This window comes from Bubalus kerabau, chromosome 18 (assembly GCF_029407905.1).
Source record: "Bubalus kerabau isolate K-KA32 ecotype Philippines breed swamp buffalo chromosome 18, PCC_UOA_SB_1v2, whole genome shotgun sequence".
Taxonomy (NCBI): domain Eukaryota; kingdom Metazoa; phylum Chordata; class Mammalia; order Artiodactyla; family Bovidae; genus Bubalus; species Bubalus kerabau.
Genome location: NC_073641.1, coordinates 70122898 through 70194986, shown reverse-complemented (window position 1 = coordinate 70194986; position 72089 = coordinate 70122898). Strand labels below are relative to the sequence as shown.

Genomic DNA, 72089 nt, shown 5'->3' with positions numbered 1-72089 from the left:
GCTCCTCCGTCCATGGGATTTTCCAGGCAAGAGTACTGGAGTGGGGTGCCATTGCCCTCTCCGGTGGAGATATGAGGTTGGCCCAAACAATACAAACAAGAGCAAGAACAGTTGGATTTTGTATCTCCCTCTTGTCTTCACTGATGGAGGCATACATGGAACACGTTGCCAACCATTTCACCTGGTGATATTTATTTCTTCTTCTGAACCTGCACAGGCAGATGCATAAAATACACCTGGCAGACCTTTAAAAACAGTCCGAATGGCGGTGGCCTCAACCGCTCACCACGGATCCAGCTTCCCGGGTTTTCCTTCATCGCAGTGTTTCAGAGGGTGGACAGAGCAAGCATCTTCTACTGATGCTGAAGCTGAAGTTCCACCTGATGAGAAGAGTGGATTCACAGGAAAGGACCCTGACGCTGGGAGAGATTGAGGGCAGGAGGAGAAGGGGACGACAGAGGATGAGATGGCTGAATGGCACCATTGACTCAAGGGACGTGAATTTAAGCAAACTCTGGGAGACAGTGAAGGACAGGGAAACCCAGTGTGCTAGGTCATGGGGTCACAAAAGGTCAGACATGGCTGAGAGACTGAACAACAGCAACAGCTACAGCTCTTCCTTTTCTTTTCAGTGGCCATGTGATTACTTCCCTTTATTCATGATTACACATCTTGATAAAATACATGATATATATGATTGCTTTTTGTCTGTGAGACTCTCAGAAATATTCCTTGAAGGGGAATTGTTAGCAAAACCATGAGTGCATTTAAAGTTTGAGAGTTAACAGCAAATAATCCTCTCCCAAGACTGTGATCACTTCTACTAGGTGGCTCAGTCGGTAAAGAATCTGCCTGCAATGCAGGAGACCTGGGTTTAATCCTTGGGTCGGGGAGATCCCCTGGAGAAGGAAATGGCAGCTCACTCCAGTGTTCCTGCCCAGAGAACCCCACGGACAGAGGAGCCTGGCAGCCTTTACAGTTCATGGGGTTGCAGAGAGTGGGGCACAACTGTGAGACTTTCACTTTCACTTTCTTTCACTTAGTCTTATACAAAAGTTTCACCTTTCCTTGTATCTCTGGATATGTTTAGCATGCAGACTTGTAAAAGTTCAGGATGTGGGCAATGGCAGCTCTTTGTTACTCCTTCATCTTCCTGAATATCAAGGAAGGAGCATCTTTTTATTAGTGAACTGGCTCTGCTCCTTTCATTTCTTTGTGATTTGAAGTTTCAGGCTTTGGCTTACTTTTCTACTAGGCTTTGATCTTTCTATTTCTGGTTTGCAAGCTCTCTTTTTATTTTCGCAAATGATTTTGCTAAAATATCATAGCAAATGATTTTGTCTAGGCTACGGCTTGAAATTTTTAACCTTTATTTTAATTGTCTTCTTGATGGCCAAGAGAAGCCAACTTTGCTCTAAGATTATCAACTAAGAACAACATTTTCTAGTTTGTAGTTTTTTTTCTTGTATTTAGATCTTTAAACCATGTGGAATTTGTTTCTCCATATGGTATGAGGCAGGCATCTAAACCAGTGGTTCCCAGCCTTTTTGACCCCAGGGACTGGTTTCATGGAAGATAATTTTTCCACAGATGGGGATGAGGGAGGGATGACTCAGGAGGTAATGTGAGCCGAGCAGTGGGGTGGGAGAGGGAGAGGCAGATGGAGTTTCGCTTGCTCACTAGCCCGGCACTCACCTGCCGCTGCGTGGCCTGGCCCCTAACGCTGCAGTACCGGTCTGTGGCCCAGGGCTTGGGGACCCCTAATCTAAACGGACTTATTTATTCCAGATTGTTCTCCAGCTGGTTATTGAACAGTCTGTTCTTTTCACATTTACCTAGTTTGCATTTTGTTCACCTACAGATGCTGAGATATACGTGGACCTCTGAGGGATCCCTGTCTTATTGGTCCATTTGCCTGTTTCAGAAGAGAAGCCATGCTGTACATTGACCTTTTACACAAATTATTTAATAGAAATATAAGCTGCTTCTCCTCCTTCAGAAATCATGTTGAGACTGTCTAATCTATAAAATGAGCATAGTTTTATTTTTGCTGAAAAGTTGGACATGTCTTCCGTGTGCTGAGTGACTTCGTTTAAGGTTCTCTGCCTCTCTGCGCCTGTTCCATCTTCCGTGAAACAGAGACAGTGGTAGAACGTTCTCTAGGACGTTTTGTAAGGATTAAGTGAGTAAATACGTTTAAAAGTTTGGCAAAGCACATGCCATGTGGTAAATGCTTGTTAAGTACGAATAGATTTAATGAAGGCTTCCCAGGCGACCCTAGTGGTAAAGAACTGCCTGCCAGCGCAGGAGACATTAGAGATGCAGCTTCCATCCCTGGGTCGGGAAGAGCCCCTGGAGGAGGGCACGGCAACCCACTCCAGTATTCTTGCCTGGAGAATCCCCATGCACAGAGGAAGCTGCTGGGCTACAGTCCATGGGGTCACAGACTTGGATACACCTGAAGCAACTTAACACACAGGCAGGTTTAATGAACCTCAGGTTCTAATGTGCCGTATCATAAGCATAAAAAACTTTGTGGCTTACACAGTGCCTTTTATATCTGCAGGAGGCCGTGTTATTGTTCCCAGTCAACTGGGAAGGATGCTGAAAAATAATTTGGCTAATGGCACAAAGCAATTATGATGAAGAGGAAATAGAAGTTAAATACTGGTTTGTTTGTTTCTGCCAGTCCCATCGCTTGTGAAACTCTAGATGCAAAAAGCTGTGTTACCTGTGTACACTTTCATGGACCTGTTTGGGTGGCCTCTGGAGACATTAAATCAGCCTGTGTTTGTGTGTTTATCTGATGGGTTTTAATTTGTTCTTTTGTTACGATTTGCTTCTCCCCCAAGATCTGTCCATGTTATCACATTCCTCTGAGGTTTCTAGTTGGTGGTAATGGTCCGACTGGTAAGGTCCAGTTCCCCCAGTATATTCTGGTGACTGGTCTCAGAGGCTTCATTCCTTATATGCAGAGAGTGGGGGCACAGAGGTTGGGGTTTCTTCAGCTGGACAATTGGAATATCTGCTTCTGCCTGGTCAGAAGGAGATGGCATAAATTCTCCATCTTGTCCAAAATTCTCCATCTTATCACACCATATGCCTTTCTGGAGACAAATCTCCTGGAGGCCTATGGGGTCCCAAACATGGTTTCCTGGGCTCCTTCCCTGGATCAGAGGAGCCCTTGCTGCTCAGCTCCCATCTAGGTTGTCCTGGGAATGTTCCCAGGTCCTGATGGAGTGATGCGAGTTGCTCCCTTGCCCACCCCTCTCCCTTCAGCCCTCTCTCCCATCTTTTCTTTCCTAATTCCTCCCCAGAGTCCCTGAGTCTTCCCCCATTTCTTTATTCTGAGGATTGCTGGGGAAGACGGAGGGCAGGAGGAGAAGGGGCGACAGAGGATGAGATGGTTGCATGTCATCATCAGCTCAGTGGGTGTGAGTCTGAGTGAGCTCGGGAGACGGTGAAGTACACGGAAACCTGGCAGGCTGCAGTCCATGGGATTGCAAAGAGTCAGACATGACTGAGTGGCTGAACAAGAACAACAACAGAGATGGGGCTCCACCCTCTTCTAAGATGGGAATGTCTCAGGACCCCACCCTGGCACCCATTCTGCCAGGGGAAGAATTTTCTGGTCTCAGTGTCCTGACCCAGGCAGTGTCCAAGGCTCAGGAGCAAGGAGGGACTCTTTCCTTCTAGGACACAGTTCTCTACCTCATCAAGGATAATTTTCCGTGCACGACCTAAGAAGGTAACCCTCTTTCTACTCCCAAGGGTCCAGGCACTCGTTGAGGAGAGAGGGTCGCCTGCTCCCCCAGGACATGAGTCACCCAGGCGTCCTTTGACCACAAGACCCTGACTGGTCCTCAGCTCCAGGTGGCAGAAATCTCAGGGACCCCACCCTCAGCTGCAACTTGAGTCTTCCAACCTCCCGACCAATACTTCCACCCCAGGATTCCTTTATTTCTCACTAGCAACATGATTTATTTCTTTTGGCTCTGTATAATCTGATTTAAGATCCAATTTTTTTTCTCGAGGAACAATTTGATCCTCTCCATTTTACTGTTTATATTCTGACTTCTGAAAGGCCAAGAGCCAGAACAGTGCTTTTCCGATCACATTCCCGAGTCTCAATCTGCAGGCTCATCTACTTACCAGAAAGGAATAAATAACAAGGTGTGGCTCCAGAATGCATGCATAAATGATTTTCATCCACTTGATACAGAAATGACAAGTTGCGTTTGAGCATCACAAGCCTCAGTTGCATGCGATGGTCGGGAATGAGCCAGGGTGGTCAGCACCATAGACACCAAGTTCTGCTGTTGAAAACATAAGCGTTCGGTCACGAAGAATAATGTATTTGGCATGAAAGAGGTGCCGCTTTGTGAGACAGTTCCATTTGCAGGGAGTAAGTCAAAGACTCAATTTAGTCATTTATAAATGCTATGTAGGCTTATGATGAATTGCTGAGCTGCCTTTTTCTTCATAAGTCGAAGCCCTGTGCTGTTTGCTTCTCCTGGAATACATTGTGAATTCCTTATTAGCACAATGACTATGTGGATTTTATACCCTCTGTAGCTTCTCCTTAGTGGATGGTCTGGGAAGCCCCAGGCAGGTGGCCCAAATCAAGGATGGGAGGGAAAAATCCCCTAGGAGGAACGGATTCCCTTACTGACCAAGATGGATGCTCCCTTGACATAGAATCCTCAGGCCTAGAGAGCCCCCCCTCCGACCTAGGGAGTGACCCTGTTATCAAGATCTGGAAGGCTGCTTGGAATCCCACCTCCCTTGGCTCGGAACTGCAACATGCACAATCACACAGAAAGAGTGTAAGTCCAGAAATGACGGTGATGTCACCCTTAAGCTGTGTGAACAGAAAATAATGATACCATCACAGAGTCTATAACTCGATTACAAATTCTTGGTTCTTAGGAAAGAGTAAGTCTATGCGGTTGGCACTTGGTTCCCCTGTCAGGCAGGGTGGGGGCGGTGACTTTATTTATTTATTTTTTTTATTCATCATTTTTATATTCACTAGGTTTGCTTTGCAAGTGGGGTTTATCCAACTCAAACAACTTATGTCAAAGGAGACGCTGGCTCCAGAACCCCAGGGCTGCTTAGAAGGGCACAGATGGGATTGGCCTTTGTGGGTGGTGGCGGACTTGAAAGCTGTCCTGTGTTTTTCCGCCTTGGGATTTAGGTCTTACGAACGAGGCTGCCCTGGAGAGTGCACCAGCCTTCAGCCAGCTCGTCATGGAGTGAGCGGGCAGGTGTCCCTCTCCCCAATATTCAAACCTCCCCAGGGAGCACAGTCTTGCTGCTGCCTGTTTGGGAATCAAACCTGGATGAAAAAAATAGGCAGGGACAAAGGAGCGGAGGAAGGATGAGGCTTTACAACAGACCGAGGGGGGTCCACAGACCTACTCCTGGACCAGGTAACAGTGGCATGGGGACAGATCAGATCCTGTGGTTCTTCTTAGAGCAGGAATTCTGGACAAAAATAACCCCTGAAATGCACAAGCAAAGAGGCCTGGGGAGCATCTGTGGATGCTGTGGATTTTGAAGCTTTTTCTCATAGTCTCTTATCTGATAACCAAGATAGTGCTGGATTTTTATTTTCCTCTTCTTAGAAATAGGGAGCCAGAGACTTGATTAAAAACCAGTATCCTAGGATTACACATTTCAGAAAAGCTTAGCATATTAAAGAAGACATTAAGTGAAGCCATTATTGTATCTGAACAATGAGGGGAGGGAAGAGCCTACAGGAATAGGGGTTGTGAGAGTTTGGAGGTCACAAGCCTTGAGGCATGATCTATCTTTTAGAGGGTGACCGTCCTCTTGTGACTCAACACCACACCCTTGTTGAGGTCCCAGGAGTCCAAGGTGAGCCAAGGCATCCTCTCACAGCATGGTGTACGTTTGAAATAAGTAGCTGAATGTATTGGTTACCAGATAATAGATATGAGGCATCCTGATTCAGCTAATTTAGGAAATCCTAAGCATCAGTAGGAGAGAGGCACCACGTGTAAGGCCAGTGCCCCCCACATGGCAGGTGGTTGGAGGAATCGGTCACCTCAGCAAGAATCAAAATGTGGAGGACTCAAGCCAGGCAGCCCAAAAGGATGCATGTAAGTCACCTGCGTGCAGCGGCCAAGAGGTGACGTCCCAGAAGCAGCACCTTGCAGACGGGTCTGCTGTGCTTGGCAGGGACCACCATCGCCACTTCTTCCAGGTGGAGGCCTGTGGGCAGGCTCACTCCAGACCCAATCACAGCAGGTCTACAGCAAGGGTCACAGAACTGGGGATGTCCAAACTTAGAGTTGCTGCAAGTTGGACCATAAAGAAGGCTGAGCACAGAAGAACTGATGTTTTTGAACTGTGGTGCTGGAGAAGACTCTTGAGAGTCTCTTGGACATCAAGGGGATCCAACCAGTCCATCCTAAAGAATTTAATTGGAATAACCCTGAATATTCACTGGAAGGACTGATGCTGAAGCTGAAGCTCCAATACTTTGGCCACATGATGTGAACTGCTAACTCATTGGAAGAGACTGTGATCTGGGAAAGATTGAGGGCAGGAGGAGAAGGGGATGACAGAGGATGAAATGATTGGATGGCATCACTGACTCAATGCACGTGAGTTCGAGCTGACTCTGGGAGATGGTGAAGGACAGGGAAGCCTGGTGTGCCGCAGTCCATGGGGTCACAAAGAGTCAGACATGACTGAGCGACTGAACAACAACAACCTCAGAGCTCAACCCCTGAGCCACGTAAGGGGATGCTGTTCCAATGGCCCAACCTAGAAAGAGAGGCCTGAAGAGACATTCAAAGATGCTGAAGACATTGCCTAGATCAGCTCATCTGATGTTAGGTCACCCCTGCCTGTTAGATTTGGCTGCAAGCTCCGTGGAGGCAGACACTCTGCTGTATTTTCTTTGTATAAATTGGGGCCGGGTGCTGGTAGATGGGTGACCTTTGTGGTCTTACACTTTGGAGTAAACATCCGATGGGTCACTAGCAGTCCAGTACAGTGTGTGGCTGAAGAAGCCAGAGACTAGGTCCTTCATCGCACTGAGGGTTAAAGGTTCTAGGGCATCTTCTGCAAGACACAGCTCCAAACTCAAGTTGGATCAAGATACCACCACTCCTGGAGAGGAAAGGGCAACCCACTCCAGTATCCTAGGCTGGGAAATCCCATGGACAGAGGAGGCGGGCGGGCTATAGTCCATGGGATCGCAAGAGTCAGACACAACTTAGCAACTAAACCAACCACCACCATTCAGGTATCACTGAAAATGTCCGGTGGAGAGGGGTGCAGTAAGCTGCTTAGGATGCGTAATAAAGCCCCGCAGTCTGAGCGCCTTAAACACAGATGTTTATGTCCCTGCCGTTCTGGAGGCCAGAAGTCCAGGATCAAGGCGTCGGCAGGGTTGGTTTCTCCAAGGCTTCTGTCCTTGACTACCTGACGCTGTGTCCTCCCATGGCCTTTTCCCTTGGCAGGCACTCCCTGGTGTTACTTCCCCTTATGAACACCGGTCATATCAGGTTGAGCTCCTTGTGACCTCAAATAACTGTAATGACCTCATTAAAGGCCCCGTCTCTAAATACAGTCACACCGGTGGGTAAGGCTTTAAGATGTGAGTTTAGAGAGGACATGATTTGATCCATAACAAAGGGTGAGGTGTCCAGTAGCTGGTAATTTTTTCTGGAAATGTGAATATAGAAAAGCACTTCTGGGGGGCACTGACATTAGCATGATTTTTTGTTTTTTTACCCTGAGACTTCGCTCTAAGATCAGACACTGCTTAAATATAAGGTGGGCACCTGTCATTTGTAGCCAAAGCCTGAATCCCTGCTGTGATGAGATACTCAGTGAGAGCAAGTACCTCATGCTGATGCTGTGGACACCCTGCTCCTTGGGGCAATAAGGTCTCATTCCTCTCATTTAAAGTTTCAGTTTGAAGCCTTTAAGAATTATTTTGCTGATTTTACCACTTTAATAGCATTTCAACAGATTCTTTCACTGAATTTAGTATTTTATTCATCTATAATTTCTATCAATAAAAATGATCTTCACAAATGTTTTCTAAAATGAAATATTGGTGAAGTTTAATTTTAAGTGCTTGGCAGTTTTTTTCTAAAATAGCTGGCTAACTGACAATACAGTTTAGAAATGAGTATATCTTTTAATATTTGGAGAAGGAAGATGGCAATGCACTCCTGTGTTCTTTTCTGGAGAATCCCATGGACAGAGGAGCCTGGCGGGCCATGCGTGGTCCATGGGGTCGCAAAGTCGGACATGAGTGAAGCGACTAAGCATGCACGCATGCAGATAGGATTGAAGATTACAAATCCCAGTATGTGATAATCACATGAGGTTGAAATTCCTTAGTCAAATCTGAAAAAAGAAAAGTTCATTTAATAAACAGAAAATTTAGTCTTTGTATTTTATTAATGAAACTTTCCCTATTGAGCATTTTAGAAATATAGCCAGTTGTTTGTCCAGTAGGAAATAATAATTGTTCTACAAACGCAATTAATCTCCTTTAAAATTGTTAGCATTTGTAGATGGCAAATTTCCTTCACAGAGAGAAGGAAAGTGATGGGACAAGAATAGTTCAAAAGACAATAGATACTCTAACAGAATTTGATGGAATTTGTTGCTGTTCGGTCTCTCAGTCATGTCCAACTCTTTGAAACCCCATAGACTGCAGCACACCAGGCCTCCCTGTCCTCTACCATCTCCTGGAGTTTGCTCAAGTTATGTCCATTGAGTTGGTGATGGCATCCAACCATCTTATATTTGACAGCATATGAGTTATAAATCCAGAGGATATTTTTCTCTTTTAGCAATAATGAATATCATATCTCCTTTTACATTGCAATTTCATTAGAATTTTATCCTTGCTCCCACTTTAGAACTGGAACATCCAAAGTGCAGAGAGATCAAGCGAACTTCCTAGTGCACTTGCTGGGCGCCCCTGCCGCAGTCGGGGTGACAGTGATGTTCTCCTTCGTGGCCGCAGGCTTAGACTTTCCTCAGCGCTGAAGCCGCCTTCGAAGAAAGAACAAGAGGACACTGGTGTGTTTACAATGGGTAGAATCTCCCCAGGTTTAGAACCCACAACACATGAACAGCCGTTGCACCAGCCTCAGAAGCTGAGCATGGAAAAGTGAGATTCAGGGTGATGTGATGTTAGCTTCCTAGTTGGGAAGTAACATCTGTTACATAGCTCCTGATTACAGACCAGAAGTTTGTATCCACTTGTAGTGTAAGGAGCTTAAGCTTTTCGATTGCTGAGGAATCCTTTTCAAAGTTATTTATCTCGAATAGACATATTACCAGTCATATTATGAGGAAAAAATAGAAGCAGTGACACACTATTTTCTTGGGCTCAAAACCACTGCAGACGGTGACTGCAGCCATGAAATTAAAAGACGCTTGTCCTTCAGAAGAAAAGCTATGACAAACCTAGAGAGTGTATTAAAAAGCAGAGACATCACTTTGCCGACAAAGGTCTGTTTAGTCAAAGCTATGGTTTTCCCAGTAGTCAGAGATGGGCCATAAAAAAGGCTGAGTGCTGAAGAATTGATGCCTTCAAATTATGGTGCTGGAGAAGACTCTTTACAGTCCCTTGGACTGAGGAGATCAAATCACTCAATCCTTAAGGAAATCAACCCTTAATATTCATTGGAAGGACCCCTACTGAAGCTAAAGCAACAATACTTTGGCCACTTGATTTGAGGAGCTGACTCATTGGAAAAGACACTGATGCTAGGAAAGATTAAAGGCAAAAGAAGAAGAGGACAGCTGAGTATAAGGTGGTTGGAGGCATCACCAACTCAATGGATATGAGTTTGAGCCAACTCTAGAAGATGGTGAAGGACAGGAACCCTGGCATGCTGTGATCCATGGGGTCACAAAGAGTTAAACACAACTTAGCAACTGAACAACAACAGCAAAGCAAAACAGCCAGATAAGAAATTAGACCAGACACAAGAGACACGGGTTCAGTCCCTGGGTCAGGAAGATCCCCTGGAGTAGGAAGCAGCAACCCACTCCAGTATTCTTGCCTGGAAAATTCCATGGGCAGAGGAGCCTGGCAGACTACAGTCAGGGATCACAGAGTCAGACATCACTGAGCACGCACACACATGCACAGACACACACACACACACACACACACACCCATGAAGCTCCATCTACATAAAGCCCGGGGTCACATGATAACTGACCGTCTAAGTGACCCCTTCCTTTCCCATGGCCTCATTCTTGCTCTCAGATTTTAAATTTGCCCATTGAGCTGCTACTACTGGAGCTGCTAAGTCACTTCAGTCGTGTCTGACTCCGTGCGACCACGTACACCACAGCCCACCAGGCTCCCCTGTCCCTGGGATTCTCCAGGCAAGAACACTGGAGTGGGTTGCCATTTCCTTCTCCAACGCATGAAAGTGAAAAGTGAAAGTGAAGTCGCTCAGTCATGTCTGACTCTTCACAACCCCATGGGGCCCATTGAGAGGCACCCACAAAGCCCTAGGCCCCCCACCCTTGACCCCAGCAAAGGCAGTGTCCAAGATCTGCAATGTCTCCCTTTCTCCTTCCCCACGACCTCACTGTGTGGCTTTGAGTGTGCCCTCTACCCTCCAAGACATGAGTAATACTTGCCTCTCAAAGTTCCCTGATGGTTTTTGCTGAAATGTATCCTGTCATTATTATAAGAATCACAAGGGCTGGTCCAGTTGTGCACTTGGCTCCCACTGGGGAAATGTCTCTAGGGCTCCCGCAAGCAGTGCAGGCCTGGGCATCCAAGCCAAGAGCATCGTAATGGATGGGCTGAGACCAGCACAGCACCTCCAAAAGTCCATGTGTTGAGGCCCCACCTCCCCATGTGATGGCGTTTAGAGATAGGACCTTTGGGAGGTGACTGGGGTCAGCTGTGGTCATGAGGACCGAGTCCCATGACCTCTGTCTCCAGGCTCACTCTGAGCAAAGGTCATGAGAGGACTCAGGGAGGAGGCAGCCGTCTGCAAGCTGGGACCTTCTTCCTGAATTCCAGGCCGCAGAACTGTGAGAAGGAAATTCCTGTTGTCTGAGCCATCCAGTCTATGGTATTTCGTCACAGCAGACTGAGAAGACGGACACAACCACTTAGAATACTTCCTCTTCTAGGCCTCATTTTTGCTGAGTCTATAAAACAGAAAAGCACATTTTTTATAACTATAATTACTTGGTTATCATTCATTTAGGTCCTAAGAAATGTGACCACAACACCTCCCACAAATAAATGGTGACATTCTTGACAGACACGAGATCACCCCTGGCTTCCAGCTGATGCTTTGTGTGTGTTTGTACTTTTTGCCTCATGGTGTGATATGTGGAATCCTCATTCCCAGCCCAGTGATCAAACCCATGCCCCTGTATTAGGAGTGCAGCGTCTTAATAACTGAACCATGAGGGAAGTCCACGTTGACATGTTTTACAAATAGCACATGTAAAAGAAGTGGACTCTCTGAGCAAGAAAATTTAAGACTGAATTTTATTATTAAAAATCTGTCTAAATTGGGCTTGCTGGGTGGCTCAGAGGTAAAGAACCCATCTGCCAATTCAGGAGAAGTGGGTTCAATACCTGCGTAGGAAAGATCCCTTGGAGAAGGGAATGGCAACCCACTCCAGCCTCTGTGCCTGGAGAATTCCATGGACGGAGGACACTGGCAGGCTATAGTCCACGGGGTCGCAAAGAGTCAGACACAACATAGCAACTGAGCACACACTAAATTGTCTAGTGTTTAATGAAGTTGGTTTGTTTTTTTTTATAAGTCAGGAAAGTTCAAGAACTTCTAAGAAATCTTTGACAGATAAGATGAAATGATTCAGAATTCTCGTCGATCTCACAATTCTTGGGAATGATTTTCTACTTGTGGGACATAATAAACAGTTTTGGGAAACAAAGCTCTCCTCCCAGCGAGCTGGTTGTTCTCACCCAAACCAAAATCATTAAGTAATCACGAAAGATGTCTAAACAAATCAATGGCTGAAACGAATGGTTGTAAGGCATTTCTCAAAGTCTTTGAATCCCTGCTTTAATGAGGGTGTAGAGCTGAACTTTGATTCTGTGTTTAGGAACCATTAGTCCTTTTTGGACTTTAAAGCTCATTGTTAAGTTGACAAAGTGGCCCTTCACTGTGTGATCTTTTAATCACAACAATTCTGGCAAACAGACACAGTTAGACTATTTAAGCTCCACTAATTGTTTCATTAAATTTTTAAAATGTGGTGCAAAAGTGCATCATTTTCCAAAATGTTGTCAGTATAGCACAGGTTTCCTTGATGTCAGCAAGTCTGACATTTAAAAGAAGAAATAGTTTTGTATATATTTTCAGTCCAAGAACTTTGGGAAACACTAAGGGGCTTAAGTCTCTTCCTCCACTTTTTTCGTTTTTTTTTTTTTTTTTTCAAGTTCAAAGTTTCAGGCTGATGGTGAAGCTGAAGCTCCAATATGTTGGCAACCTGATGTGAAGAGCCAACTCGTTGGAAAAGACCCTGATGCTGGGAAAGACTGAAGGCAGGGGGAGAAGGGGACGACGGAGGATGAGATGGTTGGATGGCACCACTGATTCAATAGACATAAGTTTGAGCAAACTCAGAGAGATGGTGATGGACAGGGAAGCCTGGCATACTGCAGTCCAAGGGGTCACAAAAAGTTGGACATGACTGAGCGACTGAACAACAACAGAGTTTCTAAAACCCATTACTAATGTTCTGATACATCGGCCGGGAAACAAGGTATTGGGAGTTTCCCAAACTTCTTCTTGGACTTTGGTTGGGGCATCAACTATGGTCAGAGGCTGTAGGTGAAATATTCCTAGCTTTGAGTGTCAGTATCAATAAAGGTGCGAAGCGCTCACCCACACGTCATAATTCACCAAGAGAGACGGGTTTAGAATGCTGCCCCAATTGGTAGATAGAAATGAGTGAAAAAAGCCAAGGCTCCTTTGGTTTAGTGATAAAAACAAATGTATTGGGAGCAAAGATAAACATTGTGATTTAACAGAGACAAATGTAATAGTGAGCGCCATGCCTGACTAAGGGGGGAGGGCGCCCTGGTAATTCCAACAGTGGCCTCTGGGCCTAGTTAGGCTGCAACTGTGGTCAATGTGGAAACTGCATGATTCGGAAGGTACAGAGCCAATAAATAATGCTGGTAATGTTAATCAGAATAAATGTTCACACTTCAAGGGTCAGAAAACAAGAAAAGAAGATTTGCACTTAAATGCAGTGACCTTGGGGATTTCTGGAAAGCCCTTTTCTTTTGCTGCATTCTACTTGGTAATGAATATGCACAATTATTTTTATTATGTACCTTAAGGGGTTTTGTAATGCTTTTTAAATTTAAAAGTAGCGGTTCACTTTGATTGTTTTGTTCATGTATTTTATTTATTTGTTTGTTATTTATTTGTTTGTTATTTTATTGTTTTGTTCATTACCCCAGTGCAATTATAAAACAAATTCATCCCTAATACTCATGGTTTGCCATCTGATTACAACACAATAACTGAAAATGCATTCAAGCGTTTATTTTTTTTTTTCTGGTTACAGACCCTGTCTATAAGTTATAATATCAGAACCTACACAAACAAACATTCTTCCCAATTCGCAGTTGCTGAAGACAGAAACATAAGGACAAGAACTCTTCCGAGCCATTTTAGTCTCCATTGCTGCTGTGTGTGGAGTTTAAGCTTGTCTCGACAGATGCAGGGGCTTGCCAGGGGGCTCAGAGGTAAAGAATGAGCCTGTCAATGCAGGAGATGAGGTTTCAACCTCTGAGTTGAGGAGATCCCCTGGAAGAGGAAATGGCAACCCCCTCTTATATTCTTCCCTGGGAAATCCCATGGACAGAGGAGCCTGGCAGGCTAGAGTGCATGGGGTTGCAAAGAGTCAGACACGACTAGAACACACACACACACACACACACACACCACAGATGCAGATGTTGTTCAGGGCAGGATGAATCATTCTGTTTGTGTCGCAGATATGGTGGGTCTTGTGCCCTGGACACCTGCTTTGAGTGAAGGATCCATAAAGTTCACGCCGTACCAACGCTCCCTAACCGGAGATGAATCACCTTTCTCACTTTTCAGTTACGCATTTTGAACATCATACATTGTCTGCCTGTGTAAAAAGCAATGTGCTCAAATCTGTGACTGCAAAAATAGAGAACCATGTTGCCCTACTTTGAAAAGACACTCACAGAATATGCACAGCTACTACTAAATTCGAATGTCATTTTGAAAATCTCCTTGCTGTTACAATACCTGCCCCGATTGAGACCTACAAAAAAAAAAAAAACAGAACGTACAAAATGGGCCATAAAAGCGTGGCTGGGCCAAACCGTAAAAGACAACTCTCAGGTGAAAAACAAAATGAAGCAGGAAGCAGAACGGAAATATCTTAGAAACACATTCTTCTTTTAAAAATCTAAGGAACTTTAATCTTTCAGCTAAAAGAAAAAGAGAGAGCCCAGATGTCACTGAGTCATGCGGAAATGTGAAGGTGTGCATTATTTTGAGGGAGGAGATGATCCTAGGGAAACAAGCTGCCCACGCAGACGTAGGCATTTGCTTTCAGATTTCAAATGATTCCAAAATTCATCTTTAATAGTTCGCTACTTACAGAATAAATCACTGATAAACTCAGAGCCCTGATGGATCCCCTTTATTTGATGAATCAAGTTGCTTGATGCGCCTCCAACTGTTTGGAGTCACAAGGGAGATCAGACTGCCCGAAACATGATGTTTCACGCAGATTCCTCTAATTACCAAGCTTTAATGCAATTTCTGGTCAAAAATCGCAAATGTATTTGATTTAACAAATGCTTCTTTCACCACAAACAAAGCCCTTGAGGTATACTTTTAGAGGTGGGGATGGTTTTCTTCTTCGGCATTACCTAATCTGATAAAGTACAGCCAGATGATTCAAAGTGAAAATCCAGATGCAGAAAAACACTTTTAAAGTTTCAGAGCACTTTTTAAAATTCCTACCAGCTAGCCTATCCTGCTGTGTCATGGCAAGTTTGCCACGTGTGACCTAACCTAAACCAGCGATGGGATCAGAAGGGTTAGTGCGGCGAGCCCCCATGTCCAAGTGTGAACGTTACATTTGCTGAAAATACAGGGCATTTAAGGGCAGAAATTGCTTCAAAGCATATCCTGAAACACAGATCTAATCTTGCTGTGTGAAAAATGCATTATGGAGACAAGATCCTTTGGGAATCAGTTGGAAAGAGGTATCCAAGGAAAGCTCAGAATTAGCTTCTGGGGAAGAATACAAAAGATAGGACCCTGATAGATGGGGGGGGGGGGGGCGGTCAGAGATGTCCAGAAGCCAGCAGGGTCCCCCATCTTCTCCAGGGAATTGGGACTGATGGAGTTCAACACCAGAAATGACCTCAGAGCATGTGGGTTCCCAGAAGGATCACTTCTTTGCTTTTTTGGAAATAAATTAGGAATTTTTTTAACCTTGTCCAGGGTACAGAGAGCTATCTTTCCTAAGACAAAGGACTCTTCCATAGGAGCGAAAGACAAAGGAAATCTGTATGGACTATAGTGATCTAGATCTTGAACATATGTCGTAGAAGCAAGAGTGAGTGAATGCTGAGCCCTCTGAAGTCATCTTGAGAGAAAAGGAAAACCTCCAGTACTACTTTCTGAGTCTCACTAGGTGTCATAGGTCTCTCTGTGCAGCCTACCTACTTAATAGTTGATTATGTGTGGGCATCATTTTCTGTGAATCACTTTCCTAAAACTCTGTGGTTGCAGTATTGACCTGATACATCTGAGAAAGGAAAAGAATGTAACCCCATTAGCGTAGTCTGTCAGAACAGAAATCGTACTGAACAAGGTTAAACAGGCAAAGAAGACTTTATACAAGTCTTTTGCAACAGGGGAGAGAGACCAGAACTCAGACTGACCTCAACTCTGATAAAGCTAAGAGATGCAGGGGTTTAATCTGCTGGAGTGATGGAGTGGAAAGTCCTGGAGGATGTTAGGCAAGAGTTTGATCAGTGGGGTGTGTCCAGCACTTTGAGTTATTCCTACATCTGCAGATGGTTCTTTCTGTGATCAGGCCATCTGTGTTTGCTCACTGTCACCCACCAAGGCTGGGCTCTCCTATCTCATGGAGACTAGGAGATAAGGGTGCTATCTTCCTTGATGATCACATTTCAAAGGTATGGCTTCCAGGTTCTTGAGAAAAACATTGCTGGGTTGTAAAATGGGCAAGAGGCTTCCAGAAAGAGTTCCCTGTATATCGAAGGTGAAGAAAACAAATTTACAAGGATGAGTTTCCTAAAGAAGAAGCCCAAAGGAAAGAGCGGTCAGGGGCCAAGAATCAGGAAGAAGTCTGCCTAAAGTTTCGTCAAGCTTTGAGTAACATTAACAGAATTTGGGACAAGTCCATGAATCAGACGTTTGAGAGATTCTTCAGAACTGCAGGAAAGAAAGAGCTATATTAAAAGAGATTTTTAAAGCAGAAAATAAAAACATAATTGTAGTAGGCAAAGAACAGGATTCAGGGCATTACGGATGGACACCTCACAGAAGACTCCTCATGGAGTCTGACACAGCTGCCCACGTTCTCGTGTAGACTGTGGACAAGCTCCTGAAACCACGAAGCTGTATCAGGACTTTCTGCTTATCTGACTTCCAACCATCAAAATTAGGAAGTGAGGCTCTTCAGTTAATTTCAATAGCAAAGCTGGAAATATAAGGAAGGTTTGTCTGCTGCAACAAGTCAGGTGTTCAAGTAAGTTAGGTAGCCAGGTGGGCTACCTGGAGTAGGTGAGGTACCCACTTGGGGTTACATACAACAGGTACCTCTAAGACTTTGCACAGATAGTTAGAAAGAGTAAGATGTTCTAAAGTAAGGATGCTCAAAGTTGGCAGCTCCAGGGCCTCCACACATGATCTTGGGCAGAACAGACTCTGTAAAAAATGGATTCCATTAAAGTACTGTCCCCGGACTTGCTTAGGGCCTGGAGATCCACAGATACAGTCCTTCATCTCAAGTAGGAGACTTGAGATGAAGAGCAGTGACCCATTCACAAACAGTGTGTTTCAAACAGTGCCCAGACTGAAGACAGCCAGGCAGAGATGTCTAGTAGCCAGTTAGGCATGTTAATGTGCAGAGTGGAAGAATATCTGTAAACAGATGAATAAAAATCCGTGAAAGAGCTAAGGGAGATCAGACTAGGGTAGTTCAAGAAATGCAGGTCAGATTGTCCAGAGAAAGACTGAGACGTAAGGAGAGAGTCAAGGGCAGAGACTGAAAACCACCAAGGTGGGTGGATATGAGGACTCTTCAAAGAGGACAGAGCAGGAAACAATGGAAGCAGCAAGAACCTAGAAAGAAAAAAAACAAAAACAAAAACCACAGAAACAAACAGGACAGAGATGCAGTCTGCAGGGTGTTTGGGGGTCAATGGTGTCACGTTTATGTGGCTACCAGTAAAGATGGGATGGACCCTGTTGGCTGGCTTCCTGGTTTCTCACCGGGATCCCACTGAGAAGAGTTCAGTGGTGTGGGGGACAGGGCAGACTGCTGATCTTAGGGGGATATGAATTGAGGAAACAGGATGACAAGCATAGGCCTACATTTCTAGACAGAGAACCACACACACACAAAAAAGAGATGTTTCAGACAGTGTTTGAAAAAGGCCTAAGACTAAGACAAGGTTTGGGGTTCTTTCTGTAAGTTTTTATAATGTAGGTATGGGTGTGTTTCTATGGGGAAGAAAGCAGTGGAGAAGGACAGGCTGAAGAAAGAGCAAGTGCTGAACAGGAGGGGTTAGTGGAGGCTTGCAGACCAGGAAACCTTGGGAGCAACTGTTAGACAAACATGGGAGGGAACTGGTGACAGGTGTGCGTTGATGAAGCCAAGTATCAGTGCTGAGGGGATAACAGACTAGACACAGAAACGCAAGCTAGCCCAAAGAGCACGGTTGTGTGAGATTTCTCCAGCAGCACTCACTTCCCTGGTGCCCCCGTGTGGAGAAGCCAGAGGCCAAAACTGTTAACAGGAAGCTGTTTCCACCACAGGTGTGAGGGAAGGCCCATGGGCAAGGCAGCTGAGATTTACCACCAGGGGTGGTTTGAACGTGTGTATCATGAGGTCTTCGTTGGAGTATGAAGAACAGCCAGGACAGAGAGGGAAAACGCCATGTTGGCATCAACAGAGAGGCAGTTACCACCTGTCCTCACCTGCTCTTGGGAAGATACCTCAGGGCCCGGAGAACATTTCCAGTCCCCTCTGGCAGGCTCTCACACACACTCGCTCTTTCCCCGTCAGGGGAGAGTTAGGTGACTCTTGAGTCTTTGCTGTGATGAAGCTCAACTTGGACTTGCTTTGCCTGCTGGGTCTCTCTTAGACCTGCCAATGCTCAGGGAAGCCCATTTCCTCCTTGTTTCCTCATCCAGAAAGCCAGCGGAGCAGACTGGGGCTTCCAGCCACACCTAGCATCCTTCCATGAGAAGCCACCTCAGAGCCCTGGCTGGAGAAGCTGGATTCATGGTGGAAGACCAAGACCTCAGGACCAGACTCCCTTTTCCCACAAGTGCTCCTGTTGAAGAGCTGCTGTTTAAATCTTCCTTTCAAAGGTCATTGTTTTGCATGCTGCTTTCTTGCCCACAATTCCAAAGAGCAGAACTCCCTGGGGAACTTGGCTACCCACTCTATTCAGATAGCTTTACTCAAAGGTTCGTATAGTCAAGGCCATAGTTTTTCCAGCAGTCACATACAGACATGAGAGTTAGACCATAAAGAAGGCTGAGCACAAAAGAAATGATACTTTCAAACTGTGGTGCTGGAGGAGCCCCTTGGACAGCAAGGAGATCAAACCAGTCAATCCTAAAGGAAATCAACCCTAAATACCCATTGGAAGGACTGATGATGAAACTGAAGTTCCAGTACTTTAGCCACCTGATGCCAAGAGCCAACTCACTGGAAAGACCCTGGATCTGGGAAAGACTGAAGGCCAAAGGATAAGGGGGTGACAGAGGATGAGATGGTTGGATGGCATCACTGACACAATGGACATGAATTTGAGCAAACTCCGGGAGGTAGTGGAACCTGGCATGCTGCAATCCATGGGGTCACAAACAGTGCTCCATATAGAAATACTTGCAGATATTCATTGATATATAAATAGATATATTCAGTAGTTAAAATACAAACATATATTCCCTTGCCGTGTCAGCTGAGAAAGAAAGGAAGCAACCGCACCTGAGCAGGAACCAGCACATATGGCTTTCAGGTGATGATTTCTAAGTCCACTCCCTGATAAAGAAGCAGAACTACTTGGAGAAATGGCTGATTTTAGGACTGTAACTGGAGATGTAAAGAATGAGCTTGCAGCATCGTTTAGTGCCAGAAAGTAAGGAGTTTCTCAAAAACAAGCAAGCACACAAACAAAATGCACAAATTGATGGGGGTGTGTCTAAGGGATGCAGGAGCCAAATGAAAGGGTTCCCTGTGACCAAAACTAGAATGTTCAAAGTGGCAAAATAAACACAGTAGTCTTGGTTTATAATCCAAAGTTGGTTTATAATTTGTAAAATAAAATAAATATCCATGAGCCCACGCTGGTATAAATAAAGGATGACACAAATTAAAAAATGGGGAAAAACAGGCAAATATTAGATGCAGAAGAACTGCAAATAATGTGTATAAACACTTGCTTTGAGCTGAATGTTCATATATTAAAACCTCTGCAAAAATCATGTATTAAACCTAACTTTCAATGAGTTGATAATGAGACGTGGTTCTTTGCGAAGTGATTACTTCTGCCTTTTGAAGACATGGAGAAGATGGCCATCAATGGGCTAGGCAGGAGCCTTGTGAAGAAACTGGGTCTGCCAGTGCCTTGACCTCAGACTTGTCAGTCTCCAGATCAGTTTCCAGAACTGTAAATGTGTTGTTTGTTTTGTTTGTTTGTTGTCATTGTTGATATACTATCCAGGACAGACTAAGACAATATTCCATTTTTAAATGATAAGAGTCCACTCTGTGAATGTGGGCTTTAAATGGTGACTTCCTTTCAAAGAGTACAGTGTGCAGTGGGGAAAAAGAGGAGCCTGATAGTGGAGAAACTCGAGAGACATTCCCTCATCCAGGAAGTCAAGGTCAGCATCGACAGTGATGCATCAGGTTGGTAGTATATGAAACGATGCTACGAGAGGATGAAAACTGTACTTTATCTCCAGAGCCTTCTTCCCCAGACAGCATGCACGCGTGTGAGCTCAGTCACTTCAGTCGTGTCCAGCTCTTTGCAACCCCATGGACTATAGCCCGCCAGGCTCCTCTGTCCATGGGATTCTCCAGGAAAGAATACTGGCGTGGGTTGCCATGCCCTTTTCCAAGGGATCTTCCCAATCTAGGGATTAAACCCACATTTCCTGTGTCTCCTGCATTGCAGGCAGATTCTTTACTGCTGAGTCACCAGGGAAGCCCTCCCCGAATACCAGTACTTAGTCTAATCAAGAAAATTATCAGAGGAATCCCACTTAATGGACATTCTGACCAGAATGCAAAACTGTCAGGGATATAAAAAAAGGGCCTAAGAAATTGTCATGTCAAAGCAGAGACTAATGAGACATGTCTATTAAAAGCAACGTGCTGTCTAGGATGGAATTCTGGAATATAAAAAACACATCTTATTGTAAAGTTAAAAAATAAAATAAAATTAAATTAAATTTAAAAAAAAAGAAAGTAAAAAAAAAATTGACAACTGAAAAAAAAAAAAAAAAAAAAAGACATCTTAAAAACTAACGCAACCTGGATATGAAGTATTTTGTTCAGATGCTAAGTTGTGCCCGACTCTTTGTGACCCCATGGACTGCAGCATGCCAGTCTTTCCTGTCCTTCACTATCTCCCAGAGTTTGCTTAAATTCACATCCATTGAGTCAGTGATGCCATCAAGCTATCTCATTCCCTGTCATCCCCTTCTCCTGCCTTCAATCTTTCCCAACATCAGAGTGATTTCTAATGAGTTGGATCTTCTCATTAGGTAGACAAAGCATTAAAGCTTCAGCTTCATCATCAGTCCTTCCAATGAATATTCAGGGTTGATTTCCTTTAGGATTGACTGGTTTGATCTCCTTACAGTCCAAGGGACATAGATATATTATTATTAATTAAGGTTCCCGGATAGCTCAGAAGATAAAGAATCTGCCTGCAGTGCAGGAGTCCTGGGTTCTATTTATGGGTCAGGAAGATCCCCTGGAGAAGTAAGTGGCAACCCACTCGAGTATCCTTGCCTGGAGAAATTCATGGACAGAGGAGACTAGCAGGCTACAGTCCGTGGGGTAGAAAAGAGTCAGACGTGACTGAAGGACTAACATTTTCGCATTCACATGGTACTGAGATAAGATGTTAATAAGAGGGGAAACTGCTTGTCATATATATGGGAACTAGCTGTAGGACCTTAACAATTGTTCTGTAATTTTAAAACTAGTCTACAATAAAATATATGTTTTTAATGAAGAGAACAACTCTAAAAAAAAAAACAAAAACAAAAACTGGACACGGATGCCGAAGAGACTGAGGTAAAGAGCAAGAGTCTTTTAGGACAAACAAATAATGTCATTTTGACTACTCAATTCTCTGAATAGAGAGATACTTAGGGAAAATTTGAGGTTTTGATCATTTTAAAAAAAAAGTTTATCTGTGTATGACTGAATCATAGCATATAATTTTAACTAAATTTACTTTATAAAACAATTTTATTCCAAAATGAGGTGACAAGTGAAAAAAATATTTCTTGTTCAGTCTATCTTAACTCTTTAGACACATATAATCCATTTATTTATTAAAGTAAATAATATAAATATTTAAAAAAATAATAGACTTTACAATCATCTTTACTTCCTTGTGTTAGTTCTACCAGAATTTCACTCCAATTATTCCAATAAATCAGTCCAATTATTATTTTTGTTAAGGGTTTTCTACATAATCCAAGCAGCACCAGCATCAGTATCAGCATCTTCATCACCTTCTCTTTCATCATCGCCATAGCAAACACCTCCATGATGCTTCCGTGGGTCAGACGCTGTCCTCAGAGTTTATGTAACTAATTTAATTAATCCGTTCAAACACCCTGCAAGGTGTGTTGGGGAAACTAAGACATGGGTAAGCTGGTAGCTTCCCATGTTAGTGATGGAGCCAGGATTCGTCTTAAGCTTTCCGCCCTACAGGACACACGTATATCCACCATGCAGCGCTGCCTTCCATGAACAGACTGACTCCCAAAAGGGCAGGTCGTGGATCCTCTGGAAAGCAAAGGATCTGTCACAAGTTGGCTACAGCACGGATGAGTCTGGAGAAAGCACCTTTTGCTGCTGTGCTGTGGCAAGTAACAAGCGAGGATTTCTTAAACTGGATCCGTTACTAGAGCCTGGCAGGACTCTGGTCACAGCTGAGCTTTGTCGGAGTGTAACCTCATCCTCTCAGCACTGACCCGCTGGGCATGGGAACGTGAAGAAGCGTGCTGGGTCCACCCCTCCCAGTGACTCCATCACCCGAAAAACATGTGCTTGGCAGCTGGGGGAATGTGTTAGTTCAAAGGAAGTAATAACAAAAGGCAGAGGAGAAAGAAGGCACATGTACATTATCCAATTATTTACTTGTAACATATGTTAAAGAACTGTAATATGTTTGTTTTCATGTTTCGTTACTAGGAACTTCTACCTTATCTCTGAAGAATGGAAAGACAGCCAAGTCACAACAGTCCTGCCTCTTTCTAAGTAAGTCATTTATGAGCAGTGAGCGTCATGCTGGCTCTGACTGTATCAGCAGCATGTTCTGGCTACTTAAAAACTGGGAAATGCTTCCAGACACTTAATAACTAGCAGACTGGTTCCACTTGAGAAGACATTGTAAGCAATACCTGTTGGCCTTCTTGTCAGGGCTCTGCAGGACAAGGCCATCCTCCTAGACTGATGGCCAACCACTCTGGAGGAGGTTTGTCTCATCACTCAAATTCCAAAAAGCTCTTTGCCAGCTTTGAAAGAACCAACCTCTATGGCAACTCAAGGAGCCAGTCAAGAAATGACATGTGCTTCTGAGAGTCTGAACAGCATAAACGGAGAGAATGTAGGCTTTGGAGCAAGGACATGAAAGGTGACTCTAACACTTGCTAACTGAGTGACTGGGGATGAATCATCCCATCTCCATGAGTCTCAAGTGTTTCATCCAAAAATTTGGTGTGATAAACTGGCCTCTGTAGAGTGGTGTGAAATATTCAACCATGACCATAACTGACTCTTTACAACCTCATGGACTGTAGCCTGCCAGGCTCCTCTGTCCATGGAATTCTTCAGGCAAGAATACTGGAATTGGTTACCATTTCCTGCTCCAGGGGATCTTCCCAGCCCAGGGATGGAAACCAGATCTCCTGCATTGCAAAAGGGTTCTTTACCATCTGAGCCATTAGGGAAGCTCATCATAAACATGAATCCATTTTTATTTATGTTTGCCTCTGCACCCCACCGTCAGATAATTGAGATGGAATTAGGATTAACCTTATAATAGTACTTAGAACCAGCACTTGAGAGAGAGAGAGAGAGACTTATTGTCATGTGACAGAGAAACAAACCAAGTCATTGGTGACCTTGAGATCTTCTCTCTCACTCTAAAAACAACCAAAGGTCCCTTTCCCTGCATGAAATATGAAATACTTGATAGTGGGAACAGCAACCTGGAGTGGGTTTGTTAGAAGAGTCAGGAAAAAACTTGCAAGACAATCAAGAGCCAAGTCAGAGAGTGTCCTAAAAAATGTCATCCTGTATCATCTGGAGGGCAGCATCCTGCCATCCTGTATCATCTGGAGGGCAGCATCCTGCCATCCTGTATCATCTGGAGGGCAGCATCAGGGCGACTCTTGACACCCAATGAACCTGAGCAGTAGTTCATCCCTCACATGCCTTCTCACATGAAATCCCAGGACCACCCTCGGAGAGGCAGTCCCGGTTTCCACTTGACGGGTGAGCAACCTGAAGTGCCACAGGATAGAGCGCCTGTCCAAGCTTGTATCAGCATGTAGGACAGCCCAGTCCTGCCCGGAGCAACAGCCAAAGCCGCCAACCCAGGTGCTCCCCTGTGGCCAGCACCTCCCCAGCTCTGAGGTTTGTGAGGGCAGGGCAGTGGCTTATCTAGATGTGCTTTGCTGTAGCCCAGCCACCCCGTCTGCCAAGTCATAAATATTTGTGAGATGAATGCTGTCTAGGTTGTAACTATTTGACCCAGGCAATGTCATGATGAAACGAGTGTTTGGGGAGCATTAGTCTGATGGAGTGCAGGTCGGTTGGACCAGGAATGTGGGAGTGGAGATGAGAACCAGAGAGACGTCCTGGGGGACTATCCCCGTGGACTGGTGTGATGACATCGGAGGCAGCCAGAGAGCTTAACTCTTCTTTCTCCACTGCATGTAACATGGCTTGAGGAACCCACAGAGCCTACCATTTGGCATCACTTTGCATAATCATTGTCCATTCCCCGTACTTGACATTTTTCTCTGTGCAGTTGGAGATTCTCCTGCCTTACTAGTAAGTACCTCAGGGATGGGCATGCTTCCCAGCAACTCTCAAGAGCAGTCACTGGGAGATGCCATCACTGATTAAAGAAGACCACTTTTATGCTACAGAGCCTCCCCCCTCAGTGTATTTCTCCGTTAGTTACAAGGTAAGTTTTTACATTATTACGTGTCTTATAATGACTCTGCACATCCACATCGGATTACTTGCACTTGTGTCTTATTATGGCTCTGCACATAGGATTACTTGCATTTTCTTCCAGGATCTGCAAAAAGTCTTGGCCATTGCAGTTCTTTCCACTTAACACTCTTGACAAATGCATATCCGTTCATGTACACTACATATATTTACCATGTGCCTACTATCAGCAGGTCCTCTCCTTGATCCTAGGAGCAAAGCGATGTCTGTGCTCTTTTGAATCTACATTTAGAAGGATGAACAAACCAGGAAGGAGCAACCCATTCATGACCCTCTGTTTAAATCTTCTGTTCATTCGTCATTTGACTTAGGAAGGAATCTAAACTTGGCATGGTCTGGAAGTTCCATCAAAATCTCACTCCGGCTGCAACTTGAGCTCTCTATTTTAGCTCTTTCTCTTAAATCCGATTCTTACGTCATTCTGAATCATATATGTTCTACTCAGTGTTCAAAATAGTCAAAGCTATGGTTTTTTCCAGTAGTTATGTACAGATGTGAAAGTTGGACCATGAAGAAGGCTGAGCACCAAAGAGCTGATGCTTTCAAACTACCGTGCTGGAGAACACTCCTGAGAGTCCGTTGGATAGTAAGGAGATCAAACCAGTCAATCCTAAAATAAATCAACCCTAAATATTCATTGGAAGGACTGATGCCGAAGCTGAAGCTCCAATACTTTGGCCACCTGATGCGAAGAGTTGACTTGTTCGAAATGACGCTGTTGCTGGGAAAGATTGAGGGCAGGAGGAGAAGAGGGCGATGGAGAATAAGATGGTTGGATGGCATCACCAAATCAATGATTTGGCAAGCTCTGGGAGGTAGTGAAGCATGGGGAAGACAGGCATGCTGCAGTCCTGGGGTCACAAAATCAGACATGACTTAGGGACTGAACAACAGCAAAGTATTCTCTTCTGAAATTTTCTGTGCTTCTGCTCTTTCCAGGACCTGTGGTAAACTCCTCCTCCTTCACTGTTCACCACCTGTTCATCCTTTAAGTTTCAGCTGAGATGGTAAATTCTCTTCCAGAATGACTGCCTTAGAGGCCCGGTGCTCTTTCCAAGTGGAAAGACAATCCCTCTGTCTTCTGCCGTGACATTTATGACAGTGTTTTTTGATTACCTCCATTAAGGATAAGGAGTTCACTCTTTACCTATGCAGACTCAGATGGAAACACAAGATATGTGCTCAGTTTCTGTCTGCAAAAGGAAAGGAAGGAGGAAAGAGGTGAGCAGAAGATGGAGAAAGGGAAGAGTTGGGTCCTGTGAGCATACCTCCTTACTGTTCTGCACTGCGCTTAAGTGCTCTTTCTTGCGGGCCAGTTCTGCCTTATTTCAGTGAGCACCAAACATGAGGCGGTGCCTAAGCTCAGGTGGCAGCAGTACCGAGTGAGAAAGAGAGAGAATATGGAAGAAATTAGAACGGGACAATCAATAGTTGGTGACAAGTCCAGATAGGAAATAAAAGGAAAAGAGTTTTCCCTGTCTTGTGAATAGAACTGCTGCTGTTGCTTGCAGTCACGGGGATTGCAACACGACAGGTTCCTCTAACCTCCACTGTCTCCCGAAGTTTGCTCATGTCCACTGAGTCAGTTGTACGATCTGACCATCTCATTCTCTGCTGCCCCCTTCTCCTTTCGCTTTCAGTCTTTCCTGGAATCAGGATCTTTTCCACTGCGTCTGCTCTTCATATCAGATATCCAAAGTATTGGATTTTCAGCTTCAGCATACAATAGAGAGACTTAGGAAATGAAAGCAGTGTCTTTTCCACAGACGGTTCATATTCACTACTGCTTAAGAGTTAGATGCTTGAGTGCTCTCACTTAAAGTATTCATAAGAACATAAAATATGTATTAATATAGAGTCAAGCATGGAAGTCTCAACATAAATACAGAAGAAACCACTGCCCTAAGTTATTTTACAAACGTGTAGGCCATCCATAGTGTTCCCCACCAAGTTTCCACCCAGTGAACATGGACGATGAATCGTAATTTTCCCAACATGGTTGTCTCTGTACCTGCAATTCCTTCCTCTTCTCCCACCTTCAGATGCAGGAATGCTCCCCAGATTAAAGTGTGTATTTTCTTTTAAAGTACGTGTGAGGGCTGGAGAATTCATCCGATTGTGATGAGATTAAACGTGAAACCACAAATATTCATCGACTTACACACGAAGTACTCAGTTGCTGAATCACCTCTTTTATGAGATCGGCACAGGGTTGAGGAAGCCGCTGTGGTGCTTTTCTAAAGATGTGAGATGGGAGCCCTGGAGACATGAAGCCTTGGTGGCCAGGAGGATTGCAGAAGGTGTTCTTGAGGGACAGCTAGTCGTCAGTGAAGAAGCAGCCTTCAGAGGACTCTCCACACACATCTCTGTACACGGAACCATGGTGACCGTGGGCAGGAAACCGAGACATTTCACAGGGGCCAAAGCCATGTGCCTGGGAGACATGGAGATCAGCTGGGAGAACCATGGATTTTAGATTTGGATTTAGATTATTGCCAATATTGGGGGGTTCCTTATAGACAGAATAATTCCCATGAGGATCCTAATTCTGTTTGAAAACTCCTGCTGAAACTCCGGCCCTCACAACATTCCCAAAGTGTCTCTGAGAAGAGAAAGTCAAAGTCTGTCCAGAAATTCTCCTCTTTGTGAAGCAATGATTCTCACTACCTTCCACGACTTCCAGGTCCGTCAGTCCGCCACCCAGCTTTCACTTGGGCATGTTTTCCTAGGCTCACAGGGATTTGCAACTTGGTGCCTCAAAGCAAAACCCTTAGGAGGGAGACCTCAGAGCACCTTTCCACATACTGTTTTATCTGGACTAGTCACATTTGTTTCCACTATTTGTAATAACTCGTATTATTAGAGCTTTTTTGGGTTTACAATACTTTCAGATACATTATCTCATCTGGCCTAAGGATTTGGCACAGTTGTTAGGCCTAAGTTAACATCTGGGGAACTCGGATTTACAAATTTATCATAATCCCATCAACAAACAGCCTCTGAGCAGCTACCGTAGGCCGGTCGCTACACTGACTGTGATGTGACCTGGGAGAAGCTTGAGAAGAGCGACACGTGACAACATGAACGGAAAGAAATGTCAGGCCAGAGGATGAACAAGCATTCACAAATATTCATGTCTCAGGAGAAACGCTAGTATTGCCTGAGATCTTGTCCTTAACTATGTCTGCCATTTTGTCCACATGCTCTCTCAGGAAAGTTGATTCATCTTTTTTTAAGTTAATTTTCTTGGAGTGCTCACTAGTTTCTACTGTAGAGCAAAGTGAATCATCCATACATAGACACATATGCCCTTCCTTTTGGATTTCCTTCCCACTCAGGTCACCACGATGTAGTAAGTATAGTTCCCTGTGCTACATCAGTTAAGTTCAGTTCAGTCGTTCAGTCATGTCTGACTCTTTGCGACCCCATGGACCGCAGCATGCCAGCCCCTATCCATCACCAACTCCCAGAGTTTACCCAAACTCATGTCCATTGAGTCGGTGATACCATCCAACCATCTCATCCTCTGTCGTCCCCTTCTCCTCCCGCCTTCAGTCTTTCCCAGCATCAGGGTCTTTTTCAATGAGTCAGTTCTTCGCATCAGGTGGCCAAAGTATTGGAGTTTCAGCTTCAGCATCAGTCCTTCCAATGAACACTTAGGACTGATCTCCTTTAGGATGGACCGGTTGGATCTCTTTGCAGTCCAAGGGACTCTCAGGAGCCTTCTCCAACAACACAGTTCAAAAGCATCAATTCTTTGGCTCTCAGCTTTCTTTATAGGCCAACTCTCACATCCATACATAACTAAAATCATAGCCTTGACTAGATGGACTTTTGCTGGCAAAGTAATGTCTCTGCTTTTTAACATGCTGTCTAGGTTGGTCATAACTTTCCTTCCAAGGAGCAAGCGTCTTTCAATTTCCTGGCTGCAGTCGCCGTCCGCTGTGTAGCAGGTTCTAATCAGTTATCTATTTCACACATAGTGTCAGTAGTGTGTATGTGTCCATCCCAATCTCCCAGTTCATCCCACCCCTCTTTATCTCTTTTTGTTCTTATTTAATCATGGTTGCACCTTCAACTTTAGAATGATGGCATCAATGTTATACACTCAAAATCTCTCTGACTAGCATACTTTCAGAAAATCTTCTTCTTGAATGACCTCTTGGTACTTCAAACTCAGACTGTCAAATTGTCAATTAATTGTTTCTCCTCAAATCTACCATTTATTCTACCTTCCCCTCCTAGTTACTGGCTCAGTTTTTAGATAGTTGCTCCCAGTTAATGATCGGACACCACTGACTTTTCCATTACTTTTCTGATTTATCAACAAATCCTTTTGGCTTAACTTTTAAAAGGTGTTTTATAGCATTTTTGGTTACCAGTATGTTACACTTAATGGGGCATATTGAATAGAGTATAGTATTTATTACACTATTCATTTATTATTTGTTTACATATCCCTTGCTCATGCAATATAGTGAACTCATAAGCTCATAAGAATTCGGACTTATGGTCATTACTTGACCAGTACATGGGACAAAATAGTAAATATCTGCTAAATGAAAGAACAGATGATTGTGCAATATGGTTGCTTTTTCTTCTTATGGTAGATAAAATCCTGTGATGCCTCTAAGATAAAATTCTGTGATGCCCCTAATATTCTCACACTGGTCTCTGGTATTTGCACATCTTCCAGTTATTATGTAAAACACTAATCTAACTATTACTGTGAGGGAGTTCACTTAATATGTGATCAAGTTTCCAAGTTAGTTTACTTTAAGAGAATGAAAGTGTCTTTTTTGGGATAGAAAATCAGGTGAATCATTAAAGGGAACTAAGCATTTCCTGTCAGGAGAGGTCATTTCAAGGAACGAGAGGGATTTGATAAGAAAGAGGGCTTCCATCTGGGGCTTTAGAGATGGATAGGGCTGCATGGTAAGGGCTGTGGATAAGCTCTAGGAACTGAGACTGGAGCCCAGCTGACAGCAAGTGTTGCTTTGAGGATGTGGTGAGAGGCCATGCCATGTGTATGACCCCTAGCCCCCGGTAATTGCCCCCACCAATGTCACTTCTGACACGGTGCCCTGGTACTCATCCGCTGATGCATTTCAACCTCCAGGGAGTGGCCCTTGAACTTGGTGGACAATGGGTCATCAAAATGGAGTCTACAGTGGTTGTTCAGTGGTCACAAACCACCTGAGTTCTTGAAATACGTGCATGTAATTCAGCTTTATTTTACCAGCAACATTTAACCCTGTGGAACTGAGGAGTACCTCCTCACCCTTGTCAGGAGTAAGGCCCTGTCCCTTCTCCCAGCTCATGGCTCACCTCCAGTGCCCAGGAGAGAGAGAAGTGCATTTCCATTGGAAAAGGGGGCATGTACAGAGGCCTGAAGTGAAGAAAGGGCCTTCCACCATGGCAATGAGGAGACTCCACAGGGTGTCAGCCAGGGTGAGAGTCCCAGCCCTCTGGCCAAGGAGTGGAGGGGAGATTTCTGACTAGGGAGGACGTTGCAGTGGTCAGGAGCAAGTCCGCACACATGACTATTTGTGGGGAGTAGACACACTGCCTACACTCTTCCTGGGAGCTCGTACACCCACAGACACTTTTTGAAGCATCACAATGTTCCAAGCCTGGAGCTAGACTCTGAAGACACAAGGAGAAGTAGAAAGTAGTCCAGTCTCCACTTTGCTGTCCCTCCAGGGAAAAAAACAGAATATTCCTGTAACATCAGCCATAGGAGGAAGCCAGATAAAGCTTGTCATTCAAAACCCAAATGGCTTCTTCTTGAGTTTGGGCAGTAGAGTCAAAGAAAAATTCACAGGAGGAACATTTGAACTAGAACTTGAATTAAGGGAGACCGTCTCCAAGCAGCTGGAGTGGAAGGCACTGCAGAAGCAAAGCTGTGAGGAGCAAATCAGTCAAACTGAGGGATAATAGTGTTTTTTGTAAGTCATTCAGTCATGCCCTACTCTTTTCAACCCCATGGACTGTAGCCCACCCGGCTCCTCTGTCCTTGGGATTCTCCAAGCAAAAATACTGGAGTGGATAGCCATTCTCTTCTCTAGGGACTCTTCTGGACTCAGAGATAGAACCTGAGTCTCCTGCACTGCAGGCAAATTCTTTACCACGTGAGCCAACAGGAAAGCCCCTGGACACACACATACACACAGAAAGAGAAGAGGAAACCTAATTTAAACTACCAGTGCCACCAAGGAATCTGGGCTGTAGTTTGCTTCTTTAACCCCACACAGTAGAGACAAGCACCTGCAAAGAGACATCTTCTCTAATGCTAACCCGTTTCCATCCCACCTGGTTTTTACATTTAGTTTGGTTGGACAAAGGTCTATCTAGTCAAAGATATGGTTCTTCCATTAGTCATATACTGATGTGAAAGTTGGACTATAAAGAAAACTGAGCACCCAAGAATTGATGCTTTTGAACTGTGGTGTTGGAGAAGACTTTTGAAAGTCCCTTGGACTGCAAGGAGATCCAACTAGACCATCCTAAAGGAAATCAGTCCTGAATATTCATTGGAAGGACTGATGCTGAAGCTGAAGCTCCAATACTTTGGCCACCTGATGCCAAGAGCTGACTCATTGGAAAAGACCCTGATGCTGGGAAAGATTGAAAGTGAAAGGAGAAGGGGACAACAGAGGATGAGATGGTTGGATGGCATCACCAACTTGATGGAGGTGAGTTTAAGTAAGCTCTGGGAGTTGGTGATGGACAGGGAGGCCCGGCATGCTGCAGTCCTTGGGGTCACAGAGAGTTGGACATGACTGAGCGAATGAACTGAACTGAACTGAACTGATGGCCATTTCTAATGTCAGCCTTCCTATGTATGTATTGTTACGGCACTGCAAGTTTGTTCGGGGGGTTGTTTGTGTGCATGGCTTTTTTCTGAATTGGACTATAATTGCTTTGCAGTGTTGTGTGAGTTTCTGCTGTACCATGAAGTGGCTCTGCCATGCAGATTTAGAAAAATGGTACAGATGAACCTAGCTCCAGGGCAGGAATAGAGACACAGACATAGAGACTGGATGAATGGACACAGGATGCAGAGAGGGGAAGGATGGGATGAATTGGGGGATTAGCTATGGCATATATACACTATTATGGGTAAAAGAGATAGCTCCTGAGAACCTGCTGAACAGCACAGGAGCTCAGCTCCATCCCACTTTGATGGAGTTTACTGACACCAGGTAATACCAACAAGTACATTCTGCTGGACCTCAACTATTGAATTGCTTAAAGTTGCCCTTTCCAAACAAATTAAAGAAAGGTGCAGTCAAAGTTTCTAAAAAAAAAAGAACCTGCACGTGAAACCTGTGAGATTATTGAGGTTCAAGTGGATGTTTAATGATTTCTCCTGCTGGGCACCATAAGTAGACCTTCCTTCTTCTGAATCAGTCTAATATTGCATGGGCAGAAGCAATTCTTTTCTTTATAAGATCTCTCATTTCTGTGCTCAGATCGCCAGCGATTCCGGTTTTATCTCCACCCAGATCATTCATGTGAACAGGTCTAGTAAAGTGCGCTCCATTGTATTTCTTCCTGTTGGTTTACATGTTAGTTCAAATGAGGTTTGACTGAGGAGCACATTTCTATTACCAAGGACTGAAAGTTTCCAAATTCTCAAATTTCCCTGGCTTAGACCCGTGCACAACCACTATTGGTTCAGGACTTAGTTATGCCTCGCCAGGATCAGTAAACCCAAGTTAAAATACCCATCTAATTGGAACCTTCTTTAGCAGGGCCTTCCTGATGGTTTAAGAGTGTATGGTTTTCATACCAAGCAGTGAACATGCTGTCAAAGGGAACACAGCCTGTTCCCTGCCGGGGACAACAAGAGCCATTTCGCCTCTTCCCTCAGCTCTGTAAACACCGGCTAGAATGTTGACGGCAAGAACTGGAGGATACATATTTGGTGTGCCTCAGGCAAGACTCCTCACGCTCACTGTGGTCTCAATGGCTCATCCGTGCGCCCACATCCCTGTGGATGGGACTGTCCATCTGAAGAAGCTGTCTCACTGCTTGTAACCATCAAATGCTTCTCCTGTGAGATTAATGACCCCGCAGTCCCACGGATGAAGAGTGAAAGTGTCAGTTGCTCACTCCTGTCTGACTCTTTGTGACCCCGTGGACTGTAGCCCACCAGGCTCCACTGTCCATGGGATTTCCCAGGCAAGGTACTGGAGTGGGTTGCCATGTCCTCCTCCAAGGGATCTTCCCACCCCAGCGGTCGAGCCCGAGTCTCCTGCATCACAGGCAGACTCTTCACTGTCTGAGCCACCAGGGAAGCCCCATGTATACATATGACTGATTCCTGTTGTGTGGCAGAAACTAACAGAACATTATAAAGCAATTGTAATCCAATAAAAATAAAAATATCCCAGGTTCTAGGCTGTCATCTACATCATTGAAAGTCACTGAAACTAGATAAGCAAATAGGAAATGTACCACATAGTTCAGTTCAGTTCAGTTCAGTCGCTCAGTCGTGTCCGACTCTTTGGACCCCATGAATCGCAGTACGCCAGGCCTCCCTGTCCATCACCAACTCCCGGAGTTCACCCAAACTCATGCCCATCGAGTCGGTGATGCCATCCAGCCATCTCATCCTCTGTCGTCCCCTTCTCCTCCTGCCCCCAATCCCTCCCAGCATCAGAGTCTTTTCCAATGAGTCAACTCTTTGCATGAGGTGGCCAAAGTATTGGAGTTTCGGCTTTAGCATCAGTCCTTCCAAAGAACACCCAGGACATGTACCACATAGGAGTCACATAAAAACTGCTGCTGGCTCGATTAATGAATGGATGGATGGATGAATGAAGGAATGAATGATATAGCCAAGGTAATTGTCTGGGTTTGGATGAGGCCATGTCTTAGAAGTCTAAGAAAATGAGAGCACCACCATGAGTATACATCTTTTTCTGTTCTTTCTCATCATTTTCTGTTTTGAAAAAATTAAGCACAGACAGAATTCTGCTGTAGTCTGCAAGTTTATTCCTCAGAGGTAAAATGTGGGATGATTGCCGTTTTATTAGTGCCAATTACTAAATAATACTATATTTAATAAAATGGTGTTATCATTACTACTTCATACTTTTCAAAATGTTTCATAACTGTTATCTCACTTTATAAAGAAAGAGAGTTCCATGTCTTCTTCAATTAGTCTTCAAGTTTTCATCTATTACATTTTTCTGCTGCTAATTTTTTTTTATTTTATCAAGAGAAAAAATAAACCTGCTATTCCTTTCTTGGGGAAGCAATTTAAAAAATCACCAATTACAATATAAAGTTCCTTCATTAATTGTCCATAGATGTTTTCGTCAGGGTTTCAGAACCCGTGCTTTCCTAATTCAGAAGCTGGACCTGGGACAAGCATTACTTCAACATCCAAAGTGCTGCCACAGGCAACAAACGGGAACAAGAGAGAGTGAGCTGCAGTGAAACCAAAGTCTCATTAAAGCCTGGCGGCTTTCGACCAGGCGTCCCATTAGACCCAACGAGCTCTTAGTGCAGCAGCAGCAAATGTGAATGAAAAACACGCCAGACATGCACATTACCATGCGTGAAACAGAGAGCTAGTGGGAACCTGTTGCATAGTTCAGGGGCTCTGTGATGACCTAGAGGGTGGGATGGGGTCGTGGGGGGGGAAGCCTCCAGGAGGGGACAGATGTATACACATGACTGATTCGCTTTGCTGTGCAGAGGAAACTAACACAACCTTGTAAAGCAATTATACTCTATTTTTTTTTTTAAAGGATGCTGTGCTCCTCAATGGTCTTTGGAAAGAGTCATATTTTGAGTGAAGGGTCCACAGCAACAGGAGAGGAACTGGACTCAGATGGTTCTCATTTCCTCCACACCAGGCTCTCTTTTGAGCAGAATATTGTGTGAGTGTGTGTGTGTGTGTGTGTGTGCATGTGTGAGTGTGTGTCTGTGTCCGCCTGTGCACAGACTCCCTGAAGGGACCCTTGAGCACTTGGCCAGCCCATACCAGGGAGGCGACGATCTCAGAGCCAGAAGGGCCTGGAATTGACTGGTCCCTGGTGCAGAATCCACTCCACGTTGTGTCACCTATGACCCTGCAGCCTTGGGTTGAATTCCCCTCAGAACACGTGGCTCAGCCCTGGATGGAGGTGTCTGTATGTGCACGTGGCTTCGAGTAAAGCCAGGACCTGATTCCTACAGGAACGCACCACCACGTGCCCATTGTGCCCTGTAGGACAGTGGGTACCACCCCTATGGCTCCACTCATATTCAGGTTCCACCTGCTGGGGTGGGCACTCACCCAGGCTCACACCCTTCACAGCATGCCTTCTCTGTGGATGCTCGGAAAACAGAAGCCACATTGCTCTGGACATGAACGCCAGCCCTGCCTGGCGTGGACACTGTCCCCACTGCCCCTGGGACCAAAACCCCAGCACTTTCGTAAGTACACACCCAGGTCCTGTGAGCTTCGACCTGGATAAGGTATGGAACTGTGACTGCTGGGCATCTTGTGAGCCGCTGCCCATAAATTCCTAGAAACTCCTGACTGTATATTCCCCACTTAAGTTTTATCCCGTTTCCTTGGTTCTAGTTCCCTGTTTTGAGTACTTCTGAAGCTCGGTTCTGTCATCTGCTCTATCAGGGATCCCTCCCAGTTTTGCGTCATGTGCAAATCTCCTAGGCATGTGTTTTGTGCCTTGATCCAAACCACGGAACAGACATTAGCACATGATAAAGAACAGGACACAGTTTTATGTGTTTTAGGGTTTTGCTCTTTGATTGACATCAATTATTTAGTAGCAGTCTTTGTGTAGATTGTTAAGGGGGTTCTGACCTACTGAACTGTGATTTCATCAAGTGCACGGGGATATGAAAAGGACAGCTCCATGCCGGGCTGAAGTGGGAAACTTGGAGGCAGGGACGGGTCTGACACGCTGGTAGAATTTGCTCCTGAAGTTCAAGTACAGCTCTTCATTAATCCTTGTGTCGCCAGGACCCAGCAAAGCGAATTTACTAAACACAAAGAGAAAACACGCTGCTTCTTTTTGAAACTAATTGAGCCAGATCTCGTGGTCCTTGCTCCTTTTACCGTGCCCACCAGCCTGTTAATAACCACGTCTTCCTTGTTGTCAGTGATCAATGTTTAAGTGATTGGCCTGTGGTCTCAGGAATGCATCCGTTTTTCCAATTTTGAAATTGGAAAAATATTTGCCTCCTCCACTCCTCTGGCTCCTCTCCCACAATTCAGGATTTTCTCATGGAAAAATAACTCCTCTGTCACATTTCACAGACTCTGCACATACTCTCAGGCCCCGAGTGGTAACTTTGGTGGGGACTGAATTGTAACTTGCACTTTCCCAGAGTATCTGATCATTTTCTTTCTTGCTACCCGCCTCAAAGGACACAGAGTGTTTTGCTCACACCTCTGTGTTGTCCGGCCTGAATACTGTTCTCTAGTGGAAGATGATGGAAACCAGCCCATGGTCAAAAGGACCTGCCTTCACTCTTTCCTCTCTCTCTTTTTTAATGTCTTATTTTATATTGGAGCATATGTAATTAACAATTGTTAGTTTCAGGTATACAGCAAAGTGGTTCAGTTTTCTATATACATGTATCTATTCTTTTTAAAATTATTTCCCCATTTAGATTGTTACACGATATTGAGCAGAGTTCCCTGTGCCATACCAGTAGGTCCTTGTTATCTAGTTCAAATATAACAGGGTGTGCATGCCAATCCCAAACTCCCTAACTATCGCTTCCCCCCATCCTTTGCCCCTGTTGATCATAAGTTCATTCTCTAAGTCTTGGAGTCTGTTTCTGTTTTGTAAGTTCATTTGTATCATTTCTAAGACTCCACATATAAGCAATATAATATGATACTTGTCTTTTTCTATCTGACTTACTTCACTGAGTACTAAAATTTCCCCAAGAGTCAATCCACCCTTTTTTTTTTTCTCTATTTGTTCTGCAGAAATCAAGTAGTTCCATCTGATGGCTGACAATGAAGTGGAGGGTGTCTCAGAAAATTTAAAATGGAACAATATTTTTAGGGAGTTGTCCTCCTTGCTTTAATTTTCTGGAAAATAAAAGTAAAAAATATGTCCAAAAGTAGTGAATGGGGTAAACTTTCTGTATTTTGTGAAAATAGAATCTGGAACACAGCAATGATGAGTATATAAATTACCTCTGCAAGATCTGAATCTGTAAAGAGATCTATGAAAAAAAAAAACAACTAAATGTCAAATTTCGGAGTGTTAAATATTCTATTTGTCATCGTGGATCATATAATTCAGAACTTATAAAAATAACACAAATTTGAGCATTAATGATAGTAATCATCAGTAATGAAAATGTAGTTCCTCGAAAGTTTTACAGCAATGCTGTAAAAGAAGAGCATTAAAATGCATAAGAAAAATAATACATGCGTGTACCTTTCACTGTGTGGAAACACACCTCACTCAGAGGGACTTGAGCTGAAGCAGTTTCCTATGGCAGCTAGTTTTCCAAGATCCTGACTTGTTTGGAATATCTCTCGGCAATTGATTCCCATTCTGCTGGCAAGCCACCTGTTAAGCTAAGGCGGAAGCCTAGAAGAGGAGGGAAATGGGTGGAGTCGATTATGTTTTAACATGACTTCATAATACTGCAATGTGAGATTTTAACTCCTGAGTCCACACATATTTTCCTAGGGTGTGTGGTTGATTTATTAATGCCATTCAGGTCAAGCAATCTGAGTTTTTTTTTTTTTAATTTAAAATTTAAGAAAATATTCTTCTAGAGAAATCTGGAATTTGGGATACTCATTTGTGATGTGAGTGAAGCTAAAGTGGGCAATATCAGTGAGCCTTGTTTAAGGAGAGTGTCAGTGCTCACAAGTGAGTATTAATTTTGCTTCTATAATATCAGTGCAAATCTAGGTAAAAGTCAAGACATTCATTTTTGCTCTAAGATTTAAAATGTAACTGTAAGACAAGGAATTGGTTCTGTTTGTTTGTTTGTTTAAATGTTTTGGTGGTCCCCAACAGCGAGCCTACATTTCTTGTTGGGTTACTATGAAAGTCTGAGCAGAGGTAATCCATGCTGCCCGTGGTATCTCTGTTCACATGGAAGACAGTGGAGTGAGTGGTCGCCACCAAACCTCACTGGAAACGCCAGCCACAGCAAGTGAGAGATGGTCTAGATCAGCGTGTCTCAGAGTGTGGTCCCCAGACCAGTAGTATCAGCATCACCTATAAACTAGCTCATACTCAAGGTTGACTGAATCACAAAGCCCAGGGACATGGCTCCATGGTTTTGTCCTCAGGAGCCTCCAGGTGATTTTCCTCTGGGCTGAAACCTGAGGACCACTGATCTCGTCACACTCACCAGTGGACTGAACCATTGCACTGGGAGCAGCTATGTTAGAGACGAATGCAGAAAATACAAATGTGAAACACTGTCAGCAAAACAGAAATAGTGGAATATGCTTTTTATGTACACCAAGGATGAAAACTGACTCCTACACTTTCAATATTATTTCAAATCCAGAAAGTAATTTGTTACAGATTGCATTCTGGATTGTGCGTGTGCATTCAGTCATGTCCGACTCTCTGTAACCCCATAGACTATAGCCTGCCAGACTCCTCTGTACATGGGATTCTCCAGGCAAGAACACTGGAGTGAGTTGCCATTTCCTCCTCCAGGGGATCTTTCCAAACCAGGGACCGAACCCACATCTCCTGCACTGCAGGTGTATGCATTACCATCTGAGCCATCGTGATTCTGAAGAGAGACAATGTTTTTTAGAGCTTGTGGTCTTTTGGGTGACCTTCCACTGCAAAGAGCTTCATATGTTTCAAGGACATTGTTGAGGATCTCCTCGTCTTCTAACATAGCATTGATTAAGAATGAGCTTCAGACGGCATTGCCTTCCGAATATATGGAGCACATAGGATGTCCACAGACGGCATTGCCCTCCTAATGTTTGGAGCACATAGGATGCCCACGGAGGGCAGTACATTCAGTAGAGGATAAGTAGGCTGTGGTTCCGCCAGCATGGAGCAAAGAGGAGTCAGTGATGAGAGACTGCCTCTTCACAGCACCCTTACTTTCCCATGTCTGTATTCAGCTGCAGTCAGACCTGTTCTCTATGCTAACAAGGGCTTCCCTGGTGGCTCAGGTGGTGAAGAATCTGCCTGCAATGCAGGAGCCCTGGCTTTGATCCCTGGGTTGGGAAGATCCTCTGTTAAAGGGCATGGCAGCCCATCCCAGTATTCTTGCCTGGAGAACTCCATTGACTGAGAAGCCTGGCGGGCTACAGCCCATGGGGTCACAGAGTCAGACACGGACTGAGCGACGAACACTTTCACTTTCTATGCTAATAGAAATAGACACAGAAGTATTCCATTTACAGTGTTAGTCATTTTACCGCTTTGAGGCCACGCTCTCCAGGAGACCATCCGTGCTCTATGCGCTGGGGAGTTCATCTACGCAGGCTTTAGGGCATCCGCTCAGGAGTTTATGGAGACGATTTGTGACGTGAGCTTGAAGATTACTTGAGTGAATTCACCTGTTCCTTTTCAAATACTTGCGTGTTCAATAAACAGATTTTGAAAATGCAAACAGAAAGGGAATTCTGGAGAAGACCCTGGAAACCTCCCAGTCCATCCCTCATGCTTTGTCTAAAATACCCCAGGTGGCAACTCAGACCCCATGTCCTTGGATTTTCAGGTCAGGTCACTGTCCCATTTCTTTCCAGTCTCTTTCAGAAATTGAAAATGATGTTGATAAGGTAGAAGAAAATAATACAGAGTTCATATCATTTGTGTTGTTGCATCCTCAACAGTCACAAATTTCTCCTGTGTTCCTATAGTAACAAATTTCCCTTGTGTTCCTACAGCTCTGAGATCATTCATAAAATTTCCCAGCAGGTCCTGTCCTCATCCTTTACAGCACTGTATGATCATGGCAATTAAGTATTTGTGCTTTAATATGTCTTTTTTTTTTTTTTTTACCAGATTGCAAGGTCCGGGAAGACAGGAATCTCATATTTCATTCTCTATATTCTATCACCCCTACTCATCCATGCATATCACCCATACGCATCACTCCACATATTTCTGTAGAAGCAATTAATGAGTAAATAATAATTGATCCATACATCAATATTATAGCACACATCACACTGTACCTTTTCACACTGATTTTCATGCCCGAATCTTTTGCTCTGCTGGCTCATATTTGTCTCTCACCCCTACATCTAACAGAGTGTTCGATTCCTGGGGATACCAAACTGTTTTTATTATTAAATAAGTGGCTCTCAGGACCTAGAAACGAGTAAATATGGCCTTTATTCTCACTTTCATTGTTGACCGGGGACTTTTAAATGAAACAGTCTATGTTCCAGTTTTCTCATCCATTATGTACACATCATCATAGTTGCCTATGTCTCCCCGGGAGATTGTAAAGCTACGCGATAAAAATGGTGATACCACACTGCAAGGCTCGAAAACAAAGACCTTACGTAATTCTGTGATAACAGCAATAAAGTTATTACTTTTGTCCTCTTTTTCTTCTGAAATATCTGTCCTATCCTAGGAGCTCAGGAGGAACCTCCAGGAAGACATACTCTTCCCATCTTGTTGATTTTCTTCTCTAAGAAGCATCTTCCTTGTTAGCACATTACTGACACCTCAGCAATGGAAGTCAACAGTGAAGGCTGATCCTTCTCCAACTTCTTTTGCAGACACTTCCAAGCCTTTTAGAATCTCCCAAACTCAGAGAAATGATCCTAGGTCACCCGTGACTCCTTTCGCAGCCAAAATTATAATCGGTGCCCCCAGAAACCCACCAAAGAGGTGGCTGAGGCGCCATGTGTGATTCTGCACGTGGGGACCTGACATCCCTGAGGATTCTCACAGTGGCCCTGGGCACCCACCCCCACGCCCAGCTCCAGCAGTGAGGCTCCTCTCACAGCTAAAATCCAGCAAGTCCTTAACAGCTGATTGTGAAGCATGACCTGGTTGCTGGGCCACAGACCAGTAGCTGAAAACACTCACCCGTTGAAAGTCTTCCCAGCCGATGGGATGAAGACCAGGTTGGTAGGAAAACTGTCCACAGAGGCAGAAAAAGAGGACATTCTCACATTGAAGAGTGTGGGTGAGTCTAGAGGGCGCTGGGGTTAAAAAAACATAAAGCCGCATAAGCCATTTACCCCAGGTGGCACTAGTGGTAAAGAACCTGCCTGCAATCAGGAGCCTCAGGAGACCTGGGTTTGACCCCTGGGCTGGGAAGATCCCCTGGAGGAAGGCATGGCAACCCACTCCAGTATTCTTGCCTAGAGAAATCCCACAGATAGACAAGCCTGGCTGGCTACAGTCCATGGGGTCACAAAGAGTGGGACACGGCTGAAGTGACTTGGCACTCACGTGCCATAAGCCTTTTAAAAGAGCAATGCTGAATCTTTGCCCACTTAAGAGTATTCCTAACCTGCTGCTCCCAGTTTGGAAGCTCTGCTCTACTGTGACCTGCTCCCTAATCTGGATGAAGTGGTGAGAACCACACAGCAAGCCTAAAGACAGGCCTGGTACAGAGATTCTAAAAATTCAGAAGAAGTGAAGCCCTCAACGTGTAAGCACTTCAGGCACCAGGACTGCAGCCCACTGAGAAACCTGGACACGGGGTCAGCTGAGCTTCCCTAGATGGTTACACCACACACGCCCACAGGGAGAGGACCCCTGCAGCTTCTCGGGCTTTCTCTAGATGTTGCACTGTGTCTCTTCGCCCTGTGCCCATCTTACCCCACAACCGTGCATGGAAATAAGCCATAACTCTGTGTCTAACAGCTTCCCCAAGCCCTGGGAGCTCTTCTATCAATAGCGAGTCCTCAAGCCTGAGCGTGGTCTTAGGTTCCCCCCCACACACACACACACAGAGCAGGAGAACTCAACAGATGCAGGAAGTTTTAGGGAAGGAAACCAGGAGAAAGATGGGGTCACAGAAGCCCTGGGGGGGCGACTGGAGAAGGGCTGGCTTCCCACGGTGTGCAAGTTGGAAACTCAGGCCTTCACTTTTTTCAACATTAAAAGATGGATGTAGGGAAAGCACAATTAGCCAAGATGGTGATGGCCAGGCTCTGTCACCCCCTGTCCTCTCGCTCTCGGCTCACGTCTGTAAACAGTGACCTTCCATGGTTATGTAACAGCTGAGATCCTTGATAGCAATGTGCACACGCGTCATGATGCAGTTGCTTGGCCACTTGCCACCCTTGTTCTGCACACCTATGTAAGCACCACCTGGAAAGCCCTTGCCTCGGCGTCAGCCATGAGAGAATAAAGCATGCCTGCCTTGCTGCTGTGTCAGCCACTAATGGCTAAAGCTTGTCTGCAGCTCTTATAGCTCCTTGCATGTTCTTCCAGCTTCTCCACATGTGCTTTGCCTACCCTGGGTTCAGTGAACAGTGAGACAATGGATAATCCCCCTATGAGCGGTGATGGGGGTGGTGGTCATCTTCCACATTCTGCCTTCTTCTTTTGTCTGATTCCTTTGCACGTATTGGTTTGAATTGTTATTTTATCCTCTTATGTTGAAAGTTGTTTTGTATTTTGTTTTGTTTTGATGAGGTTCATTTTTTAAGTCCTCATGGAATTTGTTACAATATTGCTTACATTTTATGATTTGGTCTTTTAGCTGCAAAGCATGTGGGATTTTAGTGCCCCCACCAGGGACGGAGCCAGCACCCCCAGCATTGGAAGGTGAAGTCTTAGTCACTGGACCACCAGGGAAGTCCCCAAAATATTTTTTTTTAACAAATTATTTCTATTAAAAAAAAAAAAGGTTGGGGATAAACTGATTAATCAATTTATCAAATAAATATCTCACAGTGGTCCTGTTCACCTCAAAGCAGATAAATATGACAACAGAAGAGGTGACCCAACTTTGCTGTGTATGGCCACCAGCCTGTGTGCTTCCGGGAATCTGGAAAATTCTATGAAGATAGAAGGCAGCAACCCAAACTCTCTCCAGGAACCTATTTCCCTTTCTGCGTGGAAAGTGAATTGGGGTTCTCACCCATGCAAATGGATGGACCCACATCTTGTCCTCATGACTACCTGTTCTATAACCAAACTAGCGTATTCTCTCTCCTAGCATCTAAACGGGGTAGATTATGGAGGGCACGGGGCCTGACGCACCCAGATATCTTGCTGCTCTTTGATTGACAAGCAAATGTAGAGCCAACCACGTGAGGACTCGGGGAAACTCATAATTCTTGAGTGGCTTTTCTCAATTTACAGCATATTTTAATAAGGTCACCCTTCATGAATCACTCCTCTGAAATCATCCCAGTTTTCTGTTTTGTTGTTTTGTAAACTAGTGCCTATAAGCTGTTATTTAAATTACTTAACAGCTCTACTTAGCATATGCCTGTCGGCTTTGTTGTTGAGCATAGTTTAGTCTGAGAATTCACAAGAGCCAACTGTTGGGCAGGATGAGTGACTTACAGCCTGACCCGGGGATGGGAACTGCCTCCCAGCGCCTGACTCATGAATGCCGTCTATAAATGATTACAGAGAGTTTCACAGACGGGGCATGGCTTTGCCAGCCTCCCCTCCCCTCTCGAGATGCACTAACGAAGCCTGCTGTTGCCCATCCGCCGAGCACATGCTTTAGCTGGTTCCAGGTGAGAAGGCAGTGTGGCCCCGTCACAGATCAAAGGCAGAGTCTCTGCTGGGAAAACACGTCTGGAGGCAAATGCCTCAGAAAACTAAGACAGTTCTTAACAGAAGCAGAGGACTGTTTATAAGTACATTCCAGAATCATGGGGGCTCGGCTGGCCCTTTTTCATTTTACTTCTCAGAAGAATGCTTTCAGAAATTCCCAGGTCTCTCTGACGCTCGCTCACCTGAGCCAAACTAAGCATGGGGCTCGCCGTACGTCCCGGGAGCACCGCTCAGATGCTGCTCCTCCTTGTTCTGTCCTCCTTAGACTGAGAAGTGGAGGCTTTCAAGTTGGCGACAGTTCTTTCTGTGTTTTGGAGGACTGTCACCCTACTCAGGCTTCTCTAGGGGCTCAGACGGTAAAGAGTCTGTCTGCAGTGCAGGAGACCTGGGTTTGATCCCTGGTTGGGGAAGATCCCCTGGAGAAGGAAATAACAACCCACTCCAGGATTCTTGCCTGAAAAAATCCCATGGACAGAGAAGCCTGGTGGGCTGCAGTCCATGGGGTAGCAAAGAGTCAGGTAGAAAGAGTGACTAACACTTTCACTTTTTTACCCTACTTGCGCTTGTAGAAGACAATTACTGGACTTGGTGGATTCAACATTGAACTTCAGGGTTGAATGAGACCCTGTAAGGGCCATCAGCCCATGTCTCTGAATAGACAGCTGAGGAAACAGTGACTGTGCGTAAGCTGACAGGTTTGAATAGATGTGAGGTCTAGCATCCAGGGCCCAGTAACACGTTCAGTCCTTGCCTTCAAGACCCTCTCCAAGACTCGCCACACTTTTGCGTCATCTGCTGACTTGCTGTAGATAAACATGCCACCTTGAGGGTCAAAAGTCCTTCCAAGATGAGAGGAGCATGCGTCCTGGAATCCCTGCTCAGACAAGAGTGACCCACCCTCAGGGACACGGTTTCGGATCTTGAGTAAGAAATACACTTCTGCACATTGAGACCACTGCTCCTGTAGCTTTACCTTCTCTACTTTACGGGGTCTCTTGGCCATCTGCACAAGTGTGTGTGTGTGTGTGTGTGTGTCCTTAAACTATCCTCTTAAAAACCAGCTCAACCTTCTAAATTCAAAAGACAACCATTATAAGCAACAGAGCTACACCACAAAATCAAAACACAAGTATTAGCTACAGATTTGATTATGTTTCAGTGGTTACTATGGAAATGTTGTGGTTTTAGTGTCATCTTGATCTATTGGATCATAGAAAAAGCAATAGAATTCTAGAAAAATATCTACTTCTGCTTCACTGACTACATTAAAGTCTTTGACTGTGGATCACAACAAACTGTGGCAAATTCTTAAAGAGATGGGAATACCATACCACCTTATCTGCCTCCTGATAGCTGTAGGCAGGTCAAGAAGCAACAGTTAGAACTAGACATGGAACTACAGACTGGTTCCAAACTGGGAAAGGAGTACATCAAGGCTGTATATTGTCACCCTGCTTATTTAACTTGTATGCAGAGTACATCATGAGAAATGCTGGGCTGGAGGAAGACCAAGCTGGAATCAAGATTTCTGGAAGAAATATCAATAACCTCACATATGCAGATGACACCACTCTTACGGCAGAAATCAGAGGACCTAAGAGCCTCTTTATTTATTTATTTATTTTACTTTAAAATATTGTATTGGTTTTTGCCATACATCAACATGAATCTGCCACGGGTGTACACCTGATGAAAGTGGAAGAGGAAAGTGAAACAGCTGGCTTAAAACTCAACATTCAAAAGACTAAGATCATGGCATCCAGTCCCATCACTTCATGGCAAGTAGATGGGGGAACAATGGAAACAGTGACAGATTTTATTTTCTTGGGCTCCAAAACCACTACAGACTGTGCCTGCAGCTGTGAAATTAAAGATGCTTTTTCTTTGGAAGAAAAGTTACTTTGCCAACAAAGGTCTGTCTAGTCAAAGCTATGGTTTTTCCAGTAGTCATGTATGGATGTGAGAGCTGGACCATAAAGAAGGCTGAGAGCCAAAGCATTGATATTTCTGAACTGTGGTATTGGAGAAGACTTGAGAGTCTCTTGGACTGAAAGGAGATCAAACCATCAATTCTAAGGGAAATCAACCCTGAATATTCATTGGAAGGACACACGCTAAAGCTGAAATTCCAATACTTTAGCCACCTGATGCAAAGGGCTGACTCATTGGGAAAAAAAAAAACAAACTGATTCTGGGAAAGATTGAGGGCAGGAGGAGAAGGGGACGACAGAGGATGATATGGTTGGATGGCATCACGGATTCAATGAACATGAGTTTGAGCAAGCATCAAGAGATGGTGAAGGACAGGGAAGCCTGGTGTGCTGCAGTCTACAGGGTTGCAAAGAGTTGGATGTGACTGAGCAAGTGAACAACATAGAGTCATCTTAGTTGTTACCTGGAGGATGGTACTAACATTTATTGCTTCCGTACCTTTTCATGTGCGGGTATGCTCCTAACTCTTTGTGGCCTCAGGGACTGTAGCTAACCAGACTCCTGTGTCCATGGGATTTCCCAGGCAAGAATACTGGAGAGGGTTGCCGTTTCCTCCTCCAGGGGATCTTCCTGACCCAGGGTCCAAACTTTTGTCTCTTGCATCTTCTGTACGGCAGGTAGACTCTTTGCAGCTGCACCACCTGGGAAGCCCAGACCTTACAGCGTACTATAAAGGAACCAGCTGGCCCTCATATGTGAGTACAGGTTTGTTTGTTTTTTCCTCATCCAACTCTCCATGTTTCCAGCAGTTGTGGAAAGTGGATCTGGTATATTTGGAAGCAGGAAAGTGTTACTAGAGTCTGCTTCCAAGGAGCATCTGAGTGAAACAGACATGCTGGTAGTTCTTTCCAAAGCTGAATGGATTTGTCAGGAATTTTCCAGGCACAGGTGTGTTTTTCGGTTAATAGACATGCCTCCAGGATGAGCAAGGCCTCTTGTTCTCCAACATTTTTGCAGAAAAGTTGTTTCTAAGATATCTAAGACTACTTTCTTTGCATAAAGGTAATTTATTGTTACTGTCATTATTGCTAAAGTAAACAGCTGCCACGCAGCCTGCTATTTGGGCTTCCTACGCTAGTGGTAAAGAACCCGCCTGCCAAAGCAGGAGATAGAGAGATGCGGGTTCAAACCCTGGGTTGCAGGAAGATCCCCTAGAGAAAGAAATGGCACCCCACTCCAGTATTCTTGCCTGGAGAATCCCAAGGACAGAGGAGCCTGGCGGGCTATGGTCCATAGGGTGGCACAGAATAGGATACAGCTGAAGCCACTTAGCACACAGCCCGTTTGTAACAGTATTTTCAAGCTATTCAGAATGCTCAGAAATCGCATGCACTAGACTATGAAACAGGACCTGAACTATGAGGCCAGGGCTCTGAGGTAGGTCCCTGACCCTTTACTTGCTGTTTATTCAAAGGCAGATATTTCAGGACTAATTTTCCCCTCCTGCCTAATGAGAGGGTGTCGATGTTTTTAAGTTCTCCCAACTTTAGAATTCTCTTTGTATTCATCGCGGAAATGTGCACGACCAGTTAGAGAGGCTGGTTGGTCTGGCAGGCACAGACTGGATGCTGCCTGAACCTGGAGTGTCTTCTTTTGGGATGCAGGACCAGAAGTCCTTTGCTGCAGGAAGGTGTGGCCTTGTGGCTGAGTGCCAAGGGCTCCCACTGCTTCCAGGAAACCTCCCATGAGATGTCCTCTTTCCCTGCCCCTCCATGGATTGAATGCAGAGTGCTCTGAGGAAGCAGAGGAACGGGCTCAAAACAGGTGGGGAAACAGAAGGAACCTGTGAACAGTGCTCCACCAGAAGACCTTGTTATTGCACTAAGATGTGACTGCAAAATGAACTTTCATTGTGCTGTGCCGTGAGAACTGGGTGCTTATGTTTAAAGTAGCTGGTGTTGCCTTAGTATAAATAGACATCTCTCTTTTGCATTTTCCAACCTTTATTTTTTGGGATCCAAAATCACTGCAGATGGTGAGTGTAGCCATGAAATTAAAAGACACGTGCTCCTTGGAAGAAAACTTATGACCAACCTAGACAACATATTAAAAACAGAAACATTACTTTGCCAACAAAGGTCTGTCTAGTCAAAGCTATGGTTTTTCTAGTAGTCATGTATGGATGTGAGAGTTGGACTATGAAGAAAACTGAGCGCCAAAGAATTGATGCTTTTGAACTGTGGTGCTGGAGAAGACTCTTGAGAGTCCCTTGGACTGCAAGGAGATCCAACCAGTCCATCCTAAAGGAAATCAGTCCTGAATATTCATTGGTAGGACTGATGCTGAAGCTGAAACTCCAATACTTTGGTCACCTGATGTGAAGAAGTGACTCATTTAAAAAGACCCTGGTGCTGGGAAAGATTGAAGGCATGAGGAGAAGGGGATGACAGAGGATGAGATGGTTGGATGGCATCACCAACTCAACAGACATGAGTTTGAGTAAACTCCGGGAGTTGGTGACAGACAGGGAGGCCTGGCGTGCTGTGACTCATGGGGTCGCAAAGAGTCTGACACAACTGAGCAACTGAACTAAACTGAACTTCAGATACTATTCATGGGCAAAACTTCAGTCTCTTATCCTTCATTCAGTTCAGTTCAGTTGCTCAGTTATGTCTGACTTTTTGCAATCCCATGAATTGCAGCACACCAGGCCTCCTTATCCATCACCAACTCCCAGAGTTCACTAACCTAAAGCTAATCGCTTGTGCCTGAAACAGAGCCAGACGGATGATGGCTAATGACTGCTCCTCAGAGGATAATGCCAGTGGTTCTAAATCCAGCATTTTCAACCTTGACACTGCTAATATTTGGGGCCAGATCAATCTTTGTTGGGGGCAGGGACTGCCTGTGCCTCCCAGGACACTTAGCCCCCTCCTCAGGCTCTGCCCATGCCATGCCAGGGGCACCTTCCCCTGGGTCATGACAACAAGATGTCTCCAGACACTGTCAGATGTCCCCGGGGGGCCAAAACTGCCCCTCTTTGAGAAGCACTGCTCTACATCAACAGGCTTCCCAGGTGGCGCGAGTGGTGAAGAATCCGCCTACAAGAGGCACAGTTTCGATCCCTGGGTCAGGAAGGTGCCCTGGAGGAGGACATGGCAACCCACTCTAGTATTCTTGCCTGGAGAAGTCCATGGACAGAGGAGCCTGGCGGGCTGCAGTCTATGGGGTCACAAAGAGTTGGACATGACTGAGCGACTAAAACACACATGCTTTAAATAAATAGAACGGCGAATTGGCAGAAATACAGAACTTCTATCATTTGATTGCTTTAAAAATATTAGAAGTAAAAAAAATCTTAAACTCTGGGGGATATTTAGACATCAGCCAATGCCTGCTGCTACCCACTCCCAGAATCCACACACAGAGTCATACGCCTGGCCTCTGGAATTATGGAGCGCCAGGATCTTACTGGCCCTTCCAAGACCTGTTTACCTGTGGGTGGCAGGACTTACCATAAGCAAACCGAGTCACAGAAACATACTAAATTCTGAAAGAGAAATCAGAATGTCTTGTAAATAACATACATGGCATCAACTCAGGAGATTGCTTACATTAACACATTAAATGCTTATAAACCACTTTCCTAATTTCAAAAATTTTAGCATTATTGATTTTATTAAATCGTGAGCTGATAGAGGACATATACTTCAATAGCAAGTCAGTTATCTATGTAGCATGCTGCTGCTGCTGCTAAGTCATTTCAGTCATATCTGACTCTGCGCATCCCCATAAACGGCAGTCCAGCAGACTCCTCCATCCCTGGGATTCTTTAGGCAAGAACACTGGAGTGGGTTGCTATTTCCTTCTCCAATGCATGCAAGCATGCTAAGTCACTTCAGTCGTGTCCAACTCTATGCAACCCCATGGACAGCAGCCAACCAGGCTCCTCTGTCCACAGGATTCTCCAGGCAAGAATACCGGAGTGGGTTGCCATCTCCTTCTCCCTATGTAGTATGCTGCTAAGTCGTTTCAGTCATGTCCGACTCTGTGAGACCCCATGGACTGCAGCCCACCAGGCTCCCCCGTCCCTGGGAGTCTCCAGGCAAGAACACTGGAGCGGGTTGCCATTTCCTTCTCCAATGCATGAAAGTGAAAAGTGAAAGTGAAGCTGCTCAGTCGTGTCTGACTTAGCGACCCCATGGACTACAGCCCACCAGGCTTCTCCGTCCATGGGATTTTCCAGGCAAGAGTACTGGAGTGGGGTGCCATTGCCTTCTCCTTATGTAGTATACAAATTAAATATTAAATAGCTCATTAATTATGACATATCAATGTACCTATTATTTTATAGAGAGAGTAGAATTTAACTTCACTTTCTAAATTCATTCATTGTGACCACACGCACAAAGCCAAATTTCTCACATTCCTGTTCGTTGCACTCTCAGTGAGATGGTAGCGCCTGTCTTCTCCGCCCCAGCGAGCTCGCTCCCTGCCTCCTACTGCACAGGTGTGCTGATGAAAGACACTGGGCCACTTCAAACATTTAAAACACAAGCACAATTTTAATACATTTCTTGGTATGTTTAACCAATCAAAATTTCAAGAGAAACATAAATATCAAAATAGTTAAATTTCCTTTAGCTATGAACATATACTGCCATTGGGCTTCCCTAGTGGCTCAGACAGTAAAGAATCTTCCTTCAATGCAGGAGACCTGGGTTCAATCCCTGGGTCAGGAAGAGCCCCTGGAGAGGGAAATGGCAACCCATTCCAGGATTCTTGTCTAGAGAATCCCATGGACAGAGGAGCCAGGTGAGCTATAGTCCATGGGGTCACAAAGTGTAAGACATGACTGAGCAAGTAACACACACAAACACTTCACATATAGCAGTTAATATGTGCTAGAGACTAAGGTCTGTGTCTCCCAGCAAATTCAAACATTGAGACCCTAATCCCCAAGGAGATGGAGTCAAGAGTGAATCCTCCATGAGGTCCTAAGGGCCGAGCTGTCATAAATGGGATTCGTGCTCTTATTAAAGAGACTCCAGAGAGCTGCCTCCATCCTTCCGCCACGTGAGGACTCAGCGATAAGAGGCCATCCATGAACCAAGAAGTGGGATCTCACCAGACGTGGAATCTGCCAGTGCCTCGATCTCAGACTCCCATTGTCCAGAACCATGAGAAATAAATTCCTGTACTCCTAAGCCACCCTGTCTGTGATATTTTGTTGTAGCAGCATGAATGGACCAAAATAGCATCCGGATAGGTTATTATATGAACCAGTGTGTTCACGGTTTGCATAGACTGTGTAACCAAGGATTGACCTTGGCCCTCGGCAGTCTTGATGTCCCACAAAAGAATAGGGCTGAGTGAGTCTCAGTGCTGCTGGGGATTTGTGGAGGAAGACCTGGGCTGAGTAGTGCCTTCCTTGTTCCCTGGTCGACTTAGGCAGCTGCTTGACACAGTTGCAACCGTGTCTTGACTTAAGAGGTCTTAATGCATGATCCTCTGCAGTTTAGAGTCATTTACAAAACTCTGAATCTTTTAAGTGAGCCAGCATTGTTAAGGAAGGACTTGATCATAGTGGTGCAAGCTGCCTACTAGATTACATCCTCTGACAAGTCTACCTACCATTCAAGGATTCCAAACCTCGCTCTTTGGGTGAAACAGACCCTAAACTGCAGAACTTGTGTATACAAGCCACTCTCACGGGGACAAGGAGACTGTGTGATGTTCATTCTTGCGAGGGTTGCTTCTGCCTCTCTCACTCCTTCTTCTTTCCTTATTGGCCCTTATCTCTCTGACCAAGGAGCTCAGTCGTTTCTTTCAATCCACGATTATTCATTGATAAATTCATCAAGTCTCATGCTTTCCACACCATCTGTGCACAAGCTAATCCCAACGTGATCCTCCCCCCTAACTTTTGTATTCTTACACAAAGTCATCACTGCTACTTGCACTTGAACATCTCAAAATTTAATCTGATCCAGACCAGTTCCTAGATGACCCCTAAACCTATCCCCTCCTCATAACTTGCCATCTCTGTAAACAATAACTCCATTCTTCCCTTTCATCAAGCAAAAACAGAAAAAAATCTGCATCTACCCATGACTACTCCCTTTCCAGTAGTCATGTATGGATGTGAGAGTTGGACTATAAAGAAAGCTGAGTGCAAAAGAATTGATGCTTTTGGACTGTGGTGTTGGAGAAGACTCTTGAGAGTCCCTTGGACTCTAAGGAGAGTCAACCTGTCTATCCTAAAGGAGATCAGTCCTGGGTGTTCATTGGAAGGACTGATGTTGAAGCTGAAACTCCAATACTTAGCCACTTGATGTGAAGAGCTGACTCATTGGAAAAGACCCTGATGCTGGGAAAGATTGAAGGCAGGAGGAGAAGGGGACAACAGAGGATAAGATGGTTGGATGGCATTGCCGACTTGGTGGACATGAGTTTGGGTAAAGTCCAGGAGCTGGTGATGGACGGGGAGGCCTGGCGTGCTGCAGTTCATGGAGTCGCAAAGAGTCGGACACGACTGAGCAACTGAACTGAACTGAACTCCCTTGCTTTCATAGTTCACATGACATGTAACAGCAATCACTATTGGCTCTAGAGTGAAAATATGTCAAATTTCTGATTTCATGCTACCTCCATGCCTGTCACTCTAGCCCAAGGCACATACATATTTTCCTAAAATTGAAATGAAATATTTATATAATGAAATACAGATAATAATCCAATGACTTTTACAAATGTGTACCTCCATGTAAGTAGCATCAATTAACATTTAGAATATCTCTCATCTTTCCCTTGTGCTCCTCCCATCTGAAAGCTACTATTCTGATATCCTATGACCATTTTCTATTACTATTGCTTGTTCTTTAATATCATATAAACAGAATTTTATGGTATTTACTCTTCTGTCTGGCTTCTCTCACTAGTAACTTGTATTTTTAAAAATTTTTTCAAAGCACAGTGTTGAAAAGATTGCATAACTTCCTGCAGAAGAAATCTTACCGTTTGGGACAATGTAGGTGAAACTTGAGGGCATTATGGTAGGTGAAATAAGTCGGACGGAGAAAGACATATACCATATAGTCTCATTATATGTGTAATCGTAAGCAAGCAAAGAAAGAAACAAAAACTTAATCTCATAGATACAGACAACCAATTGGTGGTTGCTACAGGCAAGGAGGGTGGGGTGTGGTCAAAATAGATGAATGTGGGTGGGAAATTCACCATACATACAAATGTGGAGTCCTTATGTTGTACACCTGAAGTTAATACAGTGTATGTGATAATAATGCCTCAATAAAAATTAAAAACAGAAAAATAAAAAAATTATTGAAATATAATCGACTTCGCAGGGTTGTGTTCATTTCTTCTGTACAGCAAAGTGACTCAGCTGTAAATATATATATTGTTTTGCACTTTCTTTTCCATTATGGCTTATCACAGGACACTGAATATAGTCCCCTGTACTAAACAGTAGAAGCTGGTTGTTTATCCTTCCTAAATATATGAATAGAAGTTTGCCTCTGCTAATCTCTGCCAGTCCTTCCCTCCTCTACTTCATCCTCTTACTCGGCAACCGTGAGTCTGTTCTCTATGTCTGTGAGTCTGTTTTTATTTTGCAGACATGTTAATTTGTATCTTATTATAGATTCCACATATAAGTGATATCACACGGTATCTGTCATTCTCTTTCTGACACTTCATTTGGTATGATAATCTCTAGCTTCATCCATGGAGAAGGCAATGGCACCCCACTCCAGTACTTTTGCCTAGAAAATCCCATGGACGGAGGAGCCTGGAAGGCTGCAGTCAATGAGGTTGCTAGAGTCGGACACAACTGAGCGACTTCACTTTCACTTTTCACTTTCATGCATTGGAGAAGGAAATGGCAATGCACTCCAGTATTCTTGCCTGGAGAATCCCAGGGATGGGGGAGCCTGGTGGGCTGCCATCTATGGGGTCGCACAGAGTCAGACACGACTTAAGCAACTTAGCAGCAGCTTCATCCATGTCACTGCAAACAGCATTATCTCCTTCCTTTTTATGGCTGAGTAATATTCCATTGTGCATACATATTACACCTTCTTTAGCCATTCTTCCATTGATGGACATTTAGTTTATTTCCATGTCTTGGCTACTGTGAATAGCACTGCTATGAACATAGGTGTGTGTGTATCTTTTCAAACAGACTTTCACCGTATTTACTCTTTTGTGTCTGGCTTCTCTCACTCATTATAGCTTTTGGAGATTAATATAGCTATGATTATTAGTTTTTATTGGTGCACCATGTTCCTTTGTATCAATACATCACAATTTTTCTTTGTGTACTAGGCAACATACCTCAGGGAAATAGAATCAATATCAGGGAATGGGGACGGTGTATGTGAGAGGAGAGAGAGTCTTTAAAGAACTGACTCACATGATTGCGGGGGTTGGAAAATCAGAATTCTGCAGGGGAGGCTGAAGGATGGAGGTCTAGGGAAGAGTTGATATTGCAGCTCAAGTCTAAAGACTGAAAGCAAAAGCCGTTTTTTCTGGAGGACCTCAGTCATTTTTGCCTTAAGGCCCTCAACTGATTGGATGAGGCTCACCCACCTTACAAATCTGCTTTACTCAAAGTCTACTGATTTAAATATTCATCACATCTGAAGGCAAAATGCAGGCTGGTATTTGACCTAACTTTTGGGCACCATAGCCTAGCCAAGTTGACACATAAAATTATCCATCCCACTTATCTACTTGCTGCTTGATAGAATTTTTTGGTAGTCTTCAGTTTTAGACCTTCATGAATAAACATTTTCTACAATTCTTATTGTGGAGATTTACTTTCACTCTTCCATTTATTTTCTAAATACTTTCACTATTTTTAGGAACAGAATTGCCATGCTATAGAGTAGTTATACATTTGACTTTACAAGAAAGTGCCAAAACATTTTCTAAAGGAATTGCCTTATTTTAAATCCTTGCCAGCAATATAGGAGATTTAAGGTTACTGCACATCTTTGGCAAATATACTGTCATCTCTCTTTCTAGTTTGAACCGTTCTAGTGATTGTGAAGAGGTGTTTCTGTGTGTGTGTGTGTGTGTGTGTGTGTGTGTGTGTGTTTAAAGCTTAGGCTAGTAGTGTTAGTCTCTCGGTTGTGTTTTGTCTCTTTACGACCCCATGGGCAGTAGCTCACCAGACTCTTCTGTCCATGGAATTCTCCAGGCCAGACTACTTGAGTGGACATTTGCTTCTCCAGGGGATGTTCCTGACCCAGGGATCAAATGCACGTCTCCTGCATTGCAGGTGGATTCTTTTCCGTCTGAGCCACCAGGGAAGCCCAAAAGCATAGGCTGCTTAGTCAACTCACAAAAGGAAACCCATCTACTTTTAGTTTCATTTCCACAGGGGTTCAAAGGTGTTAGAAGGGAGAGTGAGTTTTGTAGGGTAAACAGAAGGATCACTGAGTGCAGTGTGTGGAAGCAGGGAGACTTCCTTTTGGTGTTCAGGAAACACTTGGCAGTCCCAGTCTCCCTGTACGGGGCAAATGAGCAGCCTGGGGTATTTCAGTGCTGGGCCAGAGGTTTTCCTGTGGCCACTTGCTAAAACAAGGGGACGTCAACAAGGGGCTTCATTGAGGCCAAACTGCCAGACTGGTCCCTGCGTGTGTATGTGTGTGTGTATTTGTGTGCGTGTGTGTGTGTGTGTGATGGGTGGGGGCGGGGAGGCTGCTGTGACCGACAGCTTCTCCATCAGCAGTTTGTTACTGTCTATCATCAAATAGTTTTGCATTGTATGGATATAAAATGGTTTTTTAGCCACTAACAGACATGCTTATAAGAAAATTCAATACACAGGCAACACATCTGTTAAGCTAGGAGGTGTTTATTTATATCATGAAGGAATTCTGCAATCTCAGAAGAGTTGTCGCAGAGATCTTTTAACTAGGGATGGCCACAGACGCTCTTAAAATGTTGATCTGATTACAAAAAGTCAATTTGCCTTGTTTTTAAGCTAAAGATTGTCTCCATATATTAGGGCTCTCTACCAGAAGGCTCAGTAAAATGCCTTTTTAGTGTCTTATAGCTTACTGGTGCTCACCATGCATTGAGTATCACCACCCTCTTTCTTGGGGAAAAAAAACAGACAATTTTTAAAAATGTGACTGCTAAATAGTTTTCTCAAGAAATTCTCATCAAGATCCATGAGCACGTTTCTTGGAAAGAAACTGTTCACTTTACCACAGCATGGAGAACATGGAAAGCTTGCAACGTTCCTATGGGAATTTTTGGTACAAGCTCTAGCTTCTTGTTCTCTAATACTTGTGCTCAAAAATAGAAAGGACCCTCACTGGGCCCTTTCTAATGAGACAATGGAACCATGACTCATGTCCTCTCTGCCTGTCTTTCGGTCTCAGGACCGGCTCAGAAGGAGACAGATGCTTTTGTTCTTTGAGGCAGAGCCCCTGTTAGATGGGGAAGCTGTGTGCTCTCCTGTCTTTTAGGGGAAGTGAGGGAAGGAAGAACCCCCACAGCTGAGGGCTGACATGAGGGAGGCCCTGCTTGAATGTTGCTTGGTCTCATTTGACTGGACGAGAAGGGGCGTAGGAGTAACCCTTTCCTGGTCCCTGATACTTTGACATGTTCGAACTTTGTCCTGTAGTTTATTTAAATAAATCAAAAGTAGGCCTCATCGAAATAGAGGGTCATCTCTGATTTTAAAGCATCCGAGGCATAGCCCCTGATGGAGCCTCTTACGTCTGTCTGTGATACTCATGACTTCTGAGAAAGTGAATGGGGACCAGCATGGAAGATCTCACTGTGCTTCTAAGTCCTCAAGTAGAGATATTTCTCTATTAGGATTATTCTGGGCTAAATGGCCACATTTAGATATCATTCTTTAAAAGTTAAGAAACTGTTCAACAATATTATTTTCTATCCTATGCCAGTAACTTGTACTTATGTGTGGTATGTGAGAGCATTACAAAAAAAAAAAAAAATCAATAAATGTATCCCAAAAATGTGCGAAAAATCCTATAAATGGAGTTTATAAGTGAGAACTGGATCAAGTCAAGAGTCTGCTTTTGGGAAAAGATGCAGAGATGTGATGAATCAGAGCCTGAGGAGCGTCAGCCTGAAGAACAGCATTTCCTGTGCCTGCACCAGCCCCAGCAGCTGGGACATCTCAGATCCACAGGCTGTGGTTTGTGAGTAAAATCGTCATAGTTTAAAATGGCCCCCATCCTCTCATTCAAACACAGAATGTGTTCACAGGGGGAGACATGAAAGAAGGGGTAGTCTCCATATTTAAAAGAGATACAGGAGGTTAGATTGGGTTTTTGTGTAAGAAATTTATAGAGCACAGTGTAGTGTAGGGTCAAAAATCCAAACAAGCTTGCTTTATACTCAGAAAAACAAAGGAAGTTAGTTTGAAATTATTCCTTCAAGGTAAGTGTGGGCCTCTTTCAAGCTTTTTGTTGTTCTTGTTCAGTCACTAAGTCATGTCTGACTCTTTACCACCCCATGGACTGAGGCCTGCCAGGGTTCCCTGTCCTTAACTATCTCCCAGAGTTTGCTCAAATTCATGCCCATTGAGCTGGTGATGCTAGCTGACCATCTCATCCTCTGTCGTCCCCTTCTCCTGCCCTCAGTCTTTCCCAGCATCAGGCTCTTTTCCAATGAGTTAGCTCTTCGCATCAGGTGGCCAAAGTATTGGAGCTTCAGCTTTCACCATCAGTCCTTCCAATGAATATTCAGGGTTGTTTTCCTTTAGGTTGGACTGGTTTGATCTCCTTGCAGTCTGAGGGAGTCTCAGAGTTTCTCCAACACCACAGTTTGAAAGCATCATTTCTTCGGTGCTCAGCTTTCTTTATAGTCCAACTCTCACACCCATACATGACCACTGGAAAAACCATAGCCTTGACTATATGGACCTTTGTGGACAAAGTAATGTCTCTGCTTTTTAATATGCTGTCTTGATTGGTCATAACTTTCCTTCCAAGTAGTAAGCGTCTTTTAATTTCATGGCTGCAATCACCATCTGCAGTGATTTTGGAGCCCCAAAATACTGTGAATTATATTAAATTTTATTGATGTTAAACCAATAGCATTTGGGGGATAAATCCCACTTGTCTGTGGTGTGTGACATGTATGATGCTGGATTTTGTTGCTACCATGTTGTTGAGGATTTAAAACAATGTATACTCATCTCTCACGCTAGTAAAGTAATGCTCAAAATTCTCCAAGCCAGGCTTCAGCAGTATGTGAACCGTGAACTTCCTAATGTTCAAGCTGGTTTTAGAAAAGGCAGAGGAACCAGAAATCAAATTGCCAACATCCGCTGGATCATGGAAAAAGCAAGAGAGTTCCAGAAAAACATCTATTTCTGCTTTACTGACTATGCCAAAGCCTTTGACTGTGTGGATCACAATAAACTCTGGAAAATTCTGAAAGAGAGAGACCACTTGACCTGCCTCTTGAGAAACCTGTATGCAGGTCAGGAAGCAACAGTTAGAACTGGACATGGAACAACAGACTGGTACCAAATAGGAAAAGGAGTATGTCAAGGTTGTATATTGTCACCCTGCTTATTTAACTTATATGCAGAGTACATCATGAGAAACACTGGGCTGGAAGAAGCACAAGCTGGAATCAAGATTTCGGGGAGAAATATCAATAACCTCAGATATGCAGATGACACCACCATTATGGCAGAAAGTGAAGAGGAACTCAAAAGCCTCTTGATGAAACTGAAAGAGGAGAGTAAAAAAGTTGGCTTAAAACTCAACATTCAGAAAATGAAGATCATGGTATCTGGTCCCATAATTTCATGGGAAATAGATGGGTAAACAGTGGAAACAGTATCAGACTATTTTGGGGGGCTCCAAAGTCACTGCAGATGGTGATTGCAGCCATGAAATTAAAAGATGCTTACTCCTTGGAAGGAAAGTTATGACCAACCTGCTGCTGCTGCTGCTAAGTCGCTTCAGTCATGTCCGACTCTGTGTGACCCCATAGATGGCAGCCCACCAGGCTCCGCCATCCCTGGGATTCTCCAGGCAAGAACACTGGAGTGGGTTGCCATTTCCTTCTCCAATGAATGAAAGTGAAAAGTGAAAGGGAAGTCGCTCAGTCATGTCTGACTCTTAGCGACCCCATGGACTACAGCCTACCAGGCTCCTCCATTCTAGAAGCATATTAAAAAACAGAGATATTACTTTGCCAACAAAGGTCCATCTAGTCAAGGCTATGGTTTTTCCAGTGGTCATGTATGGATGTGAGAGTTGGACTGTGAAGAAGGCTGAGCACCGAAGAATTGATGTTTTTGAACTGTGATGTTGGAGAAGACTCTTACAAGTCCCTTGGACTGCAAGGAGATCCAACCAGTCCATCCTAATGGAGACCAGTCCTAGGTGTTCATTGGAAGGACTGATGCTGAAGCTGAAACTCCAATACTTTGGCTACCTCATGCAAAAAGTTGACTCATTGGAAAAAACCCTGATGCTGGGAAGGATTGGGGGCAGAAGGAGAAGGGGACGACAGAGGATGAGATGGCTGGATGGCATCACCGACTCGATGCACATGAGTTTGGGTGAACTCCGGGAGCTGGTGATGGACAGGGAGGCCTGGCGTGCTGTGATTCATGGGGTCGCAAAGAGTCGGACATGACTGAGCAACTGAACTCAACTAAACTGAACTGAACCAGTGATGCCATCTGGGCCTGAGCTTTTCTTCATGGGGCTTTAGTTACTAGCTCAATCTCTAGTTGCTATAGGTCTGTTCAAATATTCTATTTATTCTTAAATCAGTTTTGTTAATTTGTGTCTTTCTGTGAATTTGTGCTTTGCTCCAAGTCAGCTAATTTTAAGAAAGCACAGAGTAACCTGACTTGAGTCAGTCAAGGAGGGAGTATCTTAGTCCACTTGGCAGCTATAACAAAATATCATAAACTGGGTAAAAAATTATTTGTGATAGTGCTGGAGAATGGGAAGTCCAAGATGGAGGTTCCAGCATGGTCTGGCCTGGCCCTGGCCTGCTTCTGGGTTCTGACTTCTCACTGTGTCTGCACATGGCAGAGAGCAGAAAGGAGCAAGCCTCTCTCACCTCTAATGAGTACATTAATCCCATTCCTGAGGGCCCACCCTCATGACTTCATCTGTTCTTATAGATGCAAGGACCCAGCTCCTAACATCACACTGAGGGACAACTATGATACTTGGATGAGGGACTCCAGTATTAGTCCATAACAAGCATCTTTATCACTCTTTAAATACTGTCCGTGCTAAGAAGTTTGTGAAATATACTTTTTTATTTTCTCCATTCCAAATAGGAAAGCCAGCATCCAGATTATTTAACATCCACTGAAACTGAGGTAATGGTTTGCTACTTCTCCCTGTTATATAATAACACTCAAAACCTCTGGAGCTTTACGGGGAATATATCTTTTCACTAAATTACTTCAAATTGCTCTGCTTTTTTTATATTTCCCTCTGTTTTCCAAGTCATTGAAACTTTCCACTTTGGATCCATTTAAGCAAAATAACCATGATTACAGAAATCTTTCTAGAGTATTACATGCTTCCTTGATTTAAAGTGGGATAGAAAATCATTCCTCTTGTTGATGACTTCTGGGCATCCTGGCCCCCGGGTCCGTTCCTCTCTCTGTCTCCTCTGCTTGGTGCTGCAGGCCCCACGGATCCACATTTCCTTCCCAAGATCCTAGTCCATCAGAAACTGGCTGGGTGCAGCCTTGCCAGACCCTGCGGGCGGAGAGCCTGGGGACTGGAGAAAAGGGAAGAGCCAGCTTAGTCTTCCTGCCATCTGCTCTCAGCGGCAGTAGCACCGTGGTAACCCCAGCATCTTAGGAAGACCCTCCAAGGTGAGCTGCAGCTCAGCTCAGCTCCATCCTCTCTGCCAGCACCCACGGGCGTGGGTGCAGTGGCTTCCTGCCATGCTAAGCTCTACATCCGCCCGCCAGCTGCTCCCTCATCTGTGCAATGGTTTCCCTGCATTAAATTTTCTCGCGCTTTGTGGATTCTCTTTTCAATGACCCAGGGTCATGTGCATGAGCAACAATCTCTGTCCTGCGTCACACTAGGCAGGGCCTGTCCGTGACTGTTGCCCTGCCTCACAGTTAGGCTTCGGCTAATACTCTGATTGCTACCAACGTGTCTCCCCCTTTACACCACCCCGGGATATATGCCTGCTTCGCTGGATGGAAGACGCTTCATTATGGTGGCTTGGGGACTCTCAGAGAAATTTCACTACTTTTATGATGTGAATGTTGGCTTCTCCAAACAAATCGGACATATAAGGAAATGATGTCAAATTTAATTGAAAAAAAAAAAATTCTCTTTCCACATGGAGGTCTTCTTTTAGGTTAGTTTGTGCTCTTGGCCTCTCTTTTCTACCCACTTACCCCTCCCAAAGAGAGAAGGCATGAATGCTGTGATTCGCAAACAGGAGGAAAGAGGAGGCCCAGTCTGCTCGCCTACCCTTTTTATTTGGAAATGTGTCTCAAGCAGACGTCTGTGCTCTGATCTTCCTTGTTGTAGGTTTTCAAGGGCAGGGGAGGTGGAGGGTTTCTTCTCAGCCAGTAGCTGGTTGGATTTAATTCAAAGCTGCTCAATAGGAATCCCTCTTTTGCCAGAGATGGAAGCCGCTCTGTGCAAAGAGCCTTCTGAGTTGTAACAGCAGCTATTTCATTCTTCATCTCTCTGCCTCCTAGCTCTTCCCCTTAATACACGCCAAGTGTAGAGACAGGGGAGACGTTTGTTAACTCTTTCTCCCTGTGTATGGTTTGCAAAGCAAATATTTCATTTCACATCCTCACTGTGCATGTTTAATTTTCTCAAGACAGAATCCATGCATTCCTTACTGGGAATATCAAACAAAAGGGATTTAAAGATTCTGCCAATTCCTAAAGGAGAAAAGAATCTCTCTTTGGTTGGCTGTGTACCTTTAAAGCATTTCTCAGTAACATTAATTTAAAAAGAAAGGCCTATATGAGAAAGGTACACATTACTGTTTTATCCAAAATATGAGAAAAGGAGATGCTGAATCTTCCTACGAATTCAGCTTTCAGAGGACAGGCAGTGTGCTCCTTTGAATCTTTCTCAGTTCCTAAAAATTTGCTGGTTGTCCTCATGGAGCCCGTGCTATGCTGTGTTCAGTCATGTCTGACTCTTTGCAACCCCTTGGGCCATAGCCCGACAGGCTCCTCTGTCCATGGAACTCTCCAGGCAAGAATACTGGAGTGGGTTGCCATTTCCTTCTCCAGGGGATCTTCCCAATCCAGCAATCCAACCCATGTCTCTTGCATCTCCTGCATTGGCAGGCGGGTTCTTTACCACTGTTCCACCTGGAAAGCCTTATACGAAAACGGTACACATTATTGTGTTATCCAAAATATGTGGTTTCATCGTTTTCATCCAAAATTTGAGAAAAGGCAATGTTCAGTCTTCCAACTAATTACACTTTCAGAGGAGAGGCAGTGTGATCGTCTGAATCTGCTTTTAGTTCCTAAAAATCCAGTGGTTGGCATCACAGAGTCAGAGTATTCGAAAACGGTGCCAAAAGCGCCAACTTTTCTTCCAGATGTTTTCATGGTTTTGTCTTAAAGAGGGCACATTTGGACGAGACCCTGAACCAACCATCACAGCATCTTCTTCAGCTGGTTTGAATGTCCACTGGGGAAGGCAGAAACAGGCCTTGAAAGGGTAAGTGGTTACTGGAAAAGGGCAGCTCAGGCTTGAATCTTAGTCTGACTTATTTATCTAGCCCAAAGAATTTATACTTCAAGGAAACAATAAATAATAAAAGGCATGAAGATGTATAAAACAATTCTGTCCTGTTGCAGCATGAGCAGAACTGATGGCAGTTCTCACCCTGAGCCCTCTTCTGCCTGTGCCCAGCAGCTGTACTGGGACAACAGCATTTAGATCCTGCCCTTGTTAGATGAACTGATGCTTCTGAACTGTGGTGCTGGAGAAGACTCTTGAGAGTCCCTTGGACAGCAAGGAGATCCAACCAGTCCATCCTAAAGGAGATCAGTCCTGGGTGTTCATTGGAAAGACTGATGTTGAAGCTGAAACTCCAATACTTTGGCTGCCTGATGCGAAGAACTGACTCATTGAAAAAGACCCTGATGCTGGGAAAGATTGAAGGTGGGAGGAGAAGGGGACGACAGAGGATGAGATGGTTGGATGGCATCACCAACTCAATGGACAAGAGTTTGGGTAAAGTCCGGGAGTTGGTGATGGACGGGGAGGCCTGGAGAGCTGCATTTCATGGGGTCTCAAAGAGTCAGACATGACTGAGTGACTGAACTGACCTGAACTTGTTAGAGGAGAGCAGACATTCAAGGGCAAGTTCCAAGATAAAGCTAATACTAAAAAGTGTGCCTTAGGTTCTAAAATAGACATCTTGATCATCTTTGATTCTCTAAAGGTAAAACTATTAAACCATAGTAGACTTTAGAACGTCTCCTCACTCCCCCCAAAAAACATCTATCTCCTGATTTCTAGAAAACGTGTTAGCCTCTGTGGCCAGTGTGCATCTTTGCAGACGTGATCAAGGATCTTGGAATGGGGACATTATCTCAGATGATCTGGGTGAGCCCTGAATGCAATCCCAGGTACCTTTAGGGAAGGGTGGTCCACGCACTCTGAATAGCATGAAGCCATGTGACCAAGGAGGCAGAGAGTGGACCCACGTGACCACAAACCTGGAAATGCCACAGCTACCGGATGCCACAGGAGGCAGAGAGCAAACCCTCTGCCGGAGCCTCCAGGGGCGCAGGCCTGCTGACCTCCTGAGTTTGGTCCTTGTTTCTGATTTCAGACTTCCGTTCTCCAGAGCCATCAGAGAACTTCACGTTCTTTCAAGCCACCAAGTTCATGGCAATTTATTACAGCAGCAACAGGAAACCACTGTGTACACCACAGGTCCCTGTCTACGCGCCCAGGTGAAAATGCCCAGCGCTCTCCCTTTGGACTTCCAGGGCCCACGGAGGCGACTTATCTTCTAAACTGCCAAGAGCACACACAGTCCCCTCTCACTGCACGGTGAGCGTCGTCTAAACCTGTGGGCTTGACTTGTCTGAAATAAGTGGTGAACACAAAACAAACCTGGTTTGCTTAAATTTGAAATGCACCACATTGGCCAAAGTGATGGTAGAAAATCATGTGATTTTTTAAAAAACTACTCATTTTTATAAACACTGGTGAAAGAAATCAAAGAGGACACTAACAGATGGAGAAATATACCATGTTCATGGATTGGAAGAATCAATGTAGTGAAAATGAGTATACTACCCAAAGCAATCTATAGATTCAATGCAATCCTTATCAAGCTACCAACAGCATTCTTCACAGAGCTAGAACAAATAATTTCACAATTTGTATGGAAAAACAAAAAACCTCGAATAGCCAAAGCGATCTTGAGAAAGAAGAATGGAACTGGAGGAATCAACCTACCTGACTTCAGGCTCTACTACAAAGCCACAGTTATCAAGACAGTATGGTACTGGCACAAAGACAGAAATATAGATCAATGGAACAAAATAGAAAGCCCAGAGATAAATCCACGCACATATGGACACCTTATCTTCGACAAAGGAGGCAAGAATATACAATGGATTAAAGACAATCTCTTTAACAAGTGGTGCTGGGAACTCTGGTCAACCACTTGTAAAAGAATGAAACTAGAACACTTTTTAACACCATACACAAAAATAAACTCAAAATGGATTAAAGATCTAAACGTAAGACCAGAAACTATAAAACTCCTAGAGGAGAACATAGGCAAAACACTCTCTGACATACATCACAGCAGGATCCTCTATGACCCACCTCCCAGAATATTGGAAATAAAAGCAAAAATAAACAAATGGGACCTAATTAACCTTAAAAGCTTCTGCACATCAAAGGAAACTATTAGCAAGGTGAAAAGACAGCCTTCAGAATGGGAGAAGATAATAGCAAATGAAGCAACTGACAAACAACTAATCTCGAGAATATACAAGCAACTCCTACAGCTCAACTCCAGAAAAATAAATGACCCAATCAAAAAATGGGCCAAAGAACTACATAGACATTTCTCCAAAGAAGACATACAGATGGCTAACAAACACATGAAAAGATGCTCAACATCACTCATTATCAGAGAAATGCAAATCAAAACCACTATGAGGTACCATTTCACACCAGTCAGAATGGCTGCGATCCAAAAGTCTACAAGCAATAAATGCTGGAGAGGGTGTGGAGAAAAGGGAACCCTCTTACACTGTTGGTGGGAATGCAAACTAGTACAGCCACTATGGAGAACAGTGTGGAGATTCCTTAAAAAACTGGAAATAGACATGCCTTATGATCCAGCAATCCCACTGCTGGGCATATACACTGAGAAAACCAGAAGGGAAAGAGACACGAGTACCCCAATGTTCATCGCAGCACTGTTTATAATAGCCAGGACATGGAAGCAACCTAGATGTCCATCGGCAGATGAATGGATAAGAAAGCTGTGGTACATATACACAATGGAGTATTATTCAGCCATTAAAAAGAATACATTTGAATCAGTTCTAATGAGGTGGATGAAACTGGAGCCTATTATACAGAGTGAAGTAAGCCAGAAAGAAAAACACCAATACAGTATACTAACGCATATATATGGAATTTAGAAAGATGGTAACAATAACCCTGTGTATGAGACAGCAAAAGAGACACTGATGTATAGAACAGTCTTATGGACTCTGTGGGAGAGGGAGAGGGTGGGAAGATTTGGGAGAATGGCATTGAAACATGTAAAATATCATGTATGAAATGAGTTGCCAGTCCAGGTTCGATGCACGATACTGCATGCTTGGGGCTGGTGCACTGGGACGACCCAGAGGGATGGAATGGGGAGGGAGGAGGGAGGAGGGTTCAGGATGGGGAACACATGTATACCTGTGGCGGATTCATTTTGATATTTGGCAAATCTAATACAGTTATGTAAAGTTTAAAAATAAAATAAAATTAAAAAAAAAAAAAAACTACTCATTTTTTTCAAAAAGCCTAATTCTTTTAGGCCATAATAAATTGGGTGTGTGAGCAGTATGTATGCTTATGCACACATATACATATATATATATGAAGTTTCATCTAAAATGTTAACAAATATATAGTTAAAAATTCTATAATTTCTATTTTAATAGAAATTTTCAATTAAGTGCTTTAATTTCCCTTGCTTCCTACTATCCTCATTCAAACCCAAGAATTCTACACTCTATGTAGATATAGCAAAACTTAAGAGAATTTTGTTTATTCATTTACCTATTGGTTATAGGTAAATAACCTTAGGTTATTACAATTAGGTTAAGAAGATGTGGAATATATATGAAATGGAGTATTAATCTGCCATAAAAATAATGAAATAATACCATTTGTAGCAATATGGATGGACCAAGAGATTGTCATGCTGAGTGAATTAAGTCAGACAGAGAGCGACAAATATACAATATCAGTTATACGTGCAATCAAAAAAAATGATACAAATGGACTTATATACAAAACAGAAATACATCCACAGACATAGAAAACAAACATTTTTAAACTATAATCTGCTATATTCCACATAATTGTCAAATAGAAAAGAGATACATGCTTGTTTTCTCAAATAACTTCAGAACATTCACTAAAACAAAAGATCACAATTTGTGCAAAGAATTGGCTAACACGCTAAATCTTCCCCGTAACCGTGCATGTGTTTTTATTTTTTTGATTCATTTATTTTCAGTTGAATGATAATTGCTGTACAACATTGAGTTGGTTTCTGCAATACATCAACATGAATCAGCCACAGGTATGCATATGTCCCCTCCCTCTTGAACCTCCCTCGCACCTCCCGCTCCAGCCCACCCCTCCAGGTGGCCACAGAGCATGGGGTTTGAGCTCCCAGCAACATGCAGCAAGTTCCCACTGGCTATCTATTTTACATGTGATCCTGTATATGTTCATGCCACTCTCTCCATTTAAATGTAAGCTTATCATTTAAAGTGGAAATGAGTGATTTCTCCCTGCATTTTGTTTTCCCCAAATCTTTCAGTTTCTTTTTCCTTTGTGCTGTGTATAGTATTTACGTCTCTATGCTAATCTCGACTCGAAATATCTCTGTTTATCCTTTCTGCATTCAACAGAAGCCGTCATCCGGGGGTTTGAAGGTCTGAGGGTAGCAACTAATTAACAGCATGTCATTTGGCGTCCTGTCTCCCATAAATGCCAGGTCCGTGTTTTATGGGATTTTAAAAAGGTCCAGGGAAGTATGTTGGATGGAGGTCAGCCTCCTGAATGAAGGCGCGGTGGCAGAGGCCCAGAGAAAATCCAGGAGTGATTCATGGCGTGTTCACACACCGTGTGGGGCTGGCAGAGCAGGAGACACTCTGCTATCAGACTGAAACTAAATTCTGAGACGCTCCTGTGCTGCCAGGAAATGTCATCACAGCGCTTTCTAAACAAGCCATGAATTGCATGTCAGTGTCTTTTGGTTGAAAGTACAGTAGACTTTTTGGCAGGCTCCAGGAGGTCTCTTTAGATACATCTTTCATTTTCTATTTTTGTGTTTTTGTTTTTCTACAGTTCCACTGATGCTTTTGAACTGTGGTGCTGGAGAAGACTCTTTAGAGTAACTTAGACTGCAAGGAGATAAAACCAGTCTCAGATAACACCAGAATATAGAATATACTATATACATCTCCCATAAAATATAGGGAGTCTAGTGACATAACACTATAAATGCACTTCTTTTTGCAATGTTTGTTTAATTTCTGCTGTAAAATGCATCTTTCTCACTGTGACTCTTTTTTCCTTTCCCTGACAAAGAAAAGCACTGACACCAGTGTCCTGGGTGAGGTCTTAAGGATCCCAAGTGGGCAGCGACCCCAGGGCCAGATGGAGACTTCTCTCACCAAGAGAGTCCAGGGACCTGTATGTCCTGTTCTTCTTGATCATCTCGGCGGTTACGTGACAGCAGGATGCCATTGTCCCATTTTGAAGGTGAGACCCTGCACTGTAATGATGTCATGTGGCTTTTCCAGCATCCCACAGAGTGAAAAACACGGTTAGAACATCAATGCAGGGTCGTCTAACTCCTGGTCTTCAGTCTCTTCCGTAAAAACACCTAGATCCTACTGGTGGCCAAGAAGGCATTTTGCTGACTATTTCCACATTTGCTAAATAGCTTTCTGGGTACGTCTTATACATAGGTTGTTTTTCAATTGCTCAGTCGTGTCCAACTCTTTGCAACCCCATGGACTGCAGCACACCAGGCTTCCCTGTCCTTCATCTTCTCCCAGAGCTTGCTCAAACTCAGTTCAAAAGCATCAATGACTTGGTGATGCCATCCAACCATCTCATCCTCTGTTGTCCCCTTCTCCTCCTGCCCTCAATCTTTCCCAGCATCAGGGTCTTTCCAAATGAGTCAGTTCTTCGCATCAGATGGCCAAAGTATTGGAGCTTCAGCTTTAGCATCAGTCCTTCCAATGAATATTCAGGACTGATTTCCTTTAGGATGGACTGGTTGGATCTCCTTGCAGTCCAAGGGACTCTCTAGAGTCTTTTCCAGGACCACAGTTCAAAAGCATCAATTCTTTGGTGCTCAGCCTTCTTTATGGTCCAACTCTCACATCCGTACATGACTGCGGAAAAACCATAGCTTTGATTATACATGGGACACACTGCTAAGCACTAGAGAAAATTCAATAACACATTTGTTCACAGAACACATGGCCAGTAAGCACTTATTAGGCACCTTAGGTGTGCCCAGGACTGTCATAGGTTTGAGACCATAGAACTCTTGCCCTAATAGAGCTTATGCTTTTCTGCAGGTGGGGAGCAAAATGGGACGCATTAAGTCAATAAAATTGTGTCCATCAGAGTCAAGTGTTATGAAAACAGAAACAGCAAAAAATTGACCAACCAACAAGCAAGTAGGGTCAGGAATGTGACTTGGTGGGTGGTGGTCAGGGATGGTCTGGCATACGTGGACAGGTGACCCACGAGCACCACGGAATTAGTTTCTATGCTTATGGACAGAAACAACCCCAAGAAAGGAAGCCAGTAGTCAAAGTAAGCATGAGCCCTGAGCAGTGAGTGGTGGGAAGGTCCAGCGGCTGCAGGGCAGGACAAGGATGGAGGTGCTGCCCTTGCAGAGGCCAAGGGGAGCCCGTCTGAGCTGGGGACCTGAAAGCAGAGCTGACCACAGAGAAGGAACCAACCAAGCCTGGGGGAGGCAGGCACGTCCATCAGAGTCAGTGGCGGGTCCAGGTCTGAGTAGGGAAGAACTTGGCTCATCCAAGGGCCCGAGAGGAGTCAGTGGGGCTGAGGAGCAGGCATGGGGTGGAAGGCGGCCCAGGACAGTGTGGAAGAGACGAGTGTGAGCACAACTTGGGCCCTGGGGACAGCAGAGATAGTCTGGTTTATCCTAAAGCCAACGGGAAGCGTGGAAGCAGCTTCATCTGGGTTGTGTCTGCATGCTAAGTCACTTCAGTCATGCCTGACTCTTTTCAACCCCATGGACTGTAGCCCGCCAGGCTCCTCCGTCCAGGGGATTCCCCAGGCAAGAATACTGGAGTGTGTTGCCCTGCCCTCCTTCAGGGGATCTTCCCGACACAGGGACTGAGCCCGTGTCTCTTATGCCCCTGAACGGGCAGGTGGGTTCCTCACCAGTAGTGTCACCTGAAGAGAAAGAAGGAAAGTGAAGTCCCTCAGTTGTGTCCGACTTTTTGCGACCCCATGGACCATAGCCTACCAGGCTCCTCCACCCATGGGATTCTCCAGGCAAGAATACTGGAGTGGGCTGCCATTTCCTTCTCCAGGGGATCTTCCTGACCCAGGAGTCGAAGCTGTGTCTCCCGAATTGCAAGCAGACTCTTTACCGTCTGAGCCACCAGGGAATCCAGTGTCACCTGGGAAGTCCCAGGGTCCGCTGGGGAGCCCTTAAACTGGAATGGCGTGATCTCACTTATGTTAGAGAAGGTCTGTTGGCTGCTGCATGAAGCCTGGGCCAGAAGGAGGGGACGAGGGGATGGAAGACCAGCTAGAACCTTGGCAGTGTCTCTGGGTGTGTGAGGGAGTCTTGGACCATGGGCCCAGGAGAGGAAAGGAGTTTAAGTGTTAGTAGTCACCTTGGAAGGTAGACCTACCTGACAGAGCTGGTCTGCAGCATGGATTAGGACTCTCTAGCAACAGTGTGTGACTTGCCCTTTTCTGGATGGTGGCAGGATTTTTGCAGAGTCTGGAAAGATTTCAGAAGGAGGAGGGAGGCTGCAGAGCTGGGCGGGGAGCCAGGTGTGCACCCCAAATGCCAAGGGGCTTACAGAAGTAAAGAATCTCATGCAGGCAGATCTCCATCTGGTGAGGTTTAGGTGCATGCATGCTCAGTCCTTCAGTCGTGTCCAACTCTCTGTGACCCCGTGGACTGTAGCCCACCAGGCTCCTCTGTCCATGGGATTCTCCAGGCAAGAATACGGAAGTGGGTTGCCATTTCCTCCTCCAGGGCATCTCACTGACCCAGGGACCTGCGTCTCTTGCCTCTCTTATGTCTCCTGCATTGGCAGGTGGGTCATTTACCACTAGCACTACCTGGGTCTGAAGTGAAAGTCACTCGGTCGCGTCTGACTCTTTGTGACCTCATGGATGATAGAGTTCATGGGATTCTCCAGGCCAGAATACTGGAGTGGGTAGCCTTTCTCTTTTCCAGGGGATCTTCTCAACCCAGGGATGGCAGGCGGATTCTTTCCCAGCTGAGCCACCGGGGAAGTGCCCCCTGGGTATGGTGACTCAAATGGCTTTCCAAGCCCCATCGGAGAACTACCCCCGCCTCACCCCTGCCAGTTGGTCAGGCAGCAACACTCGGAAGCCTCCAGGGAGTGTCTCAGCACTGTGACTTGTCCCATCTTTGGACAGCTTCCCTGTTGTCACACTGAGACATGAGTTGCCATCAGGACTTGAACTTGGTGGACCTACCAGGCCCATCCAGAGCACAGCACAGAGCTGGTTCTGCACACGACCTTCCAAATAGGCAAAAGCAACACTTCACTCTAAGCCTCTGTGAGCAGGTGGACGGCTGTCCCTGCTTCCACCCGCCCTCTCCCAGGCTCTCTCCCGCCACGCGCTCTGGCTGTGGTTTTCCGACTGTGCTCTGCTTGTTAAACACCCTCCCAGTGAGGCATCCGGAACTAATGCTGAGGTTCGGATGAGGCCAGAGAGGCCATAGAGAAAGGCCATCACTCCCTTCACCCCAGATGCTCTAGGTCCATTAATCCAGACTCAGTCTCTCCTCCCTTTGATGACCACCCTCACCAAGGATGCACCCCGATCCTGGTCGACGAAGCCCCCTGTCTCCACACATCGCTCTCTAAGGCAGGCTCCTGGGCTCGGCTTGGAGCCGCGGGGTTTGGGCCCAGCTCGTCTCCCTGTCTGACAGCTGGCGCTGTGATGGCATTCCTGGCAAGGCTTTGCTGGTGACAAGACCACGATGGGCACTCAGCTAATACAACTGCACTCACAGTCTGCACCAGACCAGAGTGGGCAGTTCCCGCGCATCAGGAGCAGCAGTGCTGATCTTGTCCAGGGACTTTGTGAGACGCAGGGCCAGGTGTGCTGAGTGTGTGTGTGTGTGTGTGTGTGTGTGTGTATCAGGCAGGATGGGAGACCCTTCAAGTCACTCCATGAGGCAGGACCCGCAGAGGTGTGCGTTTGTCGTAAACCATAGCAGAGAGCCTTAAGTACAGCCCTGAAACGTCAGGCTTCTATTCTGTAGGAACTGGAAAATCGTGGAACAAAGGATGAAAGGAGAATTTGGAAAGTTAACTGGTGGGAAGTTTGAGGAAGAATTGAAGATAACGCAATTCACCTTTTTTTAAATTTTTTTTCAACAAATACCAGAAAGGAATCACTTAGGGGTAACTTGGGGTTATGTCATGGTAAATGACGATCATAACTGTGATGTGCTCTAGGTCTGAAATGAATCACGAATTTAGTAACAGGGCAGCTCGAGGGGTAGGAGGAAGAGTTTTTCATGAATGTCATGGACAGCAGCAGAGAGGTGGGGGCTTTCTTTGTATTAATAGGCTGAGGATGATGAAGTCAGATAGTAAAACAGTAACAGTGCAGCCATTTGTCACAAGTGTTCCTTTTCAGTTCAGTCACTCAGTCGTGTCCGACTCTTTGCAACCCCATGAACTGCAGCACGCCAGGCTTTCCTGTCCATCACAAACTCCTGGAGCTTGCTCAAATTCATGTCCGTTGAGTCAGTGAAATGCCATCCAACCATCTCATCCTCTGTCGTCCCCTTCTCCTCCCGCCTTCACCCTTTCCTAGCATCAGGGTCTTTTCCAATGAGTCAGTTCTTTGCATCAGGAGGCCAAAGTATTGGAGTTCCTTCTGCTGTCTATTAAATATGTAACACATCCCCTGGTTCAGAACCTTACCCTCTGATGCCTGGAGCCGCTGATCCATTCCCAGCAGTCCCTTCCCCAGCCGTCTTTAGTTTCTTATGCATGTCTCCAGTGTTCCTTTTTAGCAAAGCAGTCTTGCTCCTGCCTTCTCTGCTGCACTCGTGGGCTCCATCAGAACAAACTACCACAGTCAGGGTGGATTAAACCACAGACATTTATTTTCTCACAACTCTGGAAGCTGATACTCTGAGATC

The 72089-nt window shown here is 44.7% G+C and overlaps 1 long non-coding RNA gene across 1 annotated transcript; it reads right to left on the bottom strand.

The window, feature by feature from the left end:
• Positions 1-26843: 26843 nt before the first annotated feature.
• On the bottom strand, positions 26844-49888 carry LOC129633286 (uncharacterized). The gene is made up of 3 exons (XR_008704993.1): positions 49827-49888; positions 48917-48951; positions 26844-27231 (listed from the first exon to the last, which is right to left on the bottom strand). It is a non-coding gene; the product is annotated as an uncharacterized LOC129633286 (long non-coding RNA).
• Between the last annotated feature and the right edge of the window lie 22201 nt (positions 49889-72089).